At 44.1% G+C, this 72,089-nt stretch overlaps 1 protein-coding gene across 1 annotated transcript; it reads right to left on the bottom strand.

The window, feature by feature from the left end:
• Positions 1-30,940: 30,940 nt before the first annotated feature.
• On the bottom strand, positions 30,941-50,416 carry GATA6 (GATA binding protein 6; the record flags this gene model as incomplete). The annotated part of the gene is made up of 6 exons (XM_083877240.1): positions 30,941-32,553; positions 40,910-41,016; positions 41,142-41,229; positions 42,545-42,670; positions 46,026-46,192; positions 49,531-50,416. The coding sequence occupies 6 exons, from the start codon at positions 50,414-50,416 to the stop codon at positions 32,386-32,388; spliced, it is 1,542 nt and encodes a 513-aa protein (XP_083733366.1). The 3' UTR covers positions 30,941-32,385.
• Positions 50,417-72,089: the final 21,673 nt, after the last annotated feature.

Below are 72,089 nucleotides of genomic sequence, written 5' to 3'. Positions count from 1 at the left end.
ATATTAATTTTATGTTGTCATTAAGCAACTAATACATATTCAGTATAAAGAAGCATATTATTAGTGTAAAGAAGATCACAGCTATATAACCTGAATATTACACACTTTTTTTTTTTCAGGCCAACTTACTTTGACCAGCAAGAAATCACTTGATTTATTAATGCTGCTACATGCTAGGGGGGTAGGAAAGGTCTCCTTTTAATGGCTTGGCCATTATAAAAGAAGAATTCAGGCAAGCATACATAACTACAATGCCTGAAAAGCATTAAGTTTTATGCATGGTATCCTTACAAACTTTGGAAAACTCCTTCTGTTCTTGCTTATACCAATACTGATATCAAAGTCTAAATGCCACTGAAATCAGAATGCCACTGAAACCAGTGAATTTTTATATGGCCTTATTTATGTTGACCTAATTTCATGAATGTATTCAAGGATCCTTTTTCTCACATTTTTATCATTTCCAAATAATTTAAAGTATTCTCAGAAATATATTAATTTCATTCATTGCCTTTCTGAATGCAGTTGTAGCTCTAAGTGACATTCTGTGAAAGAAATATATTATAAATAGCACACTAGGCAGATGCTCCTACCTAAAAAGAGGAACCAGTTTCCCTTGGGGAAAAACTGGCATGGCATCAGAGGAACCTCATCAGCATATAGTGACTGTGGCCCAGGCTCAGCTCAGATACAAGCACCGCCAGTAAGCCTAGAATTTGACATCTTTCCATCAGTAAAAACAACACACACTCTATCTGTCATTATTAGCCTCTAAAATTAATTTAGTTTCCATGAATGAGCCCATGAAGTAAGCTGTTTGCTATGGCAAAAGCAGAAACATTAATAGCTTTAAATGGTTTTAACTGATAAAAGTCTGATAGATGGGGCAAATGGAAACAGGCATCATAAGTCCCTTAGTTTCTCAGGGAAATCAGGGTTGAAGAGGAGAAAGTAAGGCAGAAAGTTAATCCACAGTTCCTGACGTAGCATAAGGTGATAATAAGAAATGTATGTCTCAGAGCATTTCTAAAACAGTTTGTTTTTTTTTTTTACTCTAGAGCAGACCAGTTGCATTGCTGAAAGTTCAGCAGAGAGCAGAGTCATGTTCTTCCATCAGTCAGGAATCCTTACTCCTTCTAGTAAGTACAGATTTCTTCCAGCAAGCAGCAGGGAATGTTCTGCATGTGTCACAAGACTTGTCTCCAGCCTCTCCAACTGCCTCTCCCTGGCTAAAGTTAACAGTGAATAAAGGACAGTTTCCCAGCATCCTACTCCAGTGGACTTCCATACCCCCCAAGGGCTCACTGGGATAACATGTGAATTGTGGTGTGGATGAACTGCAGTATGGGTTTACAAAGTGTTGTTTTGCCTGCCAGGAGATAATCTACAAAAAAAAAAAAAAAAAAAAAAAAAATCAATAAAGGAGAGATACAAAACTCCCTAAATGAAGTTTTTAAAAAACGTGCATTCATTGAATAGCATTCAGTCAATGCAATTAGGAAACCTTGGCAAGCACCCAGACCTGGGTGCCCACAAGTACATGTAATTAGTAGCAACAGAACCCAGAATGCAGAATTAGGGGTTAAAACTGAATATATCATGAGGGATGCACTTTCAAAGTGCAGCCCAGAAATCCCTCCATGCTGGCCTGGAAGATGCCTGTGGGCAGAAAGCACTTGCACAAGGTGGATCCAAAACTTAATCCACCACCCCCCTGCCACCCAGGGAGTTTAGATATCTGCCTCAGGGTCAGTGATAAGGTGCTGCTACCCCCACAGGGACCTGTCGAAGGTGGGTGCCTGCAGCTCTTCAGTTATGGGTCTCTAGCAGCTGAGTACATGTTTTTCATCTCACAATTTTGGGCGTAAAACCTTGAGATCTCATTGTCTGTTTTGGAGATGTCACTTCAGCATAACAACATGACTTGGCAATGTCTTGCCTATAATGGTTTTGATCTCGTTTCAATGATAGTTTAGCATCATCAACTTGGAACTGACTTTCTTCACTCTGCTAAATGCCAATGAATTGCTGAATGACTCTTTTATAACTTGCTGCCTGGGAAGAGGCAGTGGTCATCTTATGACAAGGATATAAATGAATCACAATTCATTATTTCTGTTAGCTGAAGAGTCAACATAAATAGGTTCTATGGAGCTTTTTTGTTTCGGGAACTACTAAATGGTATGGCCACTACCCCAGATGCTCCATGCTGATTTTTTAAAAATGAAAAGCCTCCACAAGCCCTGCAGTGAAGGGAAACCCAGCAGCCACACAAACAATGCTACAAGATATCTTCTGCCTTATTTCCAGGCCACAGCTCTTTGGGGACTTCTCTACATTCTTCTGGTGACTTGCCTCTTTAGTATCCTCCCTGCTCTAGGGAGAAAAAGGGCTCATTACTGCACAAAAATGGGTAGGGCCATGTCAGAGGGGACATTTTCACCAAGGATCACTGAGCTATCTTCCCTTGGTGCAAGGGGGAATCCTTATATTACTTTTTCAGATTACAGCTTATTTGATTGCTATGTTTAAAGAACCTTGTGTCCAAGGCAGAACCAGGAAAGAGTGCATTTAAGTCCTGTGACAGCGACAGAAAGCACAGAAAGCATGAAAATAGCTGTAATTGTGAAGAAGTTCTGACAACCTGGTTTGCAATTGTTACCAGGCTGTGCAGGGTTCTCAGGTTGGGATGCAGATTCGGTAAGGGCAGGGTTAACATCTTAGGGATGAGTAAATGCTGGCCCCAAGAACTGTTACAGAAATTACTTTTTTTCAGCATGTTGAATGAGGAGATTAATTGGTCAATCTTGGAAGAACAAAAAAGGGAAGTAGCTTCTCATGTGCTATCCAGGACCCTGGTACAAGGCTACAGAAAAGAGAAAGCAAACACCTGTTTGCTGGCCCTCAGGAGCACTCACTTTCCTCTAGGAAATGTTTTTCAAGAAGCCTGGAAGCTTCTTCATCAGACACTCACTGTTTTTAATGCTGGTGGCACCCACCTAATTATGTGTGATGCTGCAGGACAGGACCTAGCCCTCCTGCTGGCTACTGTTCCCTGCCTATTTGCAAGGCCCAGATCTGACAGATTTCACCAGGTCCTTTGCCTTCATGCTGCAGTGGTTTTGCAATGCTCCCTGGTCCCTCATGCAGCAGGAGACTCAGGAGCCAAAGTGGTCCTTCAGTGAGTGTTCTTGAGGAATTCTCCTCAAAGCTACTCTACTCACAGTTGCCGCCGCTGGAGTGAGTCTGGGAATGTTCCCTGTGCCCAGGTAAGGAGCAGGGGGAGCTCAGCTGCACTTGCTGCTGGAAAACTTCACAGTGCCCAGCTCTCAGCTGGCTCCTGGTATTTAAAAAAGTTGAGGGATGGAAGAGTTCAGAACTGAAGAGGCAGCTTTGGATATCCCATGAATGTGCCCTGTTGCTGTGATGTCCCAGCAGATATTGGTAATTAACTGGGAGGTTTATGTGATGTGGGCTTTGGAATGTTACAGTCTTTTCTGCACTACATGTTGAGACAGAGCTGTGCCTTCTGACTGCTTTCAATGAAGAAAATGTCAGAGGTCTTGTTTTGCAAATACTTAGCCTGTTTTAATATAGGAGACCTCTGGGTTTTGAAGACAAAAAGATAAGTTTCCTGGGAAGAGTTTTGATTTTACTGGCCTTCTCAAAGGAAATTAAAAAAGGAAAGGAAATAATGGAAGTAAATACTGCATTCTATAGCTACTATATTTAGGTGACAAAACCAAAAAAACCAAAATCCCCAATACATTGAGAAAAATCCATCAAATCTGAGACAAAGAAGAATGCAGTAAGAGAGTTTTTCGGATCTGGCCCTCGACCACAATAAAGCATGGTGTGCCTTACTAGACCAGCTTATACTATAGTATTTTAGCAGGGAAAATGTATGTAATGATGTTAGGGTTTGGGTTTTTGGTATATTACTGCTGCAGGGCAACCCTACTCATTCCAAAAAACCCCTGTGTCATGAGACATATGAAGAAGCTGAAGTAAGCAGAAAAAGGAGAATTGCACACAGAATTTTTGTGCGCAATTTACTTGACTGAGCCATCAGAATTAATTAGGAGGTGTCAATGAGCAGGGCAGTGTCTGAGCTATCCCACCAGAAATACCCTGGCCTGTCACCAACAGGGCTGGTGCACAGGGAACAACATAGAATTTCTCTAAGCCCTCTCCAGACCTGTAGAACTCAGCTTTTCATTACATCCTGGGGATAACAAGTACCACCATTTCATTGAGTTTCTACAGGAGAAAAAGAATCCCCTTCTGTTTCTCTGCTGCTGGACTTTACCCTGTGTGTATTTGATGAGGGATTTGTGCTGCTGTCTGCCCAGGAGGTTTCACTGCTGGGGAAGGGTGGGCAGGCCTCACCAGCTTCAGGGAGAGCATCATGACTGCAATATGCTGCCCTTCTGCCTGGCCCCAGGAGGCCCACACAGGCTCAGGAGGTGTTCATCCAGCTCTCTGCCAAGCTGCCTCATGGAGCTAGACCAACCCAATACTATTGACTTGATTTGTTTTCCAACCAGTCAGAAGACAAGCTGGCCAAGGTCTGTCCTAGGTCAGTTTAGGCTGCTCTGGATGTGTAATTTTAATTCTAGGAATGTGACTGTCATTCCCATATAAAGTTTTTCACACCAGTCACTTTTCTGTAAACTAACATCATCTCTCTCAACACTTGTCTGTGTTCCCACTGGATGCAAACAGATTTCCAAACACAATATTCCTGAAGATTGCTGGTTTAACCTCACTGCAGTGCTGCCAATTACAATGACCTTTGTCACACATGCTGAAAATAACCTCCTGAAAGCAATGGATTCCCTGCAGAGTCATGCTCTCTGCAGCTTTATCAGGATCTTTCTTCCAAAGACCACCAGCAACCCCACTCATCTGGCTACATGAGCTTGCTAAAGCCAGTGACACAAAACCAGGGGCAAGCTTTGTGTCCCTAAGGTCTGTCTCCTATTTTCTTCAGGAGAGTTTTGCCAGATATTCTGGCCAGGGTGTGTGGTTTTGGAAGAGGAAACGTTATTTGTCTCATAATACAGACATCGAATACAAACATGGGAGCTGCAGTTCCTGGCATGAAAGCTTTTTGTAGCGATTTACTATCCAACATCCTTATAATTAATGAGGGCTGTAACTACTATTTTTAGTACAGCTAAAATTTGCTATAAGTTATTAGAGACAGACATGTTGTGTAATATGTGACTAATGTGCCGTCTCACCAAGAATTTGTATTAGATTGCTGAAAATTACAGGGAAATTATTTCCAGAGTATTCCAACTGCTCTGAATCCTCTTTGACTATACAGCACAAAGCAATCTACAGCTTAACTGGCTTGCCTGACTAATTATTTCAAAGCCTTCAGAAAATTAAATTACTATAATGTAAATTCAGTCTGCACCTTTCAAGAAAGATGCAGCCAAATGTATTTCAGGTGTAACAAAATTGAAGTCACTGAAATTAATTGGGGCAAGAGGTGGAAAGTGGAAGCAGGAGAAGATTACCAAAGGTAGAATTGATGAAATAAGATATTTCATTTACTGGGGTAATTGGCTTGGCAGTTAAAGCCTGTCTGGGGTACCAGGGCCAGAGGCACCCTGAGCCTGCGAGGCTCCGGCAGAAGTGGAGGAAGCTAACATGAGGGGGAGGCGGCTGAAACCCAAGTGAGTCCTGGAAGAAAGTCACTATCTCAGCATGCATTTGGCTTGTTCAGAGTAGTCTCATCTCTGTCCCTGCAGAGGTGATTGAGTATCTTGCATTATTTGCTTCTTGTTTATGATTTGCTTCTTGTCTGCCTTCGCTTAATTGCACCATCACACATAATTCAGCATCAATTCTCTGTCTTGGAAAATGGAGAGACAGAATCTATGTATGTACACTCTGTGTATCTGACCCACCATTTCAGTACCAGCTTTCCAGATACATGCCAGAAAAAATCAACAAAAACTTCCCTCCCACATCCTCACAACCTCTACCCCAGGTAACAGCCCCAAGTAGCACCCTTCTTTTATAAGAAGCAGCGTAAAACATTTTTTTCTCTCTTCTCTTGAGTTGGGGAACATTCTTCCCTACATAATGATGTTGTTTTCTTGTCTGGCAATGTTGTACACACTGTCACAGCTATTTGCTATGCAATTCAATTCATAAAAGTCAGCAACCTGTTGAAGTGATTAGCTGTATTTGCTTAAGAGACGCCCAGTTCTGGAATTGCAGGGAGAGTGCATTACAGGTCGGAGTTACAATATTGACCAGGATCTGGGGGGAAGCTTGTACAATGACATTAGCCATTCCTATTTATGACTCCTAAGCTAGTTAACCTTAATACAACTGCTCTTAAGAGATACAGATGGGAAGTAACTCAGTATAAAACTGCATGCTGTATAAAGTTTATGTGCAATCAAATTGAAGATGGAAAGATGGGGGAGTAGATCCTTGAGAAGCAGATTACTTCAGCTGCTAGGCAAAAGCACTGGCCTTGGCTGGAGCATCAAGTGTCCCAGCCCAGACATCGACATGTTCTTGAGAGAGTGCTACAGCAAGGAGTATAAGGTCACCAGCACTGGCTTGATGCCTCGCTGCCCAGAGGAGTTTTGTCTGTGCCTGGAGAATTTTTGTCTGCATCTTCTAGGCACTTCCCAGCAAAGTGGTACAATGTGAGGCACATTTGGTACAGGTTTAAGAGGCAAAACATGCAGAGAATCTGTGACTTTACCTTCACCAGAAAGTAAGACAAAGGTAAAAAGAGCAAGTATTCATTATGGAAGGAAAAAAAAATCCCCTTGATGGAGCATAGCCTTCAGAACACAAACTGGACAATAGAAATGGCAGTGGGATTTTTCAAAGCATGAAAGTAACTTAGCAACACATATTTATTTCCTGTTTTAGAAAAGGTGTCATGAAAGCATGAATTCCTAGGAGATGAATCATATATAAAAAAACACGTATTGCTTAGCTTTGAAATTGCATGTGAAATACCAATGAGATCATTCTGCATATGTCCTTCTCCATCATAAAGACCTGGCATGCCAATCACCTAGCAGGTGTGCATCCAAACAGAGGATGAAAAGAGGATGGAAAGTCCCTGAGAAAGAGTATTTGATATATTTCCTCTCACATGTCTGTTGGTGGAACAACAGGTAGCAGCTATGGATGCAACTTACAGAAAAGTAATTCCTGTCCAAGAGATTATATTAGTACATGGGAAAACTTAAGTTAGAAATTTCCTCTGTGTTCATAGTTTAGTAAGCAGTCACATAATAGCTTACTTCCAGGAGTTCAAAACTGAAAGGTGCTTATTATGGTGTTGTTTCTGTTTGGGAAAGTGTAAAGTTCAATGATTCAGGATTTATATTTCAGAGAAATCAAAAGAAAAACAGATTTTATTAAGACAATTGCCAGGTTTTTTTCTTTACATGAAACCTTTCTGTTTTCATGATGGCTTTCAATTTTCAAAACCAACAATGCTTTTTCAGAAAAAACCAAGTCTGAATGGGTGTAGTTTTATGGGTTGCATTGGTGACATTTATTGTGCAGCTTATAAGCATGAAGTCTTTAATGGTCTTGAGCAAGCTAAACTCTATAACTGTGTCCATAAGTGTACAAATATTGTTCCACCCGTGTTGAAAGATATTTATTGACACTTAGCAATTTATATGAGGTCATCGACCTTTAAAACAGGTCTCTTTTTGAAAATTTTATTGCTGTGTTGCATTGCTTGACTAAAAATAATTAACTATCTACATTGTTTAATGACACTGCAGCTTAATGGGTAAATTATGAAGGATGGAAGTACAGCCACAATAAGACTGTGCTCTGGAATTTTAGCCATTGATAACAAATAAATATGATACCTGACAGCTAAGTAATGCTATGGAATAATACTCTTTTTAAGATCTCACAGATGGTTCAGCCTCATTGTCTGTCTTGAAAGATGTAAGAAAATGAGATCTTTTCATGTTCTCCCCATTTCGTAATTTTTCTTTATAAACTTGCACTTACAATGAAAATAGCATCTTACTCTATCTTTTATATTTACCTTCTTCCTTGCAGAATTAATAACCCCGTTTTAAGTAACAAAGATTGATCCCTCTCCGACAACTTCAGTCTCCCTCTCCCCAATGGAAGATGGGAGATGGTTCAGCTCAGGGCAGAGACACAAGAAAGGGCCTGGGAAAGAGGACTGAGCATTTCTCTTGTGTCTTTCCTTGCCCCACAGACCAGGCCAGCCATACATGTCGGTAGCTCTGTATCATGTAAGAGAGCTCTGCAACCGTTTGGAAAATCAGTTCCCAGGGTTTCTGGCTTGCTCAGTTCTCTGCAAGTTAATGTACACACAATTTCACAGCTGATTTCAGCCCAAGCCACTAATGATGGTAATAAATGTCTTCCAATTTTATTAAGTCAGATGTAATTGAATATTTCAAAGCAACTAGAGGAATAGATTAGATCTATGAAAATATGAGATTAAATTCCTCTTTCACTTGTGGCAGTTCTATTGTAGTATCAGAATTGGTGCCTGTGTAGTACTGATTTATCAGTATCTATCTATGAGGAAATGGAATATCTATGCTCATATTTTACAGATTTGAGTACTTTTAAAGTCAGAGTTTGCCTTGTTCTCTCTCAAAGGAAGTGGGAATTCATCACTCTCTTAGACACGCCCCAGAGCCTGCAGCAAACACTTTGCTTTGGGAGGCGTTCCTTGTTCTGCCTGTGCCCATCAGCTGGACAACACTTGCAAAGTGAAAACTGCTCTTTTTGGCTGAGTTTAAAGGGAAGAAAATCCAGCCACAGGCTTTGCACATGTTCACAGGAAATGGACAGCATTGCTCTGTCTATACAGCATGGTCTGAATGAAGGAGAAGGCACCATGTGTGTGTAGTGGTAGGTATCAAAGCTGACTTTCAAATATTCTGGAGATACTCTGTGCCCCTGCCTGCACAAACCATGAGTCTCTTCCCAGTCACTAGACGCTAAGTAGATACTGCTTAAGAACCACAGAGACCCCAAAGCCTGCATGTCTCTGAGAGAATCGAGCATTATTGACATGAAAAATGGAAACAAGAGCAAATGCATGTTAACTTCAGGGCTGACAGGCTTTTACCTCAAAGTTACAGGGGCAGCAGTGACTGAAGTAAGAACATGAACCATTTAGAAGACGTTAAAGGAAGCATTTCTTTGCAAGTGCCAAACTGGGTGAAGGATTGTTTTGAAGGGGAGGGCTGATGTGACTGACTTAGAAAATATTGATAGCAATGCAAAGCCAAACCCACACAGGTTTCAGAAAAGATCTGCATAGTGCCAAAACCACGTGCATTTTAAGAGAGTCACATTTTAGACTCAGAGAGTCATACCAGCTGGAAGGGAGTCCTGGAGGCTGCCTGGTCCAGCCTCCTGGCCAATGCAGGGTTGCTGAAGCATTGAGTTGTAGGTAGGAGTCAAGGTTTGTCAAACTATTAGTTTATTCTACTGAGCTTCCTAGAAGTATTAATAGAAATGGGAACTACAACTTGATAAGAAAATATATTATTTAACTTATCCCAAATCAATGGAAGTTGGGAGTTACTGAACTTTATTAGGCTGAAAAATAAATAGAGCAGTAAGGCTAGCTACTTAACCAAGGATGTTGTGTGGTAGTGTTGCAGACACTGTATGCTCCTCTACAACAGCATCCTGCCCAGGTCTGAGATCCCACTGCATGGAAAAAACACACAAAAAAAATTAAGATGCATAAGCAAATGCCCAGTGTCACTGTTGAGGCATCTGCATGACAGTCAGTTGGAGCAATTGCTTTCAGATGAACTGGCTGTCTTATCTAGGGGTAAGTCATAACATCATCAAGTTACTTTCATGTTCAAGATGATGAATCATTTGAGAGTGTCACAGATGGAAGTGAGCCTGGACCATTGCCTGTCAAATCCATTTTAGCATTCCAAGTCGGAAGGACTTACCATCACTTATCCTTCAAACAATGATGTAGCTGAAGTCTCTAGGTACAACTCAGCAGGAAAAAAAAAAAAAAAAAAAAAAAAAAAAAAAATCACCAAAACGAAAAACCAACAACCAGCCCTCTAAAGAAAACTTATCCTGAAGGAGTTTGGTAGTAGATAAATATCATATTCTGAATACCTTCCGAGGCCCTTGCAAGTTTTTATTATTCAAATGTAATAAATTTGCAGTAAGAAAACCTAGAAATTGTATAATTATTGGGGTTTATTTCTATCTTTCTTCATTTTAATCACTGTTTTGATATGGAATATGCACAGATTTGTCTTACTGAAGTCCAAGAGAACATTGATCCGTTTGTGCCTGAGATAGGAATCCTTTTAAGCCCTATGTTTAACACAGACTAGGTAGAATTTTTGCAGCAGTAGAGAAAAAGCAACTATAGGGCTGATGATTTAAAAGACTAAATGTTTGTTCCTTTTCCTTCAGCATGGGCTGCTCTAGCCAAGAATATTAACCTGAGTAACAAAAGGGATGGCTGAAGGGGAAGTGCAAGATGAGGCTTAACATCCTCTAGACCTGAACCTAAAGTACTTTCTGCAGCCAAAGTTGCTATTGTTGCTAAAAAGGCTGCTGTGAGTTCAGGGACACTGAAACCTTCATCTATATTGCTTTGTCTAGATCACTTGAAATTTAAGGAGAATAAATTACTGGATTTATAGTATGAACAAAATGCCTTGTCATATGGGAATGCCCACAAGATGTTCTCATATTCATCTTTACGAAAGTCCATATTTTCCTTGCCATTAAGGATTCACTGCTTAACAGTGAGTGTCCTCTGAAAGCTCTGAAGGTATTTGACTCTCACCCAGCCAGATCACTAGACAGCTGTGCTGTATGGAGGAGTGGGAAGGACTGGAGTGGCCAACCTTGGTGCCAGTGGCCAGGCTTGCAGTGCCTGGGTCAGCGGAGCCACCAGAGACCTCAGAGCAAAGAGAGTGTATCAGCTCACACAGTCCTCCATCCCCATGGGACAGTGCATATTTCTCTTTCCTCTGGGTAAACTCAGAGCTTTTGCCCAGGCCCGGTTGCATCTTCATTGGTGTTGGTGAAGTGCTGAGCCAAGGGCTGGCCAAAGACCTGCCTGGTGTAATTGTCCTGATGTGGAGGCACACAGCTGTTTGTCCCAGGGTACACCCTGACTGGCAGGGATGGATCTGCTGACACCCTGATTGTAACGCTGAACATTTCTGGGCTCCTCACAGACATGCTGAAATGGGGAAAATGGTTTCTCATGCAAATAATAGCTGACCTTCTGGTCAGAACATGCTACTGGGCACAAATAGCCAACCTAATGCATGGACTTCTGTTTTCATTACCCCCTTGCACGAAAGAAGCCATTTAAGGCTCAGAGAGTGTTTCCCACAAAGGCAGAGGGCAGCAGGTTAGTGGCTTCCTTCCTTAATGGGACTGTGGGGCTCCCTGGGCTGTGTTGTGGCAGGGGGCAATGGAGGAAGGAAGTGGATAACACACAGCCATCCTGCACGCACCCAAGGGGCACAGAGCAAGAGTCAGAGGTTGTGAGTGGTGAATATCTGGGTTGGACAATAAAAGCCAGGTGGTACCGATCTCCAGAAACAGCCACAGCTGCCCCCCAGAGCTGCTGCTGGATCTGTGAGAACCACCAGGAGCTGAGGCCCTCCTGCACTGTCTTGGGCAGCACTTACTGTCCTGACATCCTGCCATCCAGCCAGTCTGCCATCCTGCCATCCTGTCATCCTGCCATCCTGCTATCCAGCCATCCTGCCATCCTACCTCTCACCTCAGCCAAAGTGCCAAGCTGTTCAGTGGGTGGCCATTGTGCTGTGGATGAGAAAATCCCAAGCATGAGACAGACAAAAAAATTTCAAAATGGAGATAATTTCAACAGATATTCTCATCCCTCCTCAAACCCTTCAAGGAAACAGGGGTATCTACACAGTTTTTCACTTTATCTGTGGTTATATACCTATTATCTTATATACCTTAAAAAGGAGTAGTGGTGTCAAATCAATGTATCATTTATTATCTTCTACACATTAGATTGTTTTCTATGTTCAACCTTACTATTAAATGAGCAGGGAAGCAAGTAACAGTCACTGGTTTTGGTGGGAGGCATGCATTTCCCAATATTACACTTTGCTTTCTATTTTAAATAATACAGAGAACAGGAAAAACACTGTGCCCACAAAAATTGTGATGAAAATTACAAATTAGGTATTATTTCAATATCTAATTAGACTGAAATCTGAAGGAAATGAGATAATATCTACATAATGTAAATTCAAAAATAAAATCCTCATTCACAATTGTGGTACGTCTTTTGGAAAAAAAATACACCAGATAATTACAGGCATAAAAGCAAGGATGAGGAAGAAAAGAAAGTGGGTGAAAGTGGCAACAAATGAACAAAAGAAGGAAAGATAGCAAGCTCTTGTGTTTAAATAAAGCCTTCCACTAGGCCACAGATTTGTATGAGAGAGACTGAGAACACTTTTTTTTTTCAATTTATGTATCTCATGGTTCAAAGATGAAACACTGGAAACATGTGTGCTCTTTTCTGCCCTATTTCAATCACTTCAGGACAAATCCATCCCTGTTGTAAATGGGTGTAACTCTGTTCAAGCCAGTGGAGTTGCACCTGCTTACACTAAGGCGAAATTTGGCTCAGATTTGATCCAAATTAACTCAACATTTGGAAATAAAAATGAGAAGCTTGGCATGTTCCTGCATTTCATCTGGAATCTCATAAAGCCTGAGATTAGTTTATCTAATAGATTTACAACTCAAAAAATATTTTATGCTGCTATCAACTCAGTCCAAAACTCTCCCTTTCCCTGCTCCCTTCATACTTCCTCCCTCCCTCCCCTCCCTGGGCAGGAGGATTGGCGCTGCCTTGGCCCCCGTTGTCCTGCTGCAGCTGGTGGAGAGCCCAGCTAATAACAGCACATCCTTTTTGATCTCCAAAGTGCTCCACAGGAGATTGTTCCTGTTGGTAAGGCTGGCCCTGCTGCAGTCATCTGCCAGCTTCTCCTCAGACTGTGGGATGTGAGTGCCTGAGGATGAGGGACACTTCCTGCACCGACACTGCCAAGGACTGGGACGGCAACGTCTGGCATCACTGAGAAGGAGGAAGTCTGGTTTCCTCCCTTAATTGCTAAAGAACTGGTACAGAGGCTTGTGTGGGGAGGAAAGTAATTTTTTTTTTTTTAATCTTAGTCCATCTAAGAGTTTTTAGGAGTCATAAGGGACAAGTAGTTAAGCCTGGAAACTTGTAAGCATTTAAAGGGATGTCTTTCAAAGAAATGCAAGCATAAGGAAATGTCAAAGATCCTCCACACGAAACCCACCCGTTCAGAAAAAGCCTGAGTAAATAGATAGCCTGTGCAATGTATTGGGAAAGTCAACAAACCCAGGGTTTCTCACAGGAAGGGGGAAGTGAATTCCTGAATCAAGGATTCTCTCCTGAGGAGACCAAGCCCACAGCTCTGAGAAGTACAGAGTTACAGCCTCTTAATGCAGTTTCTTGCTTAGCCCTCCAGAAAGAGTACTCCAAAAAAGCACCCTGGAGCCTAAGAGAATCTGGCTCAACAGAGGAGAGGAACTTGTGTTATGTTTGGAAAAGACTGGCAGGACAGATTAGTCTTTGCATTACACATTAGTTATGTTTGAACATTGCTATATGTGCACAGAGAGGTGTATGATACTCCAGCCTTTCAGGGACAACCATGCGAGCGCATTGTCAGGATCCAGGTAGGGCTGTGAAACCACTGGAAACACTTGCAGTTTTGGTAGGTGGTAGGAAACGCTGCTTGGAGAAGAGGAAAAAACATATGGCTCAACTGGGAAGGCAGTGGTTTGTCCTGGATTAAATACTTGCAGAATCACAGAATGGCGGAGGTTGGAAGCAACCAAGGGTTTGGGGTGGAGTTCATTTTCTTCATAGTAGCTAATAGGGGACTGCAGTTTGGATTTGTCCTGGAAATGGCATTGATAATTCAGGGAGGTTTCTGTTATTGCCGAGCAGCCCTTACACAGCCTCAGGGCCTTATCTCTTCCTCACCCCACCCCACCCCACCAGGGAGGAGACTGGGGGTGCACAAGAAGCTGGGAGGGGACACAGCCCGGGCAGCTGACCCCAGCTGACCAGAAGGGTATCACAGATCGTATAGTGCCATACTTAACTTATAGAGCTGGGGGGAAAGTTGACCAGGGGCAGCTGTTTGGAGGCTGGCTGGTCAGTTGGTTGGTGGTGAGCAGCTGTCCTTCATTTGCATTACTCGTTTTTTTGTGATTTATTTCACTCTCGCTTTTTTCTTTTTCTTTTTAATTTATCTTCCTTTTCATTATATGATTGCTATTATTGTTGTCACATTATTAATAGTAGTAATATCATTATTGTTAAGTTTCTTTTATCTCAACCCACAAGTTTATTCACTTTTACCCTTCCAATTCTCCTCCCCCTTGTCCTGATGGGTGGAAAGTGAGTGAGCACCTGTATGATGTTTAGTTGCTGGCTGGGGCTAAACCACAACAGTACCTTTGGAGGTCACCTGGTCCAATCCCTCAGCTCAAGCAGGGCCATCCCTAGATCAGCACCTATCCCAAATTTTTCCCCAATATGAGTTAGTCCAATGATCTACCTTGTCTTTGCTTGCATGCTGCTTTTGTCACGGTATGTTTTTTACAAGACTGCTTTATTAAGCTTTTTTTATCAAGCAGAAGACAGGAGCTTGTTGATAATGTTGTCCCTGTCAGGATAAGACTGAGCACATTATTTGTACAGTGGTGAGGCTTGGCTTTTCTGAAGGAAGCTGTCAACACCTGCCATGAAAGCTGCTTGAAAGAAACCGCTATTTGCCTATAAAAATTTCGTCAGCAATTAAGAACTTACTTTAAAACCACAAATAGCAATCAGCTCACCTTCCAGTCACTTCTAGAGTTTTCCAGTTTAAAGCACACTAGATTATTTCCTAGCAGCATACAAATAGCAGAGTTTGAATCAACAAGCTAAAGTAGAGCACATAGAATCAAAGGATTACACCACCCAGACCAGGGTAGTGAGGACCAAAAAACCTTTTACTGAAGCAGATGTAAATTCTTGTTTTATGAAAATAAGTGGGAATTTTGCCATTTGCTTCAAACCGTTATGTTCTGATCCATTACAATTTGAATCTAAACACAAAAACACAGCACTGATACTTTGGACACCAAGGAGAACAAGATAAATTAGTTGTCAGCAGAAGTGAGATATTACATATTTTTTGGCTCTATTTGGGATCTTCTGGAGCCGAGAATTTTGATAAGTATGCTTACCATTATATTTTACTTTTTGCATGAAACAAGCTAGTTTTTCATTTTTCCTTCAAATGTTCAGAAGTAATTTTTACACTCAGTAAGTCTACAGTAAGAAAGATGAAAAGTCAAGTCCATTGTGGTGTACCTTGGATGGAAGATTACAAGGATCAGCAGAAAAATTTTGAAGAATATGTCAGATTGTTTATTCTATGATAATTCATAACTGGAAGCTAACTCCTGCCATGAAGAAATCAAGTACTTCTTCTCACTATAAATGACTTCTAGTATCTCTGAATTTTCTCCCTGTACATGGACTGATTCAGCCAGTGTAACTTATAACAGCAACAATTTGTGTAACACCACGTAATTGGTATGTAAAATGCAGAAAGGAATTTGTTCATCTTGGCTTCTGATGACACTTCTGTCAGTCATGTCATCTAACTCGAGGTTGGGTTCTCTTGTGTTTTTATATTTCACCAAGATGTGTAATAGAACCGTCAAGTTTCTGCTGTCAGAGGAGCCCAGGTTCCATTGGAACCGCTTATTTTCAACTCTGGAATTTACCCAGAAAGCGGGAATGCTTTTGTCTTTCCTGCAGATATCTGTGTGACAAGTCTATCAATGTGTACAGTTGTTTGTGATTCCACATGCTTGTAAAAATGAGCAATCCTCATAGCTGCCTGTGGTAGTTCCTTGCTTTGTTTTGACTAGCTCCATTACTTATTCTCTTTTGTCTCCCATTCAGAGAAAAATAAAATTGCTGATAAACAATACTAAAGGAAATGTTCAGAGTTGTGCATTAAAGAAGCAGGAAGGGATGGGGGAAATAACAGAGGGTAATTTTATCATATATCTTTGACCTGAAGCAACAATAAATGTGAAGTCTGTATAATCATGGGTGATGTTTTTATATACGTATCATATTTTAGATTGGTTTAGGAGAGAAACACATAAAATTGATTGACTGGTGATGTGGCAGTAATTATGCAAATAGAGTAACTCAACCATAAAACACTTTAAAGAGGAAAAGGTGGTTCAACAACAAGTAAGCAGAAAAAAAATGTGGTCATTGCATCTATCCTAATGCCCTGACATCTCTCCTGCCAAAGCATGAAAGGAATGAATGTTGTGTAATGAAATTAAAACTTTATAAAATTTCAGATGAAGGTCATAAATAACTTTTCCTTATAAAAAACATGTCCTTAATTGTTGACTGTGACTTTCTTACAATTTTGTTCAGTCTTGGGCAAAGTTCAGTTTTATGAGACCAGCCTTGTGCAGCAAACACACCTTTGCTCTGCTGCTTTACTGCACCATTAATGGTTCGTTTGCCTTTGGGGGCAGGGGAAGGTAAGGGCTGCTGCTGTTCTAGCCTTTCCCTGATGCTGCTCACATGAGAAATGTGAGGTAATAGTTCACTGAGTCATTCTGTGAAGTATTCTCAGTTGCTGAAAATAAGCAGTAAGTAATGGCAGAGTATTGTCTCACTCCCCACTCCACAGTCCCTGTATTTTTGCAGCTGTATGATCGTTATGAAGGAATCATGATCCATTTTTGGTGGATGCTTGAGAAGTGCAAAAGATAAAGAAAAAAATAAATTATGTACAATGGATTGTCTTTGAGTGGAAACTCAAAGGAGTAGAAGAACACTTATCTGAGCACAGATTTGGCCTTAATTTGGCCTAGATTTGAGATGTGAGTGCAAAACCTTCCAATACCTAGGAAACTGGAGGTATTTGCCTGGAGGCAGCCATGCATTAATATCAGCAAAGCACAAACTTCCTGTGAGGACAGACTGGTGAATCTGAAGGTATTTCCCAAAACATACTTCTTCCCAACCAGACATATCAGGAGATACACTGGAATCCTGGAGAAATTCTCTTTTTTCAGCTAGCCCTGTGTCCAGGCATAGGTTGAACATATTCTTTATGAGCTGTGGCATGCCCTTGGCCAACTGCTCTCCTCAGCAGCAAGTCCTGTGGCTTTGGGCAGGTTCAGGGTGTAGGACAGTCTCATTGTGCTTGTGCTCTTGGCTTGATGATTTTGTATGTCACTGAGTGACCTGCTGTGCACTAGCAGGCCAGTTCTGCAGCACAGACTTCCTTATGGACTGAACCATTCCTGTCCATTTTCTCTCAACGAACTCTTCCAAGATGAACATGGCCTTTGATTGCAAAACACTGCATGTGAGCAACCACACTCCTCTCAAATAGCAATAAGCCGTGTCAGCTTGATGTGGACCAAATGCTCTTGGAGGATCCAGGTTTTGAGACATTGAAGACAGTCATCCATCAAAAGTGACTTGAGAGGGATCAGTTGTCCAGAGCATCTTCAAAAGGTGGCCTAGGAACCATCAAATAAAGCAAATAGGATCAGGATTCATAGCAAGCCAAAGAGAATGTTGGTTCTTGCAGGAGGTACATCTACCTGTGCAACAGGGAGGAACAGGACAAGCTCTGGACAAGACATCCATTGCAAACTACTAGATAAACAAACTGTGATGTCTAGGAAAGTCCAAAACATTCTGAGCTGAAAATGGTCTGTGTGCAAGGGATTTTAAGGAAAATATATGTACGTGTCCTGTTCTCATGGTTCCCAAGCATGTAGCCAGTTTTTTGTAAACAGTTTTATAAACAGAATATTGGACTAGAAGGGTATTTGTTTTCAACCTGTACATTTGCATGGATGTTTTCCCTACCACTAAACTGCTAAATGCTTTTTTTTTTTTTTTTTTTTCTTTTTTTTTTTTTTTGCCATCTAGGTAACAAATAATAAATATATAAATAAGCAGGATTAAATCTTGAATCGTTAACTTGCTCAAGTAGAAAATCATTCCTACCCCCATTACTTCACAACTAAGGTGAGGAACATCAGCTGCCTGCAATGCTGCTTTAAGGCAAGACCAAAATCATGATAAAAAAGGTGATGATCATATAGCCCAATAATCTACATGAAACCAAGAGATGTTGATTTCTCCCATGTGTAGAAACAGTAATTTGCATTCTGTAGGATAAGACTGATGGGTCACCAAGCAGCAAACACCATGTAATTGTGAGATTGCTTGTCAAGATCCATCTGTTCAGGGGAACAAGGAGCTCCGGTCCTGTACAGCTTTCATGATGACTGCACTTTTTCTTTTTTTTTCCCTATTTGTTTATCATGGACAGACAGACAGCCACAATGGTAACAACTGTCTTGGCTTCAAAAAAGACAGCAGCTCAGAGTTACAAGGTAAGATGAATAGACTTGGTAAGGGCATATTTTATTGTTGTCACTTGTATTTAATCCAGTCTCCAGCTGGACTAACACAGAATTAGCTTTGGAAAGATAGATTTATTTTCTAACACCAACAGCAGGTAGAGCCAGGAGATAGTCCTTCAACAGAAGACCCATCAGACACCTAAGAAAAGGCAACATTTCAGCCCATGTCCTGCAGCTAGTCCAAACACAGAAGCATAATTCCTGATGGAGTCATTTAGCACTTAAAGGTAACTATTAGGCAAGTGAGAAAAAAATGTCCATCTCTGATTTAAAAGCAATATTTGAACCTGGCACAGCAGAAACAATGGGCTCTTTCCCAAGTGGAGACCAGGTATGTTTATTTTACTAAAATATATGGGTTTGTGACAATCAAAAGCAGATGTTCATTAACAGGCAGGACATAGGTAGGCTTCCAAGGCATAAAGCATGAAGAGGGCAAAAAGAATCAAAACATTCAATCTCCTGCTTTGCACCTGAATCTGCCCAGCCCCTTAAATCAGTTTTCAACAATGCTTTTTGATTTTCTTGTTTTTAAGTAACAGCTATGCAGATGCTTTTCCTGCTGGCCTTGCAAAACAAATAGTTTGGAGATAATTTTGATTCCTCTTTCAGAATATTTTCCATTTTCTTGCCTTTAACATGACTTAGGGTCCAGAACTAGATTTGAATTCTGATGGCTGAAGATGTGCAGAGCTGAGAGACTTCTTTTATAAACCAACTGCAACCTTCAGTCCGGAGCTGAGTTCCTTCAGAGCCTTCATGTGCTCAGATCCCACGTTTGGTGCAGAGGGATGCCTGTGGATTTGTTACTCCTTATATAGCTCTTTTGTGTCTCCTAACAGTTTGAAACTCCCTGACTGGAGGTGAATGATGTTGCACTAGACCGAGGCAACCTTATTTCAAGCAGGAACTGTCAGCAGAATCAGTGCAAGGTCAGCCACTCCACTTGTTCCTTTCAGGAAACTACTCCTCCTACAGTCACCCTTACACTAAACAAACCCCCTCAAATACATGTGCTGCAGCATTCCTCCATGCGCTGGCGTCATGAAGACTGGCAAAAATGCCATGGCAGCAAATGTTAGCAGACTTTCAGACCAAATCAAGCCCCATTTTCCCTTGTACAAGGACAACTCCAAGATAACTTGCCAGTTGGCTGTGTTTCTATTTCCAAACAGTACAGCAGAGTATCAGCAAAAAGAAAGTCCCAGGAATGTTTCTGCCAGTGAAACTGAGTGATGGAACTGGTAACTGGATTCAACACACTGGCAAAAGAATTATTTTTATCAGCTGACCCTGAGTATGCCTATAAGATCACATTATTTAATTTTCGTCTACAAGTGTGTCTGAATCTCAGTTCCAAACCAAACTGAAGTCTACATGTTGCAGATCAGTCACTTGAGTGCTTTAAATATTTTTTTTAAAGACAAAAGAAAAAGGGTGGATTTAGACTTGTGGAATTCCCCAGATGGCCCTCTACATCCACTTTCCTTAATCAAAAATCCTGAGACACCCCTGACCCCCATCCATATGGTTTCCAATCCCAGAACACGTATGGTCTTAGATAGGGACGGTTGGTTGCCTGCTAAACTATGTGGCCTATGAGTTATCTTCACTGGAAATGCTCATGAACCCATCCTGAAAAACAGCTCTGAAGGGGAAGGCACCCAGCTCCTCAGCTGCTGCGTTTCAGGGGTAATGGTCACAGTAGCAGAATCATAGTTCCAACTCCTCCACAAACCTTCCAGCTACGCAATTATACAACATGATACCACTAATATAAAGATAATAATATTGGCTATCTGAAGCAATAATGACTAATTAGAGGTCCAAGGCTGAGTCCTGGGTCTCAACAGCAGTAGCTCCTGGGTTCCTGATACCCTGAGAAGGAGGTGGCAGAAAGAAGCTGGAGGGAGGTTAGGGAAGGACTCCAGGGTCCCCAGTGGGCGAAAGAGCTGCTTGATGTCCCCCCACACATGGGCAGAGAAGAGTTTTGGCAAGGTCAGGGAACAATGGGCATGTAGGTTCCACTGCTGGCACAGACCTTGAAGCTGTGTGAGTTGCAAATAGGTCTATCACCCACATCCACAGGGGTTGCAGGAGCTGGAGTCTGAGCCCGAGAGAGGTCTCTGCATTGCCAGCTCTACTCTGCTTCCATTGCCTGATCCCTGCACTGCAGACCATAGGACAGGGCTGACAAAGTTAAAGCAGGTATTTGGCACCACAGACCTTATTTCACTGTGTCACACAGGGCAGTCTTTTTTCCCTAGGCTCAGCATTCAGAGCAAACACACTGCTGTAATCTTTAGCAAATACATTTTTGCTTGCACAATAAATCTGTTCAGAAATCACACATTTCCATTCAAACTAGTCACTAAAGAGTCACGTGTTGGGGCCTATCTCTGCTTTGTGCTGACACTGCATGGGCAGAGAATCACGTTCCTTCATGAAAACATATCCCCAGTCTTGAGGCAGGGCTTGGCTCAGAGTCACATAAGACTCATCCACATTTCATATCAGGTTTCCTCTTCTTGCTTTACCAACCAGTCTTGAAATATGTCACTTCCATGCCAGCAGACAAACACAAACCACAAATACATGCCAAGTGGCTGTACCTATGCTGGGAAATAAAATGGGCCAGGGAACAGTTAAAGGAGGAGCACTGCAAAGCACATCCTATGTCCCTCTGGCTGAGCTCTCACTCTCCAAAGCAGGAGGGCAACAATCCAAACCAGGAGCAGTCCCTGGCCCAGCTGCTTTTCCCTAACCAGGAGCAAGAGCTGGGAAAATGCTAGGTGATCCCAACCAAAACCGTGCCATGCCATATAGTGACTAATAGGAGCTGTCACACACCAATGCCTGTGTCCTACAACAGTCCCCAGCTGGGACATTGCCTAGGATCTGGGGAGACACTCAGTAAATGTCTTGTCTGTGAATGACTCCTGTGAGATTTTAGGAAAACCACAGAGGTTTTCTAAATCCCTGTTGATCCATAAAATGGGGATAATGAACCTCATTGTACATCTGAGCTGTGAGGGAGGACAGAGCACTTTCCAGCTCAAAAGTAATAGGAAAATATGAGAGTATCCTGGCTGGACAAGTGGGCTTATCCCATTGTGTTTGGTAATTTTCATTTGAACAGAGAGCAAACACTCATTTAAGTGAGTAATTCATAATCACAACAGAACTTTGGCCATTGCTTTAAATTACAAATGGAGCCAGTCATCTGCACTGGAAACAGGCATCTTTAAGATAAACAGGAATACATACCCTTGAAATATAAAAATATTTTGCCATATTCTGAAATAAAGTGTTTTGAATTTGTTTCTTATAGGTATTTATATTTTTCTCTTCTTTCATTTGCAGGAGTGAAAGATGATTATCCATTCTATTTTTATGACCTATTTATTGCTGCTATCAGGAATGATATCATTAAATAAACTTCAGTAAAGACAGACACGAAGAATCTAATAAATGGGGTGGGGAAAAATCAGGAAGTTGTCTTATTCAGTGCAGTGGATTTAAAGATTTTCCGATCTCTCAATTGTCCAGAAATATATGGGTGACAGACCTGTAACTGGGAAGAAACAAACCAAAATGCATGGCATGAAACAGAACCATTGAGGGAGAAAAAGAGGGAAGGAGAGGAAGAAGGAAGGAGGGAAAGCAGGCAAGAAGAGGGAACCACCTGGGCTGATGTTCCCTTGCTCACTCATGAGCCCACTTTCCTCTACAGCATTTACAAGCCAGCAGCTTGGCTGGATGCAAAGCACCCCTGATTTTCAGACTTCAGTGCTGAAGATCTTACAAATTTTGCAGCCCATATGTAGACCTACTTGAAGATAGATGTTTGGAATGCATAGTTTCACTAAATGGCCTTCCCCTTATACATTAGATTTTCATTTGGAACCTGAAAGGGATATACCACCAGGGGCTGTATTTCTACCTTCAGGGAAGGTCTAAGTGCAAGGGATGTGTGGTGGAAAGCTCTTATTTTATGAGGAGGTCCCCAGTCCCATCAGGGCTTTACCTCTGAGCAACATAGATTAGATATGTGTAGGCTCTCCTTTGAAACTTGTGCACAGACTGTTTTGTGACAAAACTTCTGAGCAGCATTGAGACTTTTGCAAAGGCTAGTGTATGAAAGACTTTCAAATTCATATACATCATGGGTGTGGGAAACCATAAATCCAAAACTACATCCTCTGCTGCCATGTGTTCACAAAACTGCAGAGATGCTGGTAGAGCATCAGGGAGAATGAACATTTGACACCAGGTGAGGGTCATCTGCAAAGTAGCTGTTTTTCCAGGTGGAAGGGTTAGCTGGAGAGACAGTTAAAGGCAGTATTCCATGACGTTGGTGGTGTTTATGATATGCCCTCTAATTACCCTTACCAGTAAATCAGTGTGTGCACTTTAGTACCACAAAGTAGGGCATACTTCAAGGAAAATAATAGCTCTGTTGATTAGCTAATGAATATGCTATCAGAGAACTCAAGGAGCCTGTCCAGTATTGCTCACTTTAAATAATAATGCTAATTAAAAGCATACTTCATGCCTCAAATCCAGTGCTTAACTTTTCAAACGATGAAATTCTCACATTCATTCTTTCAATTATCTACTCTGTATTTATTGATAAAAGGATGCTGTCCTGTTCTCTGGCTGCATGTTTAATTCATAGAAGCAGAACAGTGTGCACAGAACAGAGGAGTGAATCTAATCTTATCTATGGCTGGAAAATGAACTGCCCTTCTCCCTAAGGCAGGGGAAGCCCTCTCTGGATGCACACTGTCCAAGCCTGCTGGCTGAGACACAGCCTCGCTGCTCACGTGTCAAGGGCCACCCTGCAGCTGAGGGTGACACCACAGAAAAAGTGCTGGTGGCTTCCCCTTCCCCCCATTCACCTGCTGATGAGGCTGAAGACAGCGTTGCTAATGAGCTTAGGTGATCAAGAGCTCAGATATCACTGCTGTCTCTCATCAGTCCTTCTACCTCGTCTGCTTAGAGAGCCTCTCTGCTTAGAGGGGCTTTACCTAAATGATCCATTTAATCTGGGCTACATTTCCTCTACACATTCCCAGGCTCATATGGACTTTATGGGCCAGGATATGCCCTACTGGAGGACTCTCTTTTGGGGTGGGTTGTTTCCAGGACAGCATGTAGCCATAATGCCTGTGGGTGTCTATAAGCATTCTCTGATGTAAGCAGGGCAACAGCAGACTATGCCAAAATTACTGCAACATAACAGTTTGGCAAATTATAAATTTCCCTTAGCTCCAATAAGAAGTTTGCTATCAGAAAATCCATAATAGAAGATGTAATCAAAAGGTTCGTTTTCTCAGGCAAAGAGGCTCTGCAAAATGTTTGTATTCCTTTCAAAGGAAGGCTGGCTGTAATGAAACTGAAGTTTTATTGGAAACCAGATACTTTTAACTTATTAATTTAGAACAGCAATTTAAATATCTTCCAAAGCTTCTGCTGAAAAGACTTGCTCTTCCGATCACACTACAGCTTCTGGTTCATCCTGCTTTTCAGTTGTGCTGCAGCTCTCCTTAATGCTGAGTCTTCTCCGTGGAGAGGTATATTCCCACTGCCTTCCATTGCCATGACTTTTATCAGTAGAGCCCATGACCCTTACTACCTCACTTCCCTCCCACCCATCCATGCTGATTAGGTAGTACACACATCTCTTTTTTAACCACAGGGAGTATCTGGTCTCCTTTCAATGGGACATTTTTGCTCAAAACTGAATTTCTGGTCCCAAAATGCAAGCTGTCTCAGAAGCAAAACTAGGGCTGGGAGGGATATGGAAGATCTCAGTGTAAATCTGTGGGAATAGAGAAACAAGATTTCTCACAATCATGTATGGCTGAAGCCTCAGGGTTAACATGTCACTCTCATAGGTTTCCCCATCAGTGGAACACATTGAAACACAAGTGAAGCATCCTGGCCACTTTTTAGGTTGTCTAACAGGAATAGGAGTGTAACCAATATCATAGTGCCTCTGTACATAACTGCTGTGAAATATGAGTTTCTTTCCAATTTTCCCTGAGTTTTTTATATGTGGCTAATTTCAGAAGTCTAATCCTTTGCTTTAGATAAGAAAGTGCTTTGCAGTGTGAGAGATTTAATCCTGTTGCCCAATGCTGAAGCAAGTGCTCCAACTTGTATCCCTAGCTACCTGGACAAGGGAAAACTGCATGCTGTGGGATCAGGACTTGTTTATATTGGAGAAGGGGGACAGCACACAGCTGTCAGTGCCTATCCATGTCTTCCCTGATGAGCTCTGACACAGAGAAATTTTAAGACATCAGCATCTTGTTTACAAAGCCCAAATCTGCTGCAATGTGTGTTTGAAGTTTCTTACTTTTGCTGAAAACTGATCATGGAGACTTAGAAAGAGAAGCTGTTTTCCCTGAATTTCCTGCTTATACAAAGCTCTCATTTAGTCCCAGAAACTTTATCAGAGGAAAGGACAAGACTGGGTAGCAAAGTGAGAGCTCTAACTTTAAAGACATCACTGGTCTCCTTCTGCCTAGAGCACACCTAATCCTATCAATTCTTTTTGAGAAGCTGTCTTTTAATTTTCTTAGAGTCCCTGAAGTGTACAGAGTAAAATTATTCCATGCCTATTCTGAATGTAGCCACATTTTTTAAAAAAAATCTTGAAGGTATCACTTGGTGTTTGCAATAAGAATGAACATTTTATTAGTCAAACTTTCAAGAAACTTTTTTTTCCTTTGGTTAAAATAATAACGTTATTTTTCAGTCTCTAGGCTCTTGCCTTGATCTGGAAAGAAAACAAAGTCATGTCAAAGTTACAGGAAACTACAGAACATCAGCTTATCGTAAGGCAGGGAGTATTGCTTCTTTAGAACCCTGTTTCAGGCTGAAAGGTTTCTAATAGTTTAAAATAAAATTGAATCAAATGAATCTTGTGACATACTTCATTAACTCTGTGAAGAGCAGAGGGTATGCTTTAGATATTGTCCAAGTCATGGAAAGACCCAGGCATAATGTGCTCAATGTTGGGACAGATGGATCTCTCCAGATGTCACAGGCACCACTTTTCATCTCTGTCACTGATCTAGAGGGGGCTCATCACCCCCACTATCCCATTTTTAATAAACTTATATTCAGGTAAAGTGGAACGATTACAGGCAAGTGTGGATTATGATAGAAAAAAGGCATGGAGTAAAAGATCTAATATTAATAAAATGGAGACGCTACAAACACACACACACATGGAAGATGGGGATCCACAACTTGCCAGAGGTCTTTGCAGGCCCAGAGAAGGCCAGTTTCAGGTTCTTGGTCCTCATGCACATTGGGTCACTGGGAGCAGAGGCTGCCCACAAGCAGCTCCTCATGATGCTGCAGGTGAGGCAGGGCAGATCTCCCCTCCACCAGGCCTTCTTCCTTCTCCCCTCCCCAGAGCCCTGCCCAAACACACACGTCCTCTCCTGTCAGCGAGGACACTCCTGGCAGGCACATCTGCCAAGCTTGTGCAAAACCCCTTCAGAGTGGGAACACTCATCAGGATCTGCCTGGATGGTTTAGGCTCCTCTCTACTGCAAAGGGATCAGATACATGACCAGCCAAACAAACAAAGCTCACCCCTTCCCTCTCGTGCCACAAGGCTGGGTCCTCTGTTAGCAAGGCACAAAAAGCAGCACTGTGCCACGTGTTATTTATTCCCATGAGAAGAACAAGTAGAATTTGGATTCCAGTTGGGGTTCAGTACACTAACTAAACCTCCCATTGCACTATTTTTTTTTTTAATTGCCACATTTGTGAGATGACCCACACACCTTCGTTCCTTCTTCAGGCTGTGATCTTCCCAGCATTGAAAGGTCACAGACTAAAGACCTGCAGACTGCTGTTTTCAGAGAAGGTTTCCTTCCTGCTTCTCTAAGTGCAGGGGCTGCTCAGCAGCCCCTGTCTCTGTGCTGCGCTATAAGAGAGGATAGATTTTCCAGTCTTATTTGTTCAACTTTGAAACTTTTCTTCTATGGGACTCAGGATGTATTTAGCAGGAAACAGTAAAGATGTAGGACAGTTCTGGAGAGGAAGTAGGACGTTTTAGATATGCAAAAAAAAAAAAAAACAACTTATGCTGAAACTGGGTCAAAACACTACAGTGTTTACCACGGCTCTCAGGAAGAGTGCCATGGGTTTTTTAATAACAACAAAAATTCAAGACCTCAGCATTGGGTCTCATCCCAAAAAGTAACATGGTTTCAGACCAAATGGAAACTAATCCAGCCTATAAATCATGATGCAGCAGATGCAACATGCTCTGTCCTGAACCCAGTCACTTTTGGTCAGCTAAAACTGATCTTCCAGACAGCTTTGTTGCAAAGGCAACAAGAGACTGAGCACTAGTCTTCTTCCCTTGCCATTGCTCCCATCATTAATTATGTTCATTGTTTCAGCTGAAGTTAAATTATCTTTTTAATTAATCCAGCTTCACCTTCTAGCCACTAGATCCTGTTATGTCTTTCTCTGCAAGGTCAAAGGCCTCTTAGCACCGATCATTTTCTCTCCGCAAAGGGACTTACTACACCAGTCACATTTTAGTCTTCCTTTAGATACTCCAAGCAGACTGTGGTCTTTAAATTTGTCAAGACCAGATATTTTCCTCAGTTCATAAATCATTTTAGTGATTCTTTTCCCTACCTTCACCAATTTTTAAATACCCTTTTCAAATGTGGATACCAGGTCTGGATGCAGCATTCCAAAGTCAAATTGCCTCCTTACTCCTACTCATTATTTTCCTGATTATTTGTTCAAGGAGTACATTAGCACTTCTGGCTACAACACTGGCAATTCTCATTTGATTGCACGTCCACCCAGGCATCTAAATTTACAGATCAAAGGTTGGACTTGAAGATCCAGAATGCCTTTTCCAACCTAAATGATTCTGTGATTCTGTGAAATTCTACTCCCCTCTCCTAGATATGAGACCAACTTCCATCAGATAGCTTTGAGGAAATATTAAGAAGTGTTTCCAAAACATGTTACAAATATGTAGTGAAGGCCTCAAGCCTTTTGCAACATATGGAGCAGAAGGCACATGAAAATGCTCCTCAAGCCTTCAGTTTCCTTCTCGCTGGCCCACTGCAACAACCCTTGCCCTATATTTTAATACTGAATTCCGTGTGTTTGACAAAACCCTGGAATGTCCAGTGTACACAGATTTAGGAACTGGAGGATCTGTGAGGAATGAAGTTCATGACAGCTGGATAAAGGAAGATCTGGAGCTGTGATCACACAGGAAGGGTTGAAGTCCATTTTGGGTTTCTGCAGCCTGTGCTCAAGTTAGGGTCACAATAGCAAGGACAGGATGTCACTCCAAAATCCCTTCTTCTCTTAGAAAGGAGCTGAATTTTTATTATTTTGTGCAGGAACAGACACTAAATTACCCAAGTTCTATATGGCAAATGTTACAGAGCTGATGTGTGGCTTTGTCTAGCTCTGCAGCAGGAAAACAAAAATCAGCTCCTGTGGCTCCTCACTTCACACCCAGGTTTTTGTCCTCTGATCATTCGCAGGCAACAAAGCCCACCTGCAGTCCTGGAAACAGCCAGGCACTCCTTACTGCCTTCGGGAAGCCTGTCCAAGGCTGGTTCTCTTGCTTGGGCTAGTTCTCTGGGTCACCAACTCAAGCCTGGCAGCTGTTGCACACACTCATACCACACCAGCACACGCCCTCACTGCCATGCTGGAAAATACCACTCTGAGCCACAGTAGGGACCTCATCTTATTTCAAGCACTTTGAACAGAAGAAAATATAAATATGGGTGAGGGTATCAGGAATATTACTAAAACAGGGTCTAGGACCTAGGGAAGATCAGAGGCCAGGGTAACACACATGGATGAGAGTAGTCTGACCTTGAGGGGCCACTCAAGCAAATTTGAGCCTTCTAATATTGCTTGATGGGGGACCCTGAAGCAGATGCCCTGAGGCATTTAATATTTAATTTTTACTCTTTCCAGAGAAAAGGTGCTAACATGACAAGTGGCCATATGCATTTTTCCCCCACCTCCAAATGTCAACTCTGGAGCTTCATTCTGGTACTAGAAAGATGCTCTGGGGTCAACCTGGCTTGTTCAGCCTCGCTAGTAACCAAAACTCATGGACAGACTCTTTCTTTGCTCTTTCACAGCCCAGCCCAGGGCTGTCACTGCAGAGAAATGGTGATAAGTGAGGAAAGCTTTTGGCCAGGCCATCCATCAGGAGCAGTGAAATCAGCAATATAAGAGCCAGAGCAAAGTCCAGCTCACACACTCAGAGTTGTGCTGGCTCATCAGGACTAAAATGCAAAATAATTATTAAAAAAAAAAAAAAGAAACCTTTATTTTGTCTAAGAGTAGCAGCTTGAGCAATTAGCACATTTGAAGAGCTCTTTTGGTAAGTATGGAGACGTTCTCACAGTAAACCTGGCTTTGAGGTCCTCAGCACCTTTTCAGTAAGGCAACAGAGTGCTGCACTCCCTTTGACTCTTAGAGAGGGTTGAAAACCTGACAACCCTGCTTCTGGTCCAAGGAGGCAAAGCATTCCATTCCTAATTTTTTACTGATAAGAAATAATTGGAAACACCTTCCCTATGAAATAATCGGAGTTTCTAGGTTGGTTGGGTTTTTTTCTCTTGATATCACCTTAAAGAGCATTTTAATCGTCAGATCCAAGAGGAAGGTTTTCACATGGGGCATCTTTATATGTCCCTGCAAAACATACTATCTGCAGGAGCCACCCTAAGGTAGACCCTGGGCTAAAGTGGTGCTGAGAAGGGAGCAGGCACCTCTTAAATGGGTGCCACAGGGTTTCAAAGCAACATGGCCTTCCAAAGGCCACCAGCAAGAGCATCAGCAATCAGGTGACATTTTCTGCTGGGTCAGCAGCCTGAATCTGGAACACGCTGATCTAAACCTCCTGTTTTATGGTGACACTGAACAATGCAGCTCTGACACACCCAGCAGGTATGGGTTATGTGCTAAGCCTTTCAGAAGTGGCACACCAAATATCACCCCAGCAAGAAAAATGGAAAAGAGAAAGGGAAACTAGAAAGGATGCTGACCCTAGCTAAGGCTGAACACTCTGTAACACCAGTTAGCAACAGCTTTTTTTATCCATTTAAGTGCCAACACTTGTAAAACCACAAATAAGGGCATTTTAGCCAGTAGATGCTTCAAGAGGAAAGATATCCACCCTCTTGTCCACACCTTTTGCTTTTTAAGCCCAGTGTTTCTCTACATGGCTCCGTTTGCACTTAGATAGGTGTTTATTTTTGTAAATCCCACGATCCAAGCCCTCGTGACCCCAGGGCTAGCAGGGCTGGGGTATCTGGCTACATTAACCCACAGGCAGCCAGGACTTGAGGTTGCCCAGCACTGAGCATGGCATGACAACCCCACCAAGAACGGCGAGTGATCCCCACTCCTGGCTGGCCACAGCAACCCAAACCCCAGGCAAGGTTCAGCCGGATCCCTTTTTCGCTAGGATCAGTTTTCCTCCTGGGCTGTGCTGCAGCATTCATCCCACAGTCCTCACAACACCTCCAGCATAAGGAGGCAGCCTCAGCTGTCAGGTTTGGAAAACCAAAAGGCAGATGCTTGGCTGGTGCAAGTCAGCATAGCTTCACTGGAGGCCAAGGAGCTACCCCAATTCACCCCAAAAGAAGGCCTGGCACAGAGAGACAAAGAGACACACTGCAGCCACTCTATGGGTATGAAGGCTGGGCATCCTGGCTTCCCAGTCCAACAGCACTGCTGACATAGCTGGAAATCACACCTGGCAATAAGTCTGGCTCCAATGAACTGAGCAATGAAGAGAACCAGTCCTCAGAGCCAGCAAAAGGTTTTCCACTTCCCTTAGTAACTAAAATTCACTGTCTTTCCAGCAGCAGTGCCTTCAGTTTTCGCTGTCCTTCGCCTTTGTCCATTGGAGGATGCCAGCAGGCACTCAAAGCCTCTGCCACTCAGCAGTTACATCTGTAGTGGATAACATCCTTATATTTGCCTACTCAGGGAACCGGGTGGCACCCTTCAGCTATGGTGTGAAGGGCAAACAAAACAATGATAGTCCTCACAGGGCATGGGCTCAGTTCCCCAAACTTTCATCACAAAAGCCTCACGTGTGCCCATGAGGGGCCTGTGTTGGCAGGTGGAAGCCCTAGTTTTACAGAAGGTGTAGTGAAGAGAATTGCAGAAAAAGCACACAGTGCAGACTTAGGTAGGCAGAGCAGACACTGCAGCTGGAGACCATCCTTGCAGCCATCAGATATGCCACCTGTACCAGGTATATTGCCGTAGCTTTTAATGGAGCTTAACAATTGTGTTGGAGACAAAGGAAAATGCACACTGTACAGAAAAATAAAATCCTAAAATGATACCCTTTTATTTGTAAAGCTCTGATGAAACCACTTTCCAAATGACATCCCACTTAAAAACCAATGAAAACCAACCTAACTATGCATCAGTCACACTATACAGATTGCATCCTACATTTTCAAGATGCCTAGATATCTTCTGTAGTATTTACATATGTATCAGTTAGGTAGTAAAGTTTCATTGCAATTTGTTGCTTTCCACCACACACTTATTCAATGGCAAAAAAAACCTCGGGGATGCATTTGCATTTTTGTACAACACTTGGGAGCAGATGGCTAGGGCAATTTTCCTGAGAGAAGGCTTGTTCTTTGAAACTCTTGCTCTAACAACTGGAAATACAGAAAGTGGATGCATTTTTGTTGCGCTAAAAAGCCTAAGGATGCCTAGTTAAGTTTTTCTTTTAAATTATTTACGTACCATTAAGTTAAAATGTTTACATTCATTCATTCGTATAAAAACTGTTGTTAAATCTTATGCAAATGATTTAACACTGATTGCTGCAACGCAAATTGCACTTCTTTTAAAAAATTATTGTATATATGGAAGAAAAATATCTGATTGCTACCCTGTTTACAAATTTTGACTGACTCCATACAGTTCAGCCAGGAAATATGGACTTTCATAAATCTCAGTCACAGTGTACATTAAAAGTTATGTCGCAGTCTTGAAAAGTGAGTATATATTTTAAACCAAAAACCACCAATCCCAAAATCTCCTTAACCAACTGGACCTTGTGGGACTTGTACCAAATGTTGTGATTTCTTCCAGGGACATAGCTGGGCTCTGAAGAGCAGAGCAAGGCATGCTGAAGATGGAGAGCACAGAAGGAGAGGACTGATGGGGTCTGTCTGAAGACATCAAATGTTCTGTGCGAGGAGTCTGCATCAACTCAAGCTGTAAGCACTTCTGACACTCATTAAAAAGTATCTCACTATCTCTGGTAATTAAAGTCTTTGCTACTCTCTCCCCGACACTGACAACTTCCACCAAATTCTATGGGGAAAAGGCGAAGAGAGAGTGAAAACAAATATACAATCAGAAAGGCAGCACTGCTGGGTAAGTCGAGGGTGTATTTCTGGAATCTATCAATAGGTTGTGGGTTTATCTCTTCTTTTGTTGTTTTTTCTTTTCTTTTCAGGGGAGGGGGGTGGGGGAGGGTTTGAAGGGGTTTTTTTGAGAGTGTAAGGCTTCATTAGCTATCCCCGGTGGTCATTTGCTTTCTCTACATTTTTCTTGCATAGATGAGGAACTGGATGCTTCGGCAAAGCCTCTTTCGGAAGTAGAAAAACACCTCTGCCACCAAGGCTCAAAAACTGTTTCTGAGGAATGATCTTTGCCAGCACTCTCGCTGCTGCCGCGGCCGCTCCACGAAGGAAACCGTGCGCAGATGTCTGGGGGCTGCCAGGATCCAGCTTCCCTCACACCAGGTCACGCCAGAGCCAGGGCACACCAGGGATCCTGTCTCACAGATGCCGTCACTTCAGCCGTGGAGCTCAGGCTGACTCCTGTGTACAGCCCATCTTGACCTGAATATTTAAGGTTGCTGCTTTCGGGACTGGTGCTCTCTCCTGGGCCAGACATCACCGATGAGCTTGCCTGCAGGGAGAGAGAGAGCAGAGAGACATTCATTGAGCAGGTGAGCTTTGCACACACTGGGGTGTGAGTGAGAGCACAGCAGGCCTGAAGCACAGCCATCATCACAGGATTTCTGTTCAAAAACAGGGTTTGTCCTCTGCTTGCCCCTGTGCCTGGAAATACTGAAACAAAAAAATGTCTCAGCATGAGCCCAGTCACCCAGTCCTACTGCTGGGAGTGATGTCTGTTTGAAGAGGTGAAAACAGAACCATGTGATGTGCAGAAAACTTGGAAATCAGCTCATGATGGAGAAGGAAATGTGCATGTGTCCCACTGCCCCCTACTGAAGAGACACAGGTGCCAACACCAAAAAATGTGATCTGAGAGTGGTGGCAGCTCTATTTTTCCCCCCATGGAAGAAGCCTGATACATCTCAATTCTCCAGGAGCAGATACAGAGCAGGTCCTGGAAAGCAGTTTTCTTTGGGCTATTCAGCCCTTGAAATGCTTAAAATCACTCCTGACCCTTCAAAACACCAGCCAAAACCACGTTATCCCTGTAGGACTGGCCACTAAAGGAGATGCTCTTTTAATCTCTAGTGGAGAAGCACTATGCCTTTGAAGCAGGAGCAATTTTGTTCTGCTGTTTGCACAAGACAACATGCAAGGGAGCCCTGGTACGCACGGAGATGAACCTCTGAACCACACTGGAACCAGTCCATTTATTTTAACAGAGAAATGGAGAGTTAAAAAGACAAAGGAACAATCATTTTTTCCATGAGGCTGAGCAGATCCGCCAAAGAGGAAAAATTCACAGTGCCAGACAGAGAAGGGGCAACATTTTCACCTGATAAAGGAAATGTTTAAGAGCTGACTTCATGCAAAATTAACTCTTGGATATGTCAACTTTAAAACCTTAATTTACTTGTTAATGGATAGTCTTTGGATGAAATTCCTTTTTAAAAATAAATAAATAAAAAGGCTATCCTAAACTGTGACTGCAGAAGCTTCCTGCCTGCTGTTTAAGTACGAAGTATACATATTTAATCATTTTACAAGAGTAGAGCTCTTGGCTCTTCTGGAGCTGTGCCAAGCTAGCAGTCCTGACAGAGGAAAAGCAAGGTTTCATTTATTCAAAGGTAATTTCCAAATGGTGTGATGCAGGCTCTTGTTGCCCATGCTTAACCCAGGGGAAATCTTGCCTTCTGAAAGAAATACTCACTGCTAGCAGTCATTTTTGTCTGAAATAATCTGGACTCCAATATTTTCTTAATCTTTCATTAAAATGATTGGTCACCACTATTCTTCCACCCACGTCATCAACTGTGATCCTGATCCACTAGTCACTACTCAGAAATGCAGAGGAGGAAGGAAAAATAAAAAAACTATCTGTCCCCCAAAACCAACTGAAACAGCTCTAAACCTAAGAAATAAGTTTTATCAGTCCCTGGAACATATAGTTGCCAATCAGTGACAGCAAATCTCTGTATCCTCTTTCCCTGTGACTGTACATGGAGAATTCAGTGAGACAGATTCCATGCTAACCTGTACAGTCCTGATCTTGCATCAGCCTAGCTTTTCAGAGCCTTCCTTTTATTTCTAATACCTCAAACAGATTTCTGTCAGCACAAAAGATGTAATTTTTAACAGCTTCAGTCTCCCCACAGTGGAAGAAGGGTTTAAATTACTGTTGAGCAGTGTTTGCTCAACCTGAGCTAAAAATACTAGGAGCTGCTTTGAAAGGTTCCCATTTGCCCATATTTGCCACTGCTGCTCTGGTAGGCAAATATCTTATCAGTACCTGTTTTTTCCGGGCTTGGAAAGTGTAATTCACCTTTTCCTGATTCAGCCCTACAAAGGTGGGGTGCAGGGACCCACAGTTTCCATATGAGGTAATCAGGTGCCCCTCCCTCGGGCACCCCAGAAGGGAGGACATGGAGGCACGTCCTGTTTGAAGACGGCCCATCCCTGCCTGTCCAAGGCTGGATTCCGGCTCTGTTGAGCCAGGACGGGCAGGACCTGGGGCCTGCTGGGTCTGGAAACCCCACCCCGGTAATGTCATGACAAATCCAGGCAGCTTGGGCAGCTCCCAAAGTGAGACATGGAAAACAAACTTCAGCTCATGAAAAGGACGTGATGGAATCACACTTCTGTTCCTGAGCCTGCCTACCTTTGCTCTTAGTTTTCCAGCTTTAAGGGATGAGAGATGACAGAAGTTGGACTTAGTTATTAGAGGGCTTTTTTCAGCTGAAATAAATAAGCTGAACAATGCTGATGAAGTCAATGAGGTCTAATCCCCAGCTACTGGCGCTATCTATAAAAAGGTAATGTCTTTATTTTTATTGGTGAAATCTGATAATAGCATAGATGAGGAAAAAATTGAATGAAGCCCACTGAGAAGAGCCTCCTTCTCAAACAAAGAGAGAGGTTGTGTTTGTATCTGCAAAGATTCTTCTTTTTACCCCAATGAGGAGCTGGCCATGAGTCAGCCCCCAGGCAGGTTGTCTGCATCAGAGGTGGCCTTTCTGTAGAGGACCTGCCTGCCATGTTCAGAGGAAGACCTCTGCCAGAGCCACAGAGACAACAAGATTGTACCCAAAACTGCCATCAGCACCTTACAGGGCTATGTACTCCCACTAAAGCTGCTCCAGCAGATCAAAACCAGGCTGCTCAGGCTGCACTGGCCAGCACTCAGGGAACAGCAGAAGCAGCTCTGGCTGAAAGACTCCTGCTTTCTTCCACCCACTCCTTCCTGCACTGCCTGCCCACCACGGAGAGCAGGGAGAGGAGATGGACATTTTTCCCTCTGGCCTTCCCCCACACCTCCACAGCCAAGAGGGAAATGTTCTGGGCAAGGACAGCTGGAGGGGGTGGCAGAGGGCCTTGATCTGGACCTTTGGTCTGTCAGATAGACCTTTGCTCTATCCACTTAACACGTTCAAAATGCTCCATGAATTTTGGACATTACACTAAGTCAGCAATAAGCTGAGTCTCAGCTGAGACTCTCTTCCTCCTCAGCCTAGTTTACTTTTGCAACACATAAATGATATCTACAGTCAGTCAAAATACACTTGCAAAGAATTCTTTCACACATGAAGTGTTATGGCAAACTGGTGGAGTCCTTAATTTTCCAGCCTCAGCCTCCCTGCAGTAACTTCCATCCCCACAAAGAGCACGTTTTCCCAACACTGTCACTCCCTGGAATCTGAAGAGCAAGTCTTGGCACTGCAAAATGATGGCTTTTTTTACTGATGTAACGACCCTCTTAACACACAAAGTTGTCATTTCTTGCTAGTCCAATTGATCCTTTTGTTTATACTGCAGACGTGTAAGTTTACATGTCTTCTAATCTCTCCTTTGTATTATAGCAACATAAATCTGTGGTTAATACTTCATTAATTTCCTAAGGGAGGCAACTTCCAGCATGGCTTGGAAAATGGATGACCCACTGCTGTCAAGGGCTGTATGAGTAACAGGCTTTATTGCTTTGGCAATAAAACAAAACCAAGCAAAAGGTATGCGTCCATATGCATATAGAGTTTTGGGATAGAAGCAAAAATAATTTTTCTTTGCTTTTCCCCACTGAAACAAAAAAGCTGGATTGCTTCCTTCTGTTTGATATAAAAATGAAATGCTCTCTTTTGGATACATATACACAGAGCAAACAAAATTATTCAATGTAAAAGAAAAAGACTCAGCATATGAAACTCTGAGTGGGGAGAAGAATGTAGCATCCCATTTTGTCCAGGAGTGAGGACTGATGCAGAAGAGGTAGGAGACCAAGAAAGATTTAAACTAGAGTCTAGAGTATCAGATCTCCCAGCATATTGTCCTGTCTGCCAAGCTCTTTGGTATTTTAGGTTGCCACGTTCCTCATGCCTCCTGTTGATCTTATTCCATCTGGTTTAGATAAATATTTACTCATACCAGGACTGAGGCACCGTGTTCCCATTTTCCAGGTGAAAGTTCTACCAACCATGCTAGTGAGCCTTTCTCATGGAAACTCTGTCCCAATGCCTACGAAATTATTCCATACAGTTGGAATATTATCATCAGATAATATGAAGGACCTCTGGACATTCAACTTCCCAATACCCAGGTGGTTAGCACTCCAGTTTATCCAGACTCTGGGATATACTCTATGGAGGCTGATTTCCCCATAACCAGCATGAATTTCCTACCAATTTACTGACTAAACAGGAGCAAACAACATCACCTCTAACCAGCTCACAAATCTTCTTCTGACAGGAGAGAGAGAGAGAAAAAAAAAAAAAAAAAAAAAAAAAAAAAAAAAAAAAAAAAAAAAAAAGGCAGGAGAAGCCATTCATCTAATCTAGCCCCATTTATCCAGCATTTGGGAGACAGTTAAAACTGCATTTTCCTGAGAGCTCACCACATGCCAAGGCCATCTCAATCAGCTCTCTCATTTCCCACACTACAAAACTTAAGAACTAGTCCTGAACTACTTCCCAAGGTAAGCTTCCAAGAGAAGTAAGCACTAATTTTACTTCCTAAGTTTTTCTGTGGTGTAAGATTATGGTTCTTTTGAGAAAACTCCAAACTGGAGGCAAGGGACACAGGAGAGCCTTCTGAAAGAAGAGCTCCCCTGGTGCTGCTGAGCTTTTTCTGACATCAGTTGTGCTTCAAGGAGCCTCCATGTCCTGCCATAAAAAGCAGATTTTACAGCAGGTTTCATACTGCCTTTATCCTAATAAGGGAATAACGTCCTTCTGGTTATCACATTTGTTGGAGCCCCTGCATGGAAACGGATGGGTTTGCACTGCAGACCATGTCCTTCGTTTAGCAATTTATTTGGTGGAGCTTTTCCCTGTACAGTTTCAGCAGCATCAAAGGGAGAGCAGGTATAGATGCAGATGCAGGCTGTCTGAAACCTTCAAATCTTCTTTTTATGGGGACATAAGGCAACTTCATATATCATGCAGCTGGACTCTTTCCATACTAGTAACACAGGACACCCAGTACTTATACTGCTTAGGAAAACAGAAATAGGCCTAAATCCTAGATCCAGATGTGAATTTGGCAAATAGCCCCTTTGCAATGGGACAACGAAATATCTCCGATCCAAACACTTCTACATTTTGGGATGTTTGAAATCAACTTTGCCCCCACAGCAATTCATTAATCGTATCTCTTAAATGTTTAAACTTCAGCTAGAACGTAAAATCAACATTTAAGGTTCTTGCTAATTTGTCTCAGAATTGGCATCATGTAAGATTCCCTTCATGAAATGGATAGTCTCAAAGACATTGCCAAGAGTAATTGCTGCCCTCCTCTTTTTCTGCCATCCCTTCTTTATTTTACTTTAAAGAGATAAGGAAAGGTAGGGCAAAAAGTGAATGTTACTGACACAAATGAATTCTGCTGAATTTCATTTCCATTAGATTTCTACATAACTGGAAACTTTTTTGGCAGCCTCCCACCAAAGGCATAATAAATTGCTTTTGTACCAGTGGAGGAATTTGTTTTCTCTGTTTCATTTAGCAACAACATTGCTGTGAATTTCACACAAGAGTTTCTAAAACGTCATCAGATTTCTCTGCCTAATGTCAATTTGGCATTTTCCCCCTCTTCACAGAATAAAGGCTAAAGAAGCAAAAACAGAGGAAAACAAAAACAAGTTGCCATGCCTGTTGTGTAACACACAGGGAACAAACCAGGTTTGTTATTCAAGCAGGTGCCTGTTTTTCAGCAACATCATCAGCACCAGTGTTAGAAATCAACATCAGTCTGCTTAAAGTGACCAAAGATTATAAAGCCTGGATTCATCCATCTGAGGGTTTTACTTTCCCTCCTGTCACAAGCTGGAGAAGTTTATTCTCCTGGTGCAAAGCTAATACCTATTCTAGAAATAATTAAAAACCTTTGATCTGTCAATGGATCAACTCAAAAGAAAAAATAATCAAGCAAAACAGAAGTTTAGGAGAGCATCTTTGTTTCATCATATGATCAGGCTACAGGCTGCCTTGCTCTAAAATGCTGACATCCCTTCATTTACAACAGCTTGAACAGGCTTTATGAGTACTCAGTCCCTTCCATAGGATTTAGATTCTTTAGAAATTATTTTGCGTCCTTTGCAGCTAGTGATCGTGTTCCCAAATTATGTCTGGGACAAGGGGGGGCAGTCTTTACTGCCACCACTTTTTACTTTAAACCTCCAGCCTCCTGAGTCCTCGTCCCTTTGAATTATAGATGCTTGGGCAAACCCAGGAGCTTGAATGAAGGATGTGACTGTACCTGTGACATATCTTGACAACTACTCCCCTGCAAATCCTCTTTACATACATCTGGGACTGGGGCACAAGGGTGGGACATCAGTAGCCCTCCACGTAATTTGGGATGGAACCAGAGGGATGCCCACACGTCTGGTTGCTGCTGCAACTTCCTCTCTTCAGTGCATGTCAGAGCCCCTCTCCATCACTTCCCTTCATTGAAATTTTTCACGAGGGGGTATTTGCAAGGGCTTTGCATATGCAAGGCACATCTGATCAAATCATGGTAGGGAAAAGGCTGTGCAGATGTAACCATGCTGCCTGCTGGATATAAGGGGACAGATTTTCCCAGCTGTTGTGCAGGTGTCCTCTCCCAGTCTGATCTACTATGGAAAAATCAGGGAGAACTGAAGTTCTGTCACTGAGATGCCATCATGTAACTAAGAGCAGCCTCAGGGTCCCTCCTGGGAGTTGCTCTTAGTTGCTAACAGCTCTCAAGGAGTCTTTAGCCCATTACCCATGCCCCTACCCCACTCTCCTCTGGTACCCACACAACTCCATCTGGCAAAACCATATTAAAAGTGGTACTACTAAAATCATAACATAAAGATTATTAATAACATGTTTGATGTGCTCTTCTAGGGAGAAATAGAAAGGAAGTCAGGTTTTAGGCAGCCAAGAAGGCAGCAGCATAGTGGAAATGAGATCTCGTCTATATGGTCTCTCCATCCCCACGGCTGTCTGTCCCCAGACAGCACACGGCTGTGCTGCCTCAGTCTGCTGGGATTGCGCTTCCATTTCCATCTGTTACATAAATCTCACCACATTGTTCAGGATCACAAGCGCTGCTTAAGGTAATGCAAGGAAAATTTAAGGAAAATTTAGCTACATTTTTTCTTTTGCAAATGTAAGGTAGGGCCTAAAACAGTGCATAGTAGTTAACTGGGAAAGTTTGAAATTGCAATGGTTCGCTTTTCAGTTAGTGTTTCTCTGTTTTTTTTAATGTGATCTGTTTATTTTACAGGATTGACAGAGTTTTCTCATGTCAAAGACAAGCCTTTTTAGTAATATCCTAGTCTCACAGGATCCAAACCCAAAACCCAGTGCCTCTGAAATTGGGTGGCCCTGTCAGTCCACAAACAATCGCATTTGCTAAAAAATGGGTTTTTCCTCCGCTTGTACAATGAAACTTTGTACATCAGAAATTAAACTATTGAAAGGAATTTGGATGTTGCGAACACCAAGACATATTGAAAAATAGCTATTATAAACAATGTCTTCTTTTCATTAATAAAGGACGAAAGAAAGCCACATTAGGAAAGTTTCTCAAAGAAAGGATGTGGCAGATTAAGGGATACAGAAGGCTGAGAAGTGAGTGTGGATATGGATAGGTAGAGTCAAGGGGTTAGAAATTAATCTACATTAAGCTTCACGACTTTAGCAGTAGTATTTATCACACATGCTGAGTGAAGAAAGGAAGTTTGAGATGGTTGGAGTACATGATATAAAATAAGGATCAAAACTAAAGCAGAGGATGATCAGCACTCCTGGGTGCTCCTCTGGAACTTGCTGAGCATCTGGCCCCTGAAGAACCCTCTGCGGGCAGAGGGCTGAATCCCCATGCACTGCAATCAGCAGGGTACTCCAGCCTGGTTTCAGCTGAGTTTGGATCAGGGTTTAATTGCACATTTTAGTTTAAAATAAAAGCCTTTATGATTTACTTCGTACAGCAGGATAGTATTTTTCTGGGGTTTACACAATAGGATAATGCATAAAAACGTGTGTGTGTGTGTGTATATATATATATATAGCATTGTTTCGTGAAAGGATCAGTTGGGCATGTTTTATTGTCTTCTATTCAAAAGAAGACCTTTGAAATGAAAGAACCTGAATACTTAAAAACAAAATATCTGCGGTTAAGCTGTGGCTAACAATCATAAAAATTATATAGATCTTAATCAAGAAGGTTTGCAAAGTACTTCAGCTTGTCATTCTGTTTACAGCTATATGTAATATCCTCTGAAAATCTTGTTCTAGTATCAGCTAACAAAACTGGAAAGTTTGTTTAGATTATTATTCTGCTAGATAAGATAAAAGCAGTGATAACATTGCCCAGTGATCAGCCTGCTTGCAGATCCAGACACTCACCCCGGAGGCTGCGGTCTGTGCGCCAGGAGAAGCAGTTTTGCTACAGTCGTCTGAGTTAGTAGAAGACGTAGATGTCGGAGTCATAGGAACTGCAGTAGTACTGTTACCTGAAAGATTGGGAATTGGTATTAAAAGGAAATATTTTCCAGATGGAGAAGAAAAAAAAAAAAAAAACCAAACAACTAAAAACTATTGCAGCTACATTTTCTTATATTTTATATTTTATATTTACCAGAGCATGCCTTTGATTTATTTATATTCTTAGGTTTTCGCTTCCTCGTCTGAATTCCTTCTTTTTTCATAGCAAGAGGCCGAGGAACCTGAAAAAATTAAATTTTCACACCGATCAGAGTTGTATATGTACTCTAATATCAAAAATCAAAATACACTACAGGACCAGATGTGATATTGCAGATTTCTGTATAGTAAGTCAATTTTTTCTGTGTCACAGTACTAATTCTAAAAACTGTTTGCATTTTATTTGTGCAAAACGATACTTTGATTCAAGGGGAGTTGTAGCTGAACTAAGAAAGTAAGAAGACTTTTTATTTCTCTATGCAAACTTGGGAGTTTTTTCAACCCCTCAATCAATCCACAGGAAAACACCACAGAATTAGGGAAAACCAGCATCATTTGGCAATAAGCCATAAGAAATTAAATTGGATGGGGTATATCTGATCCTTGATTTATTACTCAAGTCAGTTAGGAATTATCTCCAGTGCCTGATTCTGTAAAGAAAGAATGTATATGAGAAAAAAAATCATCCTCATCCTGTGGACCCACTATACAAACCAGATCATTACGAGGAAATGTATTAGGACAGAAGCTTAAGAGTTGAAGAATCGCCTTAGTATTTGTTCCTATAAGCAGTTCTACCCATAATACAGCTTTATGGTATCTAAATTTATATTTATAGGAATAAATTTATATTTAAATGTGTTCAAAAATCATCTTTGTGTTCATCGTAATGATCATCACACTAAAAAGCACTGGCTTAAACTATATTTTAACACCAGTTTGAGGAGAGGGAATTCATGTGTTTTCTATAGTTATAATATTTAAACCCGTGACATAATTTACATTTTATTGAAGGCTAGACCATGTCACAATCATTCCTGATGCCCTTCCTCTTCAAACACTTATGCTTGACTGAAACACAATCCACAAGAGTCTCACCCAAAACACACTCCATCACACTCAGGACAGAGGGGTTTTTTTACTTTATTATTGTCCAACAAAGACTGAAATTGCATTTAAAATCTCTCTGGCATAGCTATGGCTTGAATTAAACTCGACGTTTTGGTGGCATAGCTATGTCTGTCCATGAAAAACTGGCTCATTAAAGGTCATGGGATTTTTTTCCCCACTAAAGATCTGGTTTATATCCCAGTGGCAAAAACACCACTGCTATCCATCCAGAGGTGGTTTCTTTACAGAAATCTGTTGAGAGAGCTACAGTGGCAAACCCATAACCAGTCAAAGGCATAACAAGCTAAAGTGGTACAACCGTTTTCTAATGTCACACATTTTTCCGTTGTTCTGTGCATTCCGCTCATCGTTTTTTTGAGGACCACCCCTTCCCCAAAGCAGCATCAGAGCTGGCAGAGGATCTCCCTTGGTGAAGCAGGCACTTACCCCATGGAGCTTCATGTAGAGGCCGCAGGCATTGCAGACGGGCTCGCCCTCGGCATTCCTGCGCCACAGGGTGGTGGTCGTGGTGTGGCAGTTGGCACAGGACAAGCCCATCCGCCGCGACGAAGGCTGGAGGCAAGCACAGGCAAACACGGGCATAAACACACGGGCAGGAGAGAGTGATTTATGTCTTTATGGTTTGTAAAAAGCCCTTTAACACATGGCAGGGATGGTAGGAGCTTTTTTTAATAGTATCGGTCAGCAACAGCCCAGAATTAGAACAGAATTCTCCTTATATCAGAGAGTGGAAAGATGGTGTGAGGAATGTCTTTCAACCAAATGTCTTTCAACCCTGGGCAGTCACAGCAGAGGCAAAATTCTCATTTGGCAGCTGGAGACCAGGAGAAGTCTGTTTAGACCACTAGGCACATAGTTATTTTTCCATCAGGACAGCTAGGAAATATCTCCACTACAGCTCCATCGAGCTGAAGAGAAGGCACATCACTCCCGTGCCGCCTCTCCAGACAGTTCAATGCCCTCTCCCCTGTACAGTGGGTGAAGAGATAGCTCTGATCCTGGCACTGATACTCCTGACTCATTGGAAAAATCAGCCACTTTAATCACTTGCCCTCGGTGGCACCACATCTGGGGAAAACTTTCCTGGGCATCCCAGGGGTAACACGAACAACAGCACTACTTTCATTAAAAGATCTTTTTATCATCACCCGTTTTATCTTCATACAAAAAACAACTTGCATTGGGAGAGTGTTGTACAGAGCAGAGCCTCCCTCGGCCAGCAGAAAAGCTGGTGGGGGACAACAAGTTCCCATTGCAAACAAGCCATTTATGACACTCTTCCGTGGAGTTTGGAGCCAAGATGAAGCAACGCTGTATCAGAAATAACCGTACAACCCAGAGCTTTATGGCCACAGGCTGTATATCATAAGTGAAGGCAGTCCTCATAAACATGTGAAATGAAGGTGAATGGGTTATAAAAGTCCCTGTAACAACTGATCTCTTTTACGTTCATCACAAGCAAAGAATTCCAGCTAGATCATAAATCTAGTCTTTTTCAAAGTATCGCATTGTCAAAAAAAATGCAAAAAAAATCTGTGCCTAGCTCTGTGTCTGGCAGCTGAACAAGTTTACACGGAGAAGTCAGTTTTAGAGGATTGCATTAATCTTATTCTGACTATAAAGTGCCCATAACTGAAATTACTAACCTAAGGGTACAATGCCCTTCCTCTTGAATCATTTACTGCTAGGTTGTTAGATGTAACTGGGTCACCTTTGATACCACAGGGCTGCCTGCCACTGGGGAAATCAATAAAAATGTTTTGAGAATGAAGAATATTCCAAGTACTAACTGAGTTTCTTGAATATTGTTTGAGTGTCTTTAGCAGTAAACCACATTTACACCACCGTCATTTTACACCACAGCTCAGAAAGACCTCCAGATTAAATACAGATTTTGTAATCTTGAATCAGTAATCCATTATTAAGTGTGCAGGGAAAAAAAAGCAAACCATTCTGCCAAGTGTTATATAGGCTGAAGTACACAAATACTATTTTTAATCCTAAAAATCTAAGTATCATGAAAATAGAAGTTTTGACTTAGTTATTAAATATGTACGCACACAGCACTCAAATTGTGCCCTTGACTCAATACATGTTTTATGCGATCACATTGAGTAAAAGAAAGCTGGTTATAACACATATGCTTCATTTTCTTTCTCTGCGAGTGAAATGCTGTCAGCTGGTTCACTGTGTTAAATCTTTTTCTTTCCTATGCAGCCTGGTCTAAACCTTCATACGTTTTATTTCAATAACTTTGCTCATTCCCATCTCTAAACAGACATGGAGTTCTGGCATGTTTTGAAGCTAAAACAACTTTTCTGATGCAGGAATTTTATCAAAAACTTTGGGGCAATCTAAACATATTTAGCGTTTTCAAAACATTTTCCCTTCTCACCTACATATTTCCAACTGTATGAACACACAGTCACGCTTGATTTATAGTTATGGCCAGGGTACTCGGTAGGGATTGTTACACAGATTGTTACAGAGCTATTTCAGAGTTATTTCGCTGAAGTGTCAGACTGAAATCGGGCTGTAGATTGACTCTGCCTTAGTCTTCTCACCCCCACCCTTCCCTCAAAAAAAATTAAAAGGACACAGAAATGCTAGAACTTGATGTCAGCTCCTTGAAATCTGCCTGAATGGGCCAAGGTGCCACAGCAAGTCGGGCTCTGAACTTGAGGCAATTGACAGATCTGGCCCCTCCACTGCATCTGTCCCCACTAATGGGATAACACCTTGTGTCATGAAATTTATCAGACAACCAGCTAGAAAAAACAGGCACCTAGCAGCAGTAAACCTCTGGCTTAAAGTTAAACTAACTCTTTGGCTTAAAGAAAGGTCTTTAAGCAGAGGTGGGTTGGTTCCCAAGCGCTTACTGTCTGCTCTGATCATCGTGTGTTTGGGTCTTGTTTCCCCTCGGTCCCGTAAGGGCACTAAATTTAAACGGTTGTGAAATAAAGAACAGTAGGTATTTTACCCCAAGGACAACAGCCACGGAGCAAAGCAGCTGGCATGATTGAAAGGGGCTTGAAAGGCTGATGGGTTTGATACACTGTCTCCATACACAAGGGTCCGAACATCAGCCTGGATTATTGTGGTGTGATTTATTGTGGCTCGCTCGGTAACAGCCATTACTGAAGAGCGTATTCTTTCTGTCTGCTGACCTCCACCCAGCTTTGCTAAACATAATGTGCAGTTCCCGCTTGTTAAATTTTCTCCTTGCCTATTCAGTGCCAGCCTGAGTTATAAACAGGGGTTCTGGTTTGTACTATTTATTTCCCCCCCTAGTTTTAGGAGTATATTTTTAGAAAAATTGCCGCTCATTTCTTAAGAGTAAAACAAAACAAAGGCTATTATCATTGTTTAAACAATTGGTTTTCTTTGAATTATATACAAAACTTGCTTACATTCCCAAGGATCGAGCTCTCAGCAAACAAAGCAGGTCTGGAGAAATTCCTAGCCCTCTGAACAAACATTTTCCAACCTTGATTCGTTTTTGTTTTGGGTTTTTTTTCTGTTGGAAATGCCCAACATCACCAGCACAAATTTCTTCCAAGCCACTGAATCCCCCTCACAGACAGGGTTCATAGCTTGAAAGTCCAGGCTGGCCCATGCCTGGTATGCAGTTCACAAGGGGGCAGAGATATTTTGCCAGCTCAGAGCCTGGAAGAGGGTCCCAAGCAGTTCCCAAAAGGCTGCCAGCCCTGTCACCCCTCATTGTGACCAGTCTGGCCTGTAAACCTGCTCAGGAGCCCCATCAGCTTTGCAGCCAAGAAGATCACCAGGCTGATACACCGACTGCTCTCCCCTATCCTTGCCCCAAATGTCTCCCTGCCTAGAGCTGAGGGGGGTTCCTTGGGTGGAAACTCCTCTCAGCCCCCTTCTCCCCTCCCTCCCGACTCACCACTCTCTTTTGGGGCTTGATGAGGGGCCGGCTGAGGCCGTTCATTTTGGTGTAGAGCCCGCAGGCGTTGCACAGGTAGTTCCCGGTGCCGTCCCTCCTCCACAGCGGGGTCTGGATGGAGCCGCAGTTGACGCACTCCCGGCTCTCGGACAGGTCCTCCAGCAGCTCTGGGGACAGGAGCAGAGGGGAGAAGCGGTGGGCACGGCCGCCGAGCCCGGTGTAGCCCCGCTTAGCCCGGCCCCGGCCCCGAAACGCGGGCCCCGGGCGAGCGAGCCCCGGCCCTCAGAAAAGCAATTCTCCGGCGTGACGGCGGCCAGGCGGTGATTAAAAAAAAAATAATAATAGTAATCCTCAGATTTTTCTTTTCCTTTTTTGCGTGTGGTTTTGTTTGTTTGTTTGTTTGTTTTTTCCCTATTTATTTAAGTGTGCCGGCGCCGCGGTTTCTCTGCGAGGCGGGGAGAGGCGGTGAGCCGCCGACACCGCTCGCGGGAGGGATCGGGATCAGCCCCGGCCCGCCGGGCACTCCCGCCGGGATCTGACCCTTGGGAAACTCGCCTGGGGTCCGCGGGAGGGAAGAAACCCCCGCCGTGGTGCCCACAGGGCATAAAAGGGAGGTGCACTTGCCTTTAGAGGGGAGCGGAATGGGGAGTGAGGTGGCTGTCAGAATAACCGCTTCAAATCCACCCTGGGAGATGGATATAAGGAGCTGCCGCTTTCCCCAATATTCCCTAGGGTCGAAGCTTGGCAAGAACTTTTCTACCCTAACTCTTATTTTAAACGCCTCATAACTAGTAAAGCCGCGGGTTTAGAGGCGGCGTTCGGGGCCCTGCTGTGCCAAGGCAGGGCGGGCAGCGGCCTCGGCCATTCGGTCAAATTAGAGCTGCTTTGTAGGAAACAGAGGAAATGGAAAAATAAGCGGTATTGTGCCTTCTGCTTTCACAGTTACTGAGCACTGAATGGAAAAAAAAAAAAAAAAAAAAAAAAAAAAATTTAAGTGAAGGGCGAAAAAAAAAAAAAAAAAAAAAAGACCCACCTATAAAAGCTAATAATTTCACCCCTGCAAATCCTTGTTCTGATTCACCCCTCCGTATTTCAGGGAGGGGGGAATAAATACTTATTTTACACAGACTGTGCCACGTTGTGCAGAAATAATAAAAGGAGATGTTTGGATTTTTTTACAGCAGCTTTCGAGTCGAGTCTGGGAATGCATGTTTCAGACTCAGAGCTTCGTCTTTGACTTTTTTTCCTTTTTTTTTCTCCCTCTACTACCTGCCTAAATTCATTATTGGGTTGTTCTCTTACATTTGACTGTACAGCTCGTAAAAGCGGAGCAGATTTGGCGCCTGGGCTGCGGTGACACAGCGGGCATTGAGCTGAGAAAGAAGCGGCCTTTTGGCCCGCACCCATCCGAATACGTTTCTCCCTTCGTTTGCGAATTATTAGGCGCTAAAGAGGAACGGGCACACGGCAGAGTCCAGAGAGCACAGTTCAATTTACGTTGTCAGCTCCCAGCTCTTAGCACATCGCTAAGATTTATTAATCTTTGCACTAAAAGCACCATTGAAGACTGTTACCAGAAAAATGCTTAGGGCATCAAGGAAGCTGGAACTTAAACAGTAATTTGTCTCAGCTATTTATTTTATAGCATTGCCTTCGTGCCTGCTGAAAGAAATTCTACCGTGACAATATTTCTCAATTCAAATTGAGGCATTTTCAAATATTTTTCCCCCTTAGAGAGTAATACACTTATTCCCAAGGAAAACAAAATAAAGTTTTGATTTTAGATACTGCTTTAACATCTATACGAGTAACGTTAGGAAAGCTTGATCAAACTGTCTAATATTTAACCCTAAAAATATGTATTTCGGCTACAATTTCCCTACAATTTTGAAATGGGACAAGGCGTAGCTTCGGCTTTGCTGCCGCGTTTTGCCTCCCAGGAGCAGAAAACTCGCCTGGCCCAGGAGCTCCGGGCCGCTTCGCCCCTCGTTACCCCGCGGTGCGGCTGCCCTGGCACCCGTCCTTTCCCTCATGGAAAGGCTAATCCCTGCCCCTCCGGCCCCCAGCACTGGTGGAAGGGCGGGAGAGACCCTCTGGAGCAGGGGGAACTGCTGTGCTCCTCGGCTGCCTCGACACTCCTGCCCCAACCTCCTCCAGCGCCCGGCTCCTTCACTTCCCTGCTCCCTCTTACTCACCCCTCTCCTCTCCCTGTCGTGAGATTTTCCAACCCCACGTCTCTCCCGGCAAAAATAATAATATAAAATATTTTTTAAAGCAACAGCAAAACAAAACACGACAGATTTTTTTCCCCCTCCATCACCTAGTTTCACACAAAACCTTTTTTTCTCGTTACTCTGAGGTGTGGAGTCTCCTAGCACTGCTACGACTGATTTTCTTCTCTCTGTCATGATATTAAAACACCAAGTGGGAGGCTTAAAATACTTAAATCTACAGGGTATCATCGAGAGACGGGAGGAGCATTGTGTGTACAGCCCTACAGAAAGATGAAAATCCATGGGGCAATTTTCTGCAATACTGCATTGAAAGAGAAAAATCACGGTGTCTATAAAATATACGCAGCTGGTGGGTAGTTTATGCTTAAAATGAATGATGATGAAACCTGTGTGCATACACATATTTACATAAATATGTATATATACATAATATACGTGTGCATAACATATATAAAAATATATATACATAGCCACACACACCTCTCTATACACCTCTATTGATGTATACATAGACTTATTCTAAAGCTGAAGAGATCTCAACAATTGTTAATCTCTCTACCTCTGATTAAATCATGGCAGCTCAAGCTCCACTTCTATAATTGATTTAATGATACCGAGAATTTCCTTAACTAAAAAAAAAAAAAAAACAAAACCTAAGGATGGGACACCTAGGCAATGAAAACAAAACTCAATCAGGACGTTCTGTATTTTAGCAGCAGTTTACAAATTAGGTTTCCTCATTCATATACGAGGTTTTGCTTCACTGCTTTTCTTTTTTAACGAATCAGCGAAGTCTGATGTAGTTGAAATAATCCAAAATGGTTTAAGTGACTCCCGGCAATTTTCCTCTACGATACAAGAAAGATGAATTTGCAGTGACCAGATGACCGCATTTAGGGAAAGCAGGAATGTACTGCTTAATTTGGAAAAAAATTAAAAATTGAGTTTACGCCGGGCAATTCGTTTTGGGATCTTTGGGTTGGTAACCCCGATTGCCATACTGCAAACAATGCATCTTTTTTTTGAGGTGCATTTTTCCCTTAATTGAACACAAACGACGGGAGTTACCCCCGCTCCAGAGCAGCCTGTCCCCGGGACCCCCGTCCGGCCACCGAGCCCGGGCCGCCCCTGGCCACTGACCCCTCTCCGGGGCGGCCCTACTGCCGGCACCCCCAACACCCCTCCAGCGGGCAGCCCCGGCATGCGGTGACCCTCCTCCCCGCCCTGCCCTGCCCTGCCCGGCCCGGCCCGGCCCTGCCCGCGGGTCCTACCTGCGCTGGGTGCCCGGACGGGGATGGGGGCGGCCCGGCCCTGCAGGCAGTGCAGCATGGAGTTCTCGAAGGGCGCCGTGGGCCAGGCAGGGGCGAGCTGCGGCCCCACGTAGGACGTGTAGGGGCCCGGGTAGGAGCCATTGAGCGGCCGGGCCAGGGGGCTGTACTGGTCCCTGGCGCCCAGGCTGTTGCTGTAGGCTCCGGGCTCCCGGGAGGCCCCGTTGGCCACCGGCGGGCTCGGGGAGTAGGGGAAGCGGCCCGAGGGGTGGGAGCCGCCGCCGCTGCTGTACGAGGGGCTTTCCGCGGCCGGCTGCGACCAGACGGCGTGGCCGCCGCCCGGGTGGCTGGGCTGGGCCGCCCCGCTGCCCTGCAGGTACGGCAGCGTGGGCAGCATGGAGCCCACGCGGGTGGTGGGCACGTAGACGGGCGAGCTGGGCGTGGAGTGCATGAAGCCGCCCGGAGATCCGTCGTAAGGCGTGGGGCCCTGGGCGGCAGAAATGGCGAGGGTCTGGTACATCTCCTCGGGCTGCTCGGCGCCGAGGGCGCTCAGCTTGGGGCCGCGGCTGGACCAGATCAGCTTGTTGGTTTGGTCTAAGTCCGCGAAGAGCAGGATGTCCTCCCAGCTGGGACGGCCGGAGGGGTGCGGGGTCCCGAAGTGCACGTAGGGGGCGAGCAGCGACCTGCCCTCGGCGGCGGGCGGCCGGCGGCTGTCGTCCGTCTCCGGCCGGGGGGTCTCGGAGGAGCCGCGCTCACCCTGGGAGCCGGGGGAGGAGGAGGGCGAAGGAGGAGACGGGCGCGGCTCTCGGGTGGCGAAGGGACAGGAGGAGCCGCCGGCGTCCGCAGCGCACCGCTTCACCGAGCACCAGCCGCCTTCTGCCACGGCCATCCAGGTCCCCTTTAGCCGCTGGGTGTGGATGGGGAAGGGCGAGGAGGGGAGGAGGAGGAGGAGGGGAGGGGGGGATCCGCAGGGCAGGGCGGGGTAGGAGGACACAAAAGAGCGGGGAAGTGGGGGAGAGAGAAATAATAATAACAAAGTTTGCAAACAGGACGGCCCGTCTCCCTCCCGTAATGAGATTCATCAGGGCTTATCTGGCCCCTCTGAGCGCTTAATCAGTCATGTCGCCTGGGCGCTGCTGTCCCTCGCCCCGGCGGGATGGGATCAGGCGGCCCGGGTCAGGACGGGCCGGGAGACGCCAGTCCCGCGGGGCCGGGGGCTCCAGCCCCGCTCCCCGCACGGCGGGAGGGCCATCCCCTCTCCTCCCCATCCCGCCTGCGGATTTGAACGTGGAGCACGCCGGGGCAAAGGTGGGCGTGAGGGCGTGGGGCCAGAGGGGGCCGAGGTGGCATTTCTCCCCGTCTCTGCCCTTCCTTGGCTGCTGTCGTTGTTATGATTATTTCAATGAATGAGTCATTTGACTCGCTTCCACCGAGAAAACAATTAGTAAGGCGATCCCTTTAAGGTTACTTCGCCGGAGAGCGATATTCGCTCTTCCGCGCATCGCCTCGCTTGTTTGCCTGTTTGCAGCCCAAGGTCACAGAGAGGAGGAGGAGGAGGGAAATGCACCCGGGAGACGGGAGATGCGCCGGGCCCGAAGTGCGGGACACGGAGCGAGGCCGGGCGGGATGTGCCTGCCGGAGGGGCCGGATCCAGCCACAGCCCCGGGCCCCGCATACCCTGCGGGGTGACACCCGCCCCCAGCCCAGCGGGGTCAGCTCCGAGCTGCCAGCGTGAGGAAGGCTGGACAGACAGACAGACACAGAGAGCCCGGTGCCCAGCCCCTGGGAGAAGGGGCAGAAAGCGAAAGGGGACGCAGAGAAGTGACAGCGAGAGCAGGCGAGGCTCTCCGTTCTCAGCCCACCTCGGGGCCCTGCAGATAACCGCAGGCACACGGACACACACACACACAGAGCCCCCTCGCAGATAGGCACCAAATACGTCTTTCCCTCCTGCCAGATAACTAGGAGATAAGGCTCCGGCAGATAAGGCTCCAGGCACGGCATGGGATGTTTGCCCACACGGTCGCTCTCCCCCGGGGCTCCCCCGGCCAGGGGCCGCCGCTCTGCGCTCCCCTCAGAGCGCCCGGGGGCGGAGGGGCAGCGGCGGGAGACCGAGCAAGAACCGGGGAAAGCGCGGGCAGGCGGAGAGGAAGGAAAGAGAGGGGCCAAACCTGGTGGCGGTGCCCCGCACGGGGCCGGGGCGCGGGGCCGCGGCGGGCGGTAAATCCAGCGCGGCGGCGGCGGCGACTCCGGCGGCGGCGGCCGGAGGCTCATGTATAAAAAGGAGAGAGGAGGCGCCTCTCGCAGCCCTGCCGGAAAACTGCAGGCAGCCGGCCCTGATTGGGCTCGGCCAGCCCTAAACAAACACGGGGCTCCGCAGGGGTGCCAGTCCCGGGGCCGGCCGGGCCGCCGCAGCCCCGGGGGCGGGGGGGCACCTCGGGGCGCCCGGAGCTGAGGGGCGGCGGGCCCTCAACGGGGAGCGGGAACCAGCAGAGAGGGCTGGCTCTGCCACATACCCTACTCGTGTCTCTTTTTTTTTTTTTTTTTTTTTTTTTTTTTTTTTTTTTTTTTTTTTTTTTTTTTAATTTATTTTAACCCAGAAAAACACACACTCTTCCCTCCTCCCCCGATAATATTTTTTTTTATGGTGAATTTTCAACTTATATAAGTTTGGGGTTTTTTTTGGTATTTGTATTTTGTTGTTTTTTTTTTTTTTTTTTTTTCTCCTCTCCTACCGGCGTGTCAGTGAATGTCCCCTGGCAGCGGCCCTGGGGGAGATGTGCCCCTGCCTTTCGCTCCAAGCAGCCAGGAGAACGTATCCCTCCCCAAATCTCCTTAGTTTTTGCTCGTCAAAATCCGAGCTATCCGAGACTAGAAAAATGTGACTCCTCCTTGAGTTGCCCCCACCGTCAGGTGAAGCCAAAGCGAGCCGTGGGATGTGTCCATCCCAACAGCTGGCGGGAGGCATTTTTTCCTCCGTTTCTTTCTTATTACCCCCCCGCTCCTCAACCCTCTTATCTCAGCTGTGTACAAACTGATATGGTACTTAGCAGGAAAGTGACTGGAAATTAAAATAACTTCGTTCACCAGAGGTTATCAGCTGGATATCTGTCATCATCAGTTTGTACAGAAAGTCATCTGCGGCAAAGGGCTGGACTAGAGCGGAGCCGGGCTCTCGGCAGCCGGCAGGAATGAGTCCTCCCGGCAGAAACCGAGCCCAGAGCTGCTGATGCGCGGTGCTGTCGCTCCTGGGGTAGGCACGGCTTTTCTTTCGCTCTTTCCAGGCGAGGTGAACGGGAGGTGAAGAATTTGCAGTTCTGGGGGGACGCTCAAACACCGGCTGTAGCGATCTGCTCTGCCGGAGTGGGAGAACCGATTGTGGCTTGGAAGTTTATTGTGCGCGTTGATTTTTGTGGTGTAGCGCGGCGGGGGTTTGATCGGAAAACATTCACTTTCCCGAGAAACCGTTTCTTTATTAAATTACATTATTAAACGTGATACTTTTTTCTTGTCAGTTGTCTCTAAATAATAGCGTTAAATGACATTCGTCACCACGCCAGGCTGAAGTGACTTTTTTTTTTTTTGCTTTTTGGGGTATTTTAGTGAGCGCAATATTAAACAGAAATTAAGCTTTTGCAAGCAGCGATTTGTTTTCTGCCCGGATAGTCTCCCGGTTCTAGTTTGAAAGGTAAAACACTTTTGCCGTGGTTTTTACCTGCAAATATGAGACAAGAGCAGTGGAAGCCTCGGGAGTCGATGCCCACGCTGCTTGGGCGCTGCCACTGCAGATTTCTGTGCTTAAATGCCCTGAGTTTTAAACCCCGCGTTTCCTTTCAGTCTTTTGGATGCCCCTTCTCCGGTTAAACACGAGGGTATTTCAAACACGTGTAAAACTGGATATAAAGCGAGAAATACCGTGAGGGATTGTTTTTTTTTTTTCTTGTGTTTTTTTTTTTTTTTTGTTTTTTTTTTTTTTTTGTTTTTTTTTTTTTTTGTTTTTTTCAAGCGACGGGCTCTGCTGGCTGGGAGGGGTGAGCGGGTGCTCATGTAAAGCCACGGTGGGCGGTGGGGACCCGCCCGGGCCCGGAGGGTGCCTGCCCCAAAGGTGGGATGGATGGGAAGAGCAGCCGCCTTGGCCTGGCAGGCGCCTCTTTCCCTGGCTCCAAAGTGACCCGTGTTTTACACTCAGGCGCCTTGGTTTTTTCCCTGCCGATTAGCCTGTTTACGTTATAGCCGGGCTACAAGCTTCGTTTTATTTCCTCCGATAAACACGATAAGAAAACCCGGCTTAAACCGGGACCAGCGTGGGAAACCATTCCCGGTCACCCCTTTCCTCTCCGCTCCTTTTCGTTTCGACTTTGCTGTCGAAGCGCTCAAATCGTAGACTCCTAACTCTTCATGACGTCACTCCTTTCCCAAATCCCGCTCTGCTGACGTCACTTTCACCCCGGGGCTCTGGGGAATCTCCAGCATCATGTCTGGGTTGGTACCCGGGGCTGCATCATTTTTGAGGGCGGGGGGATGCTCGGTGCGGGAAGGAGGTGCCAACGAGGTGACCATCGCTCCCGGTCGTTGTGCCCAAAGAGGGAAGAAGGCAGATTGGGAAAAAAAAAAAAAGTTTCGTATCCAATTAAGGCAAATTTCCTCGCGGGCACTTCAGCCTCCCAAACAAGGGTTGGGGGTAAGGCGTGTGCAGGCGCAGGGCTGTTGCTCCTTCCCCCACTCTCGGGGCTCTCCCTGACCGGGGCTGCCCTGGGGAGGAGGGGGAGGCTCTGTCCGGCTGTCCCCTCGCTGCCCCTCGGCCCGGACAGCCCCGGGAGCACCGGGAATGGCCCAAAGCTCCCGCGGGGGCCCGGCGGGCTCGGTGCGAGGCGTACGAGGGGTCACTTTGGTGACTATCGCGGGCTGGCGTGTATTCTTTTCCGAGACGTGTTTATGTAACTTAATGTACTCTAGAAACTGCTGGGGAGCTCAGGCCGGGCTGATAAGCGCGGCGATTATTACGGGCGACGTGCCGGCACCTCTCCCCCTCTCTTCTCCCCTTCGCTTATCCCCGCTACTTAAAATATACTTTTATCAAGGCCACCCCACGATAGGGACTGTTTCCATTGCCCGGCGGCTGTGACATTGAAGCGGACACATCGATCGGGGCACACACGGGCGGCTCAGCCCAGCGGGGAGCTGCCGGCCGGGCAGGGCTCAAACCCCCGCCGCGGGAAGGGCGGCCGAGGAGATGGATTTCTGAGGGATAGGGGCCTTTGACATTATGCATCACCTCTGTCTGGGGCCGGGTGGGACAGCCCGGGGCGCTAAGGGCAGTGGTCAGCAGAACTGACCCCCAAAACAGCCAGGTCCCCTACACATCACAGCACGGGCAGGGTGGGCACGGCGAGCGCGCCCTTTGCCATAGATCAGATGTGTCCCAAACTCTCAAGGATGAGGAGGCGTTATTTTTTTCTTTCCCCGACACTCCTAACGAAAGTCTGCCGGGTGCTCAGAGGCCGGGTTTCGGCTCCAGCCGTCCTGGCTGGTGGCAGAGAGCCGGCCCCGGGCCCCGTGGGGCAGGACACCCTGACCCGGCCGGCAGATCCTGCCCGCTCCCTCAGGCTGAAGCTGAAGCCGTGCCCGGCGGGGAGCGGGGCACAGGGACATTCCCCGCCACAGCCCCGCTCACTGGTGACAGGCTGCCCGGTGCTTTTGGGTGATTTCCACCGTGCCTTACAACACCTGAGCCTCAAATAAGCATCAGGCAGCAGAGAGCCCGTAAGGACATTTATGCAATATGTGCCCAAGTGTGTGGTTTCTGTGCGGTTGGGGTTTTTTTGTTGCGGTTTGTTGTTTTTTGATGTTTGTTTTTTGGGGTTTTTAAATAATGATCTGCAGTGTTGGGTCTTTTTTTTTTTTTTTTTTTTTTTGGGGGGGGGAGGGGGTGGTAATTTGCTCTCCCTCCAGCCTCTGAGGTCCGGCTGGTTAATGATTTCAGCCTTTTAAAATAAATAAATAAAGAAAATCAACCGAAGGCGCGGAGGAGGCTCCTGTTGCCGCGTACCCTGACTCGGTCCCCTCACGCCGAGCCCGGCGGGGCGGGCAGGACGAGGACGGTGCCCCCCAGTCCTCGGGGTGAGCGGGAGGCAGCCGGAGCCCAGGCAGTGCCCTAAAAAACACCATTTAGCTGCTTCTGTCCAACAAAAGAGACAAAACACAGGTTTTGTCTCTGCAGAACATACACAGGGACTTTGAAAATGAGTTAAAGATTACTTTTATTGTTCCTCGCCCGTTTCGAAGGTTTTGACTAAATTCTGACCCTTTTATCAACGCCCTTGCTACAAAGCGGTGGAGCTCTCTTCCACTTACTGCTTGCGGTGAGGAATATTACGTATTGTTTTTAATCGCGGTACCCCTTTCTGTGTACAGCTGTAGATAAATCAAGTACCTCGGCTCTGTGTGCGGAACGGCTTTCACACCTGGGGAAAGGACGCGTTTTGGGAAAACAGGCCAGAAGGAAAGGCCGCCCCCCTGGTTCCCGCCGTGAGGAACAGGGGGCGCGGGCTGGGAGCCCAGAGCTCTCCCCGGCCGGAGTCCTGGGGATCACTGTGCGTTCCTGTCTGGGCGCTGAGGAAAGGCTTCAGGGCTCTCTTCTGCTGGATCTGGCAGGAAAACCCCGGGGAAAGTTTCTCGCTGCGAGAGGTCGTTGTGGGAGCGAGCCGGGAGCGGCGTTTCTGCTCCCAGCGCTTCAGAGCCGGGCTGCTCCTCATCCCCCCCCGCTCCCTGGCGCGGATGTTGGGCAATATCAAATCCGAGCTGCAATCACCTATCCTGCCTCCGCCCCGTGCCCGCAGCACACAGAGTTAATTCTTTCTCACTTAAGAACTCCAACCAAAACCAAACTAAACAAAACACCAACAAAACCCAACCAAACAAAAAAAACCATCCCCGGCTATTCCCCGGGACGGCTGTGGCCACTGCCGCGCACCGTGAAGGAAATACCGGTTTGTGCATCGAAACCTGCCGGGAAACCCCCCGCACAGCTGTCTTCTCACCTCTCTGTCCAGGAAATAAAATCAACCACGAGAACAGGTCACAATCTCCCAGTGAAATGTTTTCCACAGATGAAAATGAAGCGTTTTTCGGGAGTAGCTCCGTTCCATGCGGGTCCCCGCAGAGCCCCGGCGGGGCCGCTCCGTTTCTCTCTTGCCATTGTGGAAACCTCTCTCCTTCCCTTCTGAAACCCCTTTCCTCGCCATTTACCTGCCCCACCGAAATGCCTGAGAACGTGTGAGAATAATAATCGTAATAAACACCCGAACAACGACATTCGTAATCTTTGCCAAGCAAACCGATTCCCTCCATCCCAATTAATAATGTTTTGACTTGCTGCTTTCGTGTGAAATGTCAAACTTTGGGGACCTCGTTCCTGCTTGGAATGAAAGTAGATTTTTTTTTTTTTTTAAACGTTAAAATAATATCTTCCAGAGCGAGTCTGACCAGTTCTGTTCATGCAAGAGCTACTAGATTGGAAAATCAAATCAAAACAACCACATCACAGAACGAGAGATTTCAGAGTTGGCAGCTCGGGGTAATTAGATGGCCTATTAATAGCCCCGCTCCTACTGCCATCAAAAGTAACTGGATGGCTCCTGCCTCGGGAAGGTATGAACAGGCATAGGGAGGTAGGATGGAGACCGAGGAGATGGGGAGTTTATAACGAGAGGTGTGCGGCCCCATGGACGGGCAAAATGCGTGTAACCCCCCTTGGCGTTGCCTTCATCCCCACAGAGGCGGCTTCTCCCTCCTTTTGATAGCTGGAGGTGTCGGAGGGACCCGTCCCCATCGGCCCCAAGATGAGCGATGCTGCCGATTCACCTCCGGGGACGTCTTCCTTCCTTCCTTCCCTTTTGCTTTTCTTACCCTTTAATGGCTCCGCGGACACAGCCCTCTGTTCGCAGTTAGAAGTATAAAGATATACTTTCGCCGTGGGAATACCCCAATTTCCATTTCGTTGGTGTAATCACTGCCAGTGTTTATCCGTTTCTCCTGAGCCTCCCCTACCAAAGAGGGCGTGCAAATAATCCCGCACTTTTCGATTACTTTAGGAAAAATGTTGGGTTTATGCATCCGATATTGCTGCTCACGTTGAATTTATAATTCCATAGTAAAGGACGCCAGTATCTGCAAACAGTAAAAAGAACAATTAAAAAGCTGATTGTCCCAAAACTAGGCGGCTAAAATATATTGTTCCCCCGCTGTTATTGATTGATTTTAAGAGGTCACAGATGACTGAACTTTAAAGAGTCAAACGACTTTCTTTTAATTCCAATTAGATGAGCAAAAAGTAGCGTAGCCCAGTATACAGAAGGTTTTTTTCCTGCTGTAGTTTCTTACATTTTTAAAATACACATGCTGTAATAATTTCTTGATTTGTCTTTCTTGATGGACAAAACAGTTTTAGTATTAAAGATGGAATGCAGTATCAAAGGAGATTGGAGTAATCCTAATGTTGCTGAGGTTCAAGGGGGTTTTTTATATTCTTAATACTGATAGAGTTAGCAGCCTTTTTCTGAAGTAAGCAACCCTTAGACTAAATCAGCGTCACATATAGAGTGACTACTATTTCCAAGGGTTTAAAAAAAATGCACTTTCAACAAACTCTGAAGAAAATACCATGCAACAGTGTTACAGGATAACTTCAGAGAGTTATCCTGTATGCTGGCAACATCCATCAGTAACCAGGATGATACCTGGATGATGCATTTAGCATTTGCCAATGGAAATCAAACAGAAGTTTAGCAGCACACAACTTTAATATTCACCTCTGAAATAATAATCTAAAAACCCCCAACAACACTGTTTTAGTATAAATTTACATAGGTTATTTGCTTTGCATCAGCACATTTTCATTGTAACATTACTGTAGGTTGTTTTTTTCTGATAGGGTATGTGAAAAGAAGCCCTGCTTCTGTGTCTCTGCTCATTTATCCAGATCCTAAAAAGGTCTAAGGCTACTCATTCAGCTGAAATTTGTCCTTGTTCACGATGACTTAAAATGAAGAGCCACTGCCATGGACCTCCATGGAAATAGCTCTTGCAGAAATAAACCTTGCCAGTAGATCACTTCTGAGGCTACCAGCAAGAATTGCTACTCAGCCCTTCAAATCATGGTTTCAACTTCACTAAACTGGTTTTAAGCAGATTCTTACACAAACTTCAGATGAATATTTTGTCAGCTAATGCAGAGTTTTCTGCTATCACAGCTTGGAAGCTGTTGGTCCCAAACAAACCTAATCAGCACTAACTCGGCAACTACCATAGCTGCTGTAATGACCTCAACAGTAAAGGTAATGTAGCTGCTCTATTATTTATGTCAGGCTCTGTCAGGCTTAACAGCACCTCTTTATGACACAGATGCCATGCCATTGAGCATTAAAGATGGCAAATCCAGCTCCATGGCCAGCACACCCTTACAAACTTATATTGCCCTTAATTCTGGGGGCCAGTGACCCCAGCAGAAAGGACAACCACGAGCACTGACATCAGTGGCATCTCATGGCGTCACAGATAAATCCGACAGAGCTGGGGCTGTCAGAGCCTCGGAGTGCTGGGAGATGGAAACTCAGCAGTGCTTAGCTGGCTGGAGGGCTTTTCCCTGGCTATTTTCAGCTTTCCCCCAAATGCCCCATAGGTGACATCCTATGCAGTGCCACTCCCCACGGACCACCAGCAGCTGGGCTGTAGCGACACAGCTTTACCTGTCACCCCTTAATACCAAGTGTTTGAACTTCTACACTAAGCCAAACTCTTTCCCTCCAAAAAAGTTGGTATCAATCAAAACATTTCATTTTATCCAAAATTAAGGGGGGTTTATGTGTGTGTGTGCTTTTTTTGAAGTATTTAGCCCTTTAAAGAAAATCAACTTGGAGTAAAATGTGCAACAAGGTTCATCTTGAGAGGGCAGAAAAAGTGCCTTTCTCTCTCTCTCTCTCTCTCTCTCTCTCTTTCATTTGGTAACAGGCTCACATCTGGAGTGGTAGGAAAGGTCTGTCACACCTGGACCAGAATCCCAAACCTCTGCACCTCATCGTTTCTCAGCCTCCAGAAACTACAGCAAAACTTCTTGTTTTTTCCATGGTCAGCAAGGCACAGAGAAAGCAGCAACTCCTGAACTGGTTGACACTGCTGCCTGTGCTCTGGGTTGAAGGTTTTAAACTTTTTTTATTTTAAAGGTAGGGGCACACATGAATATCCTCCAAGATATTTCACCGATGGAATTGGAGAGGGATGTAATTCAGCCTGAAACTAGAATTTATGCTACACTCTTATTTTAGTTCCTACTGCCTAGAATAGTTACTACTCAAATCACAAAGTTTGTATGTGACCTGTGCTAAGTTTTCAAATTCTACAGAACTGTTGAATGACATTTCCTTTAGCAGGAGTTTCCCAAACAAATTTGCTTCATTTCTGCTTGCAAGAAGTGGAAGAAATGTATTTTCCTTGTGCCTGCTTGGAACTACATGTACCTCTGAGGTCCAGAAGGTGACATATTTTTCACAAGTGATTCCTCTAATAAGCGTAGGGAGGAGAAACTAATTGTTGTGAGCTCTAGCTACCAGAAGATTAAAAATGTTCTGTACTGAAATAAGTTAACCATAGCTCAGCATTTGGGCTTGTGGAGCACCAAACAGGCTATGCTGAGCCTATGGAGAGAATTGGAAAGCAGATTTCTCAGCTGGAAAAGGAGACCTCCTGAATTTAATGGTGGTGGACCGAATGAACAGGAACAAACCTGGAAGACCTTGGCTGAATGCTAAAAGTGAGTATGGACCCCAAACACCACTTCTTCCATGTGTCAAAAATGCACTGTTTAATGGATTAAATGATTTTATCAGTCCTCTGATTGGAAGGCAAAAACCTGCTGTGCAAAGCTCAAGCAGTAAATAAAATCTAGTGATGAAAGATTAAGCTCTGATGGGCATTTTTTTGGAGAAAGGCTCGCTCATGTTTAATTAAAATGCAATAAACCGCAATTTCCTTTACATCATTACATGCTAATGTCAACCTTAGAATCACAAATTAGTTGAAACCTGAGCAATATGATTCATCTGTGGTCACCTCGTGGTAATAAAAAAAAAAGTAAAAAGATGCTTTTAAGGAAACATGTTAACAATTAAAATAAATTTGGTGGTCTAAATGAAGAGTACTGATGGTACTAAAAAGAGCAATGACCTAATTATTTCTGTTGATATCAGTTATTCATTTGGGGGCCATCCAACTATAAACTGGGGTATTTAATTGACTGCAATATATACTGGATATGTGCCATATTATTCAAGAAAAACAATACACTGCAAAAACAATACAGAGAATAGGTAATTTGTACAGAGTTCATGAGACAATTATATAATCTAATTACAAAGCTGACTCACTATGCCCTTGGTTCTATTTATTAGAAGAGAATTGAAGGACATACTAAACATACTCAGAGTCTAGGAATTTAAATTTAAATCCTGCCTGTACACCCAAAAATTCAGGAACTGGTGTGATCCAGAACACAAATTGTGAGTGCCAAAAGAAGGATGCCTTGATGTGGGACTCAGGATACTACTTCATTTTCCTGTGTGATGGAAATTAAACTACTGCCCCATTTTCTTGAGAAGTGCATTGAAACTCAGTCAGTATCACAAAAAAAAAAAAAAACAAACCCTTTTAATAATATCAATGACACATAAAAGAAGTGTAATTAATTATTTATTTTGAAAGGCAACAGCAGTTTGAAATCTGCTCGTGTTTCACATGTTGCACTGGTACAAAGCTTATGGAGAAATTCATTAAGAATATTTGAATGCAAATGAGTGTGTTTCATGTTCAGACAGAAACAAATCACTGAGGTGCCTGAACACAAGACATTGCCAAGGCTTTGCACATGTCATTCACTCACAGAAAATCTCATTTAAGTGCAGAAATGACCAAAGCCAAAAAAAAAGTAAGTTGCTGGTTAAGCTGCTGAATTATTCTTTGAATTTTCAATTTGTACCTGCACTGCAACTCTTTGAACGTTTTTCAGATGTTTTTCCTTAAACTTTTAATGCTTTTTAAGGAACATATAAATATTTCTTTTCTTGATCATGTAAGAAATTTTATTAAATAAAACCTGGCTTTGCATCTCTTCTGATGTTTTTTATTCTCAATTTACTGTGCGTTTTGTATTTGAATAGATTTTGATGGGTGACATCTAACCATACCATAGTAAATTGTGGAGGAGACTAGTATTCAGAATGATTACAAGGAGTATTTGTTTATAAAACAGGGAAAAACCTCAGTGTCTCTTTATTTGTTTTTATTAATGGTAATGCTGGCTTGCGTGCAATAATATTTTAATGAATGCCAAGAGAATCTCGGAGGCAGAATAGCTAATGTAGAGCCTGGGACACCTGAGTCTAGTTTAGACTCAAGTAGGGAAGTCATAATTCTGCATATTGGAAGGTAAAATTCTGCAGCACACCAGCCCTGGTGCAATCCTGCCTCCAGAAATCCTTTCCCCCTACCAGGAGTGATGCTTCTGCCTGGAGGAGTCACTCCAGTGCCAGCACAACAATCCACTGCCTTCTCCCAGCTGTATTAATGAAATTCCTTATGGGACCACACTGGAAGAAAGACCATTGAAGCGATTACAATTAAAAATAGCTCTTCCTCTGCTCCTCCCACAAAGAGTTTATTTTTAACTTCCATCACTTCAGTGCGCTGATTTAAGCACTTCTCTAGACGCAGTTGTTTTGGCACAGCTGAGGAGGTGACAAACTGCAGGCCAGAGGTGGGAACAGGCATCTGGGGCAGGAGCTGGCTGCAGTAACTTAGCTGGCAACGGCAGTGTATCATGGGACAACGGTGTGATAGTTCACTGCATGAACTTAAACTTTGCCTTTCTTGAGTGTTTTTATAGCCATGAAGCATCGCTGCTCCAAATAGCTACTACAGGAGAGCTGGACCAGTGGTGCTTTCCTACCCCAGCTTGCTTCATTTACATCAGAGATTTACAGTCATGTGAGCCAAATCACCAAGAAATACAGTGTACACGGAGCCTCAGGTGGATCCTGAAGCTGATATCCTTAAAGGCATTTAGACATCTAACTTTCAAGCAGTGAAAGACTTAAATGGAGAGGGTTAGGAGAAGGCATATGGTCAGTGAAAATGCCTTGGCCATAGGACAGCGGCCACCTACCCACCCACCCACCCTCCCTGGTCTCTTCTCATAGCCTTTTATGTTTGGCTTACATTCAAAGCATGTATAGGACTCAGGGCTGAGTAAGAACTTCTGGCAGGTCATTTGGGCCACAATTTAGGGTTCTTCCATATTTTCTTCAAGCACAGACCATGAGTCACTTTCTGGAACCTTCTTTCTTATTGCTCCAACTTCCTGACATTTTACAGGCCTCGGGCTGTGGTGGCCATTTGACTTCTTCTGTCCCCTGCCTGCAATTTTGGTCTTTTGAGGACTTGAAATCTATGACCTAATTTGAATTTTTGTTAACAGCTATGTAAGTAAGCACTTGGATGAAGCAGCCAGGAAGTCAGATAATATCTAATCTTATCCCTGTTAGAGTAAAAGAGTGTCCCTAGCACACTGTTGACCAACGCGTTCTAGAGCAGACAATATTGCATCATACAATCTATCCTACAGTTCCCTGTACTAAAAACAGTTATCTGACTGCCTCACATGTGAAAGCATCACAACACGACATCACCTAGAACACACTAACCTCAGTGGAAGAAATACCAGTTCAGCTGAGTCTGGAAGTCTCCTTTAATGCCTCAAGTAACTCACTTCACATACCATAATATGAGTTTTGAGCCTCCCCCATGTTCATCAGACATTACTTTTCTTCCAGTCTTGAACCAGACCAGGAACCTACATGATTTTCCTAATGATAACTGGCACTTCTGACATATTTCATACTTCAGTGTCAAGCCCTTCAATAAAAAGATCTTGTTTGCCTTCACAAGCATAATGCTTCTCTTCTGCTCCATGCACACTGTTTCAGTCCTCCCTGAGACCTTCTTGTAATGTAAATAAATGTAAAACAAAATAACAAGACATCACAATGGCTCTAAAGTAGCATTTCCATGGCACTCTACCATATCTTGATGGCATAAACAAAATGCCAACTGAAAAGGCAACCTTGAAAATCATCTAGCTCACAAAAGTATGATTTTGGGATGGAATGAGGCAGCCCAAGCTTGGCTGGACCATGTTGGATCACAAGGATCCCCAATCCTTCAAAAGCTCAGTAGAGCCTTAGTCCTTCATTGTCTGCAGAATTAGCCTTGAAACCATTTCTCCAAAGTCTCTCACTGGTTTCAATGACTTTACCTGCACTATTTTTCTGTTTGTCTGTGAACTTCAATCATGACTCTTCTGTCCTCACTTTGCAGAGGCAAAGAATCAAACAACCTGTACAGAGTATGTAGAATCAAAACACTCACTGTGGAGAGCACAATATTTGGTACGTAAAAAGTTTTAAAAACCCATCCTACTCTCCTAGCAATCTTTACATATCCGTCAAGCTGGAAGTTGTTTCAGAGAACACTCATGCTACTCATAAAAAAGCCATTATCAAAGTCAGCCAAAATTCCAATAATAAAAAAGAAAATTAAAGGGCAGGCAGGTAACTAATCCATTTTGAAGCTGTCAGGTTGTGACCTGAGGTATGTTTTCACAGGAAAGGCAAAAATGAGGTTCTTTCCCTAATGAAGAACAACACAGTGATTTAAATAAGGAAGGATAAATGACCAACATAATGTTTCTGCCTGCACAGAAACCATTCTTAAGAAGAGGACTGATCAGATGTAGTCACAGTGGATGGCTACAAACTGCCAGACAGGCAGTGTCGACTCAGAGTTCCCACTCCTGAGTTCCCTTTCTCAGCTGCAGCTTATGTAAAAGACTATAAAGGAGGAAAACCCATGGAATAATGAAGATGAATGCAATAAATAGACCTGAGCCTGTCTAGTTGTTTTAGTGGTTAATGCCACTAGAGAAACCCTGCAGGGCTTTAAGCAATTCTTAGTGATGAAGATTTATGAAGCCCTTTTAAAAACTTCATTAAGAGGTCAGAGAGATTTAAGTGGCCTCACAAGCTCTGCACTAAGCCAAGAGATTCACTTTGTAGAAACTCAGCCAAGGGCAGCAAGGACAGAGATGGCTTGCAAGGGCTCTTCACACACTTTGGGAACAATGCTGAGTTCCCTGTGCATCTGGGCAGGACAGCTTAATGCTGAGGTCCGAGCAGGGTTGTGGCAACTAAGATGGTTAAAGGAAGCTGCTTAGCAAAAAGTATTTCCTCAGAAAAATGTTAAGGCCAGCATATCTGGTAAGCAAGCCAAGTCTGTATACGCTGCTCACGTAGCTTTCTTATTCCAGCTTCCCTTAGATTTTAGTTGGGATGTATTTTCCTCCTTCAGATGACAAGTGCTGCCTGAAACCCATCAAATCACAGCCCAGAATCTTACCTTCCATACTGGTGCCTCCAAGCAGTTGTTTAGGACTGTGATTATTTAGATATAAATAGCAGTGCTCATTAATTTTGCAATCACTCCCAGCTATGAAAATGCAAATTGAGTCGGCTTATTTGTGTTTTTGAGAAAGAGAAAGTGATGGCGGTAGGTGGGAAGGGGAATATTCCCCAGGTGCTGCTGTTTATCACCTTTTTGTCTCACCCTGAGCCAGGGAATGTTTCATCTGCACCCTGCAGAGCTTTGCTGGGCTCTGTTCCATCACCACTGAGGTGGGTGTGCATCATGCACCTCTTGTAAAGTTGGTTCTTGGACCAACAGCTTGGGTCAACCCCATAAAAAAAAATAAACCCTGGACTTTTTAATAGGTATGCAGCAGAATAACCTCTGGTAGCTGGCAAAGGCAGCAAACTTTGACAGAGCAAGAGATGAAGGCTGCTTTTGTAGCTTCACAAGTAAAAATACCACTCCCTTTGGCTTGCTGAAGCTGCCTGGCCATGGGGAAGCAGAGCAGGCTTCTTGATAAGTCCTAAATTTCAGTACAAACGAAAGCAGCACATCTCCTCCAAAAGCTGCATTTCAACTTGACTGCCCTGAACACCTTTTGCTAGATACTCATAACCTGATACTCTGTGCTTCTTATGGATTGTGGGAGGAGCTACACAGCCTCAGTGCCTGGTGAGGAGGAGAGGAGCCAGGAGGAAAGTAGGTAAAAAGAGAAAGAGAGTAGAGCATGGAGAAAGGGAGACCTGAAAAATCTTCAGTAGGAGGAGAAATCCTCAACTGCATCCTCTAAGATCTCCCTCATGTCACATCCCATCCCTGAGAGCTGCCAGCAGCAGGCACTTACAGAAACCTCCTCCAAAAAGGCTGGTTATTATCCCCAGCATGTTAAAAACCTTGGAATCTAAACACCTCCAGCGTTAATTGAAATGAGCTCCTGAATTTTTGCAGTGCTTTGTTGCACAGAGAATCTAAATAATGGAATCAGCTAAACAACTAATTTTCAGGATTTTAAGGGAGCTTGTTCATGCCAGCCCTCGTTCAGGGACACACTTTTTACATTCAGAGAGCTTAAAGCACCTGCTTTACACTAAATGAGAGGGATGGATGAATCCCCATACTTGTGAATTTATGAATGATTCCATAGGCAACTCTCTGCTTGAAATCAAGCAGTAGCAATACTTCCCAAATAGTTATCCAATAAATGATTCAATATTAATGAACTATATGAGAAATTTTATCTACTATTTCCTCCATCCTGCAGCTTCTCTTAGGGGCCTTATCTCACTGCCCTCATTTGAATACAATCATTTTTGATGTGCTCCTAAAGGTATCAACAAAGTCAAGAGGTGTCTTCCCATCTGCAGGAGCAAGCACAGACTCAGGAGTGAGTGGATTATGATTATGGCTGGCAGGAAAGAGAAGCCTCCCTCATGACTGTGAGTCACAAGATTATCGCCTTGACAAGGAAAACTACGACAGAAAAGCCAATTGCATAATATCCCAAAAAAAGCAATTAAGTGATTTCATTGATAGAGGCTTTGGATGAGCTACACACTGCAAATAACAACTTCATTCAGGCCACTTCAATGACACATGCTAGAGATAGGAAAAGCCGTGACAATTACGTTTTGCCATGGCATTTTGGGAAACTGGGGATCAGGAATTTTTCCAGAGTGGGAAGTTTGTTTTGCTCCCTGAAGACCTTGTTTTGATTTCAAGCACTGCCGACTATGCACTGTTGCCACATTTTTTAGATACCTTTTTTATTGCTCCCTTGATTGTGGGGTGCAGGGAGATTGCTGCAGCAGACAAAGACTCTTCTGAGGCACATGCTACAACAGTGGAAGGAATCTGCTCCAGACCTTCCATAAATACAAAGTTAGCTCACTTGTATCTAAGTGACTCAACGTGAGGAACATTTTTCTTGCCCTATTGAGACTGGAGATATAGGGAGACAAAGAGAAGCAGGGTGCTTCAGGCACCCAGTGTCTGAGTTCCTGGGTGCCAGTGTCAACCCTGGGTGCTGACATTTGTCTACACAGCCCTGAGGTGCAGAATGTTTCCTCTCTGATGCTCCTGTGTAGCAGCTACCACTTGTGAGAAGTTTCAATGGCTCAGGTAAGAGAGTAAAGCTGGATCTGCTATGCATTAGCCAAAGCAGGCAAAACGCTGACCTGCCTGGTTTAGGGTAATGGCAACTGTGGAGATTAAAAGCACTTGGATGGCTTAACAACAGTGGCAAAAAAAAAATCACAGTGAAGTGTACCCTGATCCTTCATCTGGAGCTATACTCCTAGTCTGTCAGAGTAGGAAATGTCTGAAGTGACAGGAATGCATGAATCAGGGGGTCATTTTCCATTGTTACTCTGGTGTGGCTTTTTGGGTTTTTTGATTTGGTTTGTTGGTTTTTTTCCACATACAAAACAATAAAGGTCATCATTAAATTATTTAGGGACTTTTAATGATCTCAAATTAGTATTCCTAAACATTCCGCTTGCTTCAGGTTTGTGAGTGAAACAAAAGATAAACCAAAGAAGAATGCAGTTCTGAGTTTCCTTGAGTCAACAGGAACTTTGCCAGCACTTGATTTTTTAAAAATCTGGTTACTTTAGCTGAAGTAGTCATGTAAAGTTAGCAACCTCAAGAAGGAAAGTATAAGCATGTGTTACTCCTGTTATACCCAAAAGTGGGTTACATTTCCCATCAGTTCCCTCAAGCAAAACCTGCACACCTGGGAAGCACTGTAATTATTCTTTTTGTCTCCCTTTGATGGGACTTTAGAAACAAGTGAGCCGACGTGTTTGTTGCAAATTTTCTTTTGAGTGCTGTCATGGCTCTTACCTGGGGGCTGTCAGCCCAGCCACCTCATCTTTCTGCAGAGAGGAAGGAGGGCATTACTCTTTCCTTTTCCCTCCATGTGGTAAGAAGCCACAGGGAACCACAGAGCTGCATCATCCTGGATTGCTATGACCAGATTTATCCAGGAGCTTTTCTTACTGGAAAGCAAAAGTGCTATGACTGCTTGTCTGCCTGTGCATGTACCCTGGGCTGTGTGTGGGAAATGGGATGGGCAGAGCAGATCCTGCCCAGCACAGTGCTGTGTGTGGCTCCCCCTGCAGAAGATAATTACTCTTTTTTTTATGTGTATATTCCACATATTAAACATGCAAAATGAAGAAAATTGAGAGTCATCAAAGCATAGCTTCCAAACAGACCTGGCTCTGGGGGAGCATGGAGCACTAGTAGGACTGAGAGCATCTGCCAGTGGCAACCCCCTCAAGCTGCTGCGCGGCCCCAGGTCCCCCTGCAGCATTGTCTGGAATGAAATTGAGTATTTCATGAAATGAAGGGAAAAGTAAGCAAGTCTTCAGGTAATGGACTTCAAATATACAAACTTGGCTGCTGCAAAGAGACATTGACAGATGGAAGGTATGGGATTCACCAGAGAAAACTGGAGAATTGCCATCACCTGTGCTCTTAAAAGGAGGTTAAACGCTTTGAGAGAAGTAAAGACATAGCAAAAAAAAAAAGGCTTTGGTGTCCCTCTGAGATCCTTCCCAAGAGAATACTTCTATGGCTCTTCAAATGTGCTATTATGTGCATCTGCCAGCGGACAGGGCAGTTACAGGGGAGAAAAGTTGCATTCTTCAAACAAATGATTCATTAAAATCCAGCAACCTACTCCAGGAATGATCCACTATCAATGTTTTGCCTCAAACTTAGTCATGAAGCCAAGAGGAGTTAAAAAAGGAACAACTGTGGCACAACAATGAAGCTCTTTCAATCATTAAACCCTATCAATACATACTGGTGAGTGCTGGAACAAATCTCTGTATTTCTAGAAATAATTCTAGCTGTGGAAAACATAAACTCTGTCTTCCCTGCAGACACAGTCAAAACTAATCAAAATACTCCTCATAACCCAAAGGAAACACCTCTGGGCTGCGATAAGGGCTATGAATGTAGCTCTTTTACGTCTCCACTAGCTCATAACAATAAGATGGACCGGTGGCAGTGTTTTCAGCACGGAGATTAATAGTCAGGGAGAAACCCAGAAGGAGAAAGTACACTTTCAGTTTTCTTTCCGATGGCTAATTAAAAAGCCCATATCTGAAGGGAAATGCTGTGGAAATGAGAGCTATTTGGATGTGCCTTCCCCCCATCTACTATCACTCTGCTTTGTGAGGAATGCTTTATTAACGCTAATCTCATCTCTGTGCTTTGACAGAAGTTACAGTTTCCTTCCTTTGCAGCAGCTAAGGCTCAGTTCTATTACAGGGTTTGTTTAATGGGAGCTTTATTATTTTACTAAATTACCTCATCTTCTGGGAACAAACTTGACCTTGAACTACAAATGCCAAATGTCTTTTTAATGATGCAAGTCTGTTTGGAAATTGTGCTTTGATGACTCTCCATTTTCTTCATTCTGCATGTTTAATATGTGGAATATACACAAAAAAGTAATTCTTTTCTGCAGGCCTTCCTGATCCACCATTTAAAATCAATTTGCTGCAATTATTAAGGTTAAGACTAGTGGGAACAAACATTCTTAATGGTATTCAGGCACCAGAGAGGAGCCCCTCGCATGACTAGGGAACCCATCTTCAGTAAATTGGAAAATTATGCAGGATTGATGCTAAAATACTCCATATTGAAATGTTTAAATTCTAAGATAATATAAATATCACTCCTACATGCATTTTGGGATGCAGCCTTCTTGTGCTGCTTTGAGACTCAAAGAGAAAACTCTGAGAAACAATGAGAAGCGACCATTACCCACATGAGACAGTGATTTGATCCAGAGTTTGTAGTCAGGCCAAATGAATGTGATTTTCTAGTATATTCTGTGGGATGGTGGATCTCTTGGATCCCAGGGAAGCAAGGCTTTTGCTTACAGGGCAATTGTCTGAGTACAGAGGGTAAAGAAGAGTACTGGCCTATTTTGTTAACATCTAATGCACAGGAGAGGAATTACTGTGTTGATTCCTGGTTGATTCCCTCCCAAATGCCTGTAAGTTGCTGCAAACCCACACAAAAGACTTCTTGACTTTAGAAAAATGTGTGTCTGTGTTTAGGGTGTGTGCAGTTTGGGTACTTCTGAGACTGTGTTGCCCCGAGGTCACCTCTGGGCAAAGCTGGGGGCAGTGTTTTGTGTTTGTGTCAGACTTGAGTGGGAAGAAATACACGAAAATCAAACAGAAATATGCTGCTTGCTGGTGGGGTAGATACACTGTGATGACCTATTTATTTAGGAATATTGTTAAAACTTGTGAACTTCTTTCCACATCTCCATTCAGAAAAATCCTGGATCATTCTGCAGTAGGAGCAGAGGTCTGGGCGCTGCCTCCTCTCAGTGAGCTGTAAAAACCACACAGCCAGGCACAGTCCCTCCTGTGCTTCCTGGAGACACTGAGTTGCTCCAGACCTGCTGCATGTATGCGCACACATGTCCCTTGCCTGTTATCTGCAAGAAAAAGTTCAGGCCTCTGGAACGGTTAGAGAATCAGCATTGGAAATGTTGATACTTTGGGGAAGTGGCAACTTCTTCCCAGCAGCTCTGTGTCCAAGAAAAAGGAGTCCCGAAAAAAAATGGCAAGCATGGGCAGGTTGCAACACCAGAATAGCTCATCTGGGGTGCCAATAGGTCCCCAGGGAAAAAAAAAAAAAAAAAAAAAACAACAAAACAACCTACCAGAACCAGTCAACATTTTTTTTTTCCCCACATTGCTGAGGATGTAAAAGCAGGGTTGTTGTGAGCAGGTCACTTTAAGCACAATTCTCACTCTATGAAACAGTCCTGGCACATCATGCGGAAACAAATTCTCTAATGACAGACACAGATTTGGCACTAGATATTCCATTTGTTGTTAGACACCCAAAATCAGCAAAGAATCGCCCAGAAGTAAAATCAACAGTTTTGATACCTGTTTTCTTAATCCTTGGAAATTGCAAAACTTTTGTCTGAGCTCAAATCAAGGGAACTGACTCCTTGCCTGGATGCTCTCATCAGAGGATCCACTCTTCTACCATAATGCATCCCAATCATTCCAGATCAAACTCTTTATCCTTTTTCTTGGTGCCATGCCAATAAAATCACCTCTCATTCTTTTACTGTAGTTTTTTATACAGAGACTTCTGCACTTGCCCCAAGGAATGGTAGCTAGTTGACCTGAAAAAACCAGATACAACCAAGTGCTTCCCCACCCAGAATCTTTTTATTTCCTTCAGCTCCCCCATTCCTGTAATAATCCTGGGTTCCCACATTGTTATGAGTCTCTGAAAACTCCTGCCCTACAAAGCAGGATGGCCAGCTTTCCCCCAGGCAAGCTTTCATATGTGTCAAAAACTTTTTCAGATGAGAGCCATGGGACAACACAATGCCGTGGGCATCAGAATGCTGAGGGAGGAGTTCTGGCAAAAGTTCATTGTTTGGGGATAACAAACATTCCCCACTACTTTCCTTTGAGATGGGGATGATTTGGATGTGCACTGGTTACAGTGCCATTTAGTCATGTTAGACCAAATCTACTCTGCCAGTTTTCTTCCCCCAGTCCCTGGGATTACCCAGAAGCTCTGTGCCAGTGCAGCCCCACTGTATCTCTGAGCTGAGCATGGAAAGAGCATTTGCCTTGCACAAGGGCTCCCCTTGGGCCTAGAAAACTGCAGCTTGACCACCTTTGCTTTATTTCACCTCTGACTGTAGTGTGAAGACAAAATGCCCACAAAAAGCCACTGAAAGTGAAAAGCATGTATTTACTGCAGATATTTTACATGGTAATTTTTTTTTTTTTTTTCATATTTTCCTCCCCCTGTCACTCTGGTTAGATGTGAGTTCTACCACTAAAATTTTATGTCACTGCTTGGAAATTCAGCTGACAGACAAGGTCCTGCTGTGCTACTAAACATAAACTCTTCACCTTCTTGTTGTGTTAAGCCTTGGCTGTACTTTTTTTTCCACCAATATTTTTTTTCCAAATGGGAATGCAAGCAGCTGAAGCCCAGTCAGAAAACATGAAAATAGATTTCTAGGAAAGTAACCAAAAGGGCTTTAC

The sequence above is a fragment of the Zosterops lateralis genome (genome assembly GCF_965231275.1).
Source record: "Zosterops lateralis genome assembly, chromosome: 1".
NCBI lineage: Eukaryota > Metazoa > Chordata > Aves > Passeriformes > Zosteropidae > Zosterops > Zosterops lateralis.
This window is presented reverse-complemented; position numbering and strand designations above follow the sequence as displayed.